The sequence below is a fragment of the Narcine bancroftii genome, chromosome 1 (genome assembly GCF_036971445.1).
Source record: "Narcine bancroftii isolate sNarBan1 chromosome 1, sNarBan1.hap1, whole genome shotgun sequence".
Classification (NCBI taxonomy): Eukaryota; Metazoa; Chordata; class Chondrichthyes; order Torpediniformes; family Narcinidae; genus Narcine; species Narcine bancroftii.
In genome coordinates, this window is record NC_091469.1 from 292,708,798 (window position 1) to 292,780,886 (window position 72,089).

General features: G+C 41.7%; 1 long non-coding RNA gene across 1 annotated transcript; it reads right to left on the reverse strand.

Annotated features, from left to right (window-relative positions):
• Nucleotides 1–11,589: 11,589 nt before the first annotated feature.
• LOC138751778 (uncharacterized) lies at nucleotides 11,590–55,036 on the reverse strand. Its single transcript, XR_011350176.1, has 3 exons — nucleotides 54,966–55,036; nucleotides 43,399–43,673; nucleotides 11,590–13,017 (listed from the first exon to the last, which is right to left on the reverse strand). It is a non-coding gene; the product is annotated as an uncharacterized lncRNA (long non-coding RNA).
• Nucleotides 55,037–72,089: the final 17,053 nt, after the last annotated feature.

Here is a 72,089-nt window from a genome sequence, read left to right on the forward strand (position 1 = left end):
TGTGATGCTGCAAAACAACAAATTTCATGACAAGTTCATGACAATAAATTCTGATTCTGAAATAACATTTTCAACATGTACAGTGCGATCCGAATCATACCAGGGTGTAATTGGGAGGTACAGGCTCATGAGCTGAAATGGCCTGTTACCGGGCTATATGTCTAAAAAATTATATATATATATATATAAAATTATAACAGTGCAACCCTTTCTTTCACAAGAAATGGCATGCTAATCCTATTTTGTCCATCAAGTTTGCAGACACTACATAATTAAATACAAAATCTTACTTTTTTTTTTGCTTATACTTGAAGAAAGGCTCAGGCCCAAAATGTCAGTAAAATATCTTTACCTCCTATGGTCTCTGCAAGATCGGTTGAGTTCCGCAAGCATCTTCTGTGCATTTTTGTTTTAATTACTTAACCTCCAAAATTGTCTTTGAAATGATCTAGTTTAGCTTCTCATTTTGGTGTATTCTTTGTGTGCTCAACTATTCTTTCTTTGGCTTGGCTTCGCGGACGAAGATTTATGGAGGGGGTAAAAAGTCCACGTCAGCTGCAGGCTCGTTTGTGGCTGACAAGTCCGATGCGGGACAGGCAGACACGATTGCAGCGGTTGCAGGGGAAAATTGGTTGGTTGGGGTTGGGTGTTGGGTTTTTCCTCCTTTGCCTTTTGTCAGTGAGGTGGGCTCTGCGGTCTTCTTCAAAGGAGGTTGCTGCCCGCCAAACTGTGAGGCGCCAAGATGCACGGTTTGAGGCGTTATCAGCCCACTGGCGGTGGTCAATGTGGCAGGCACCAAGAGATTTCTTTAGGCAGTCCTTGTACCTTTTCTTTGGTGCACCTCTGTCACGGTGGCCAGTGGAGAGCTCGCCATATAACACGATCTTGGGAAGGCGATGGTCCTCCATTCTGGAGACGTGACCCATCCAGCGCAGCTGGATCTTCAGCAGCGTGGACTCGATGCTGTCGACCTCTGCCATCACGAGTACTTCGACGTTAGGGATGTAAGCGCTCCAATGGATGTTGAGGATGGAGCGGAGACAACGCTGGTTGAAGCGTTCTAGGAGCCGTAGGTGGTGCCGGTAGAGGACCCATGATTCGGAGCCGAACAGGAGTGTGGGTATGACAACGGCTCTGTATACGCTTATCTTTGTGAGGTTTTTCAGTTGGTTGTTTTTCCAGACTCTTTTGTGTAGTCTTCCAAAGGCGCTATTTGCCTTGGCGAGTCTGTTGTCTATCTCATTGTCGATCCTTGCATCTGATGAAATGGTGCAGCCGAGATAGGTAAACTGGTTGACCGTTTTGAGTTTTGTGTGCCCGATGGAGATGTGGGGGGGCTGGTAGTCATGGTGGGGAGCTGGCTGATGGAGGACCTCAGTTTTCTTCAGGCTGACTTCCAGGCCAAACATTTTGGCAGTTTCCGCAAAGCAGGACGTCAAGCGCTGAAGAGTTGGCTCTGAATGGGCGACTAAAGCGTCCTTTGTTGACCTCACCAAAGCCTTCGACACCGTGAGCAGGAAAGGGCTTTGGCAAATACTAGAGCGCATCGGATGTCCCCCAAAGTTCCTCAACATGATTATCCAACTGCACGAAAACCAACAAGGTCGGGTCAGATACAGCAATGAGCTCTCTGAACCCTTCTCCATTAACAATGGCGTGAAGCAAGGCTGTGTTCTCGCACCAACCCTCTTTTCAATCTTCTTCAGCATGATGCTGAACCAAGCCATGAAAGACCCCAACAATGAAGACGCTGTTTACATCCAGTACCGCACGGATGGCAGTCTCTTCAATCTGAGGCGCCTGCAAGCTCACACCAAGACACAAGAGAAACTTGTCCGTGAACTACTCTTTGCAGACAATGCTCAACTATTAAGAACTGGGGAACTGACGGAGATAATCAATTATGGGCACGTAACGGCATCCTCGAGGAATTTGGCCGCTACCCGGGTCAGTCTAAAAAGGAAGGTGCACCTGCACCCCGATTTATCCTGCAGGACCCCTACAACTGTTGCACTCAGGTACTTGCAGTTCTAAAAAAGATGCCCAAACGGGCAGTAATTATGTTAAATTTTTCCATGATTTTCCTGACAGTCTAAAAGACCATGGCAAAACTGGGTTCTTTATCATTCATATCTATGTGGAGACCTAAAGGCTTGAGCATAAAGTCTGCTGACCAAAAGCTGTAACACCATTCTCATGCAGTAGTGTCTCAGAGAATGACAGTGGGAAAAACAGGAAGAGTCACATTGAAGAATTATGGTTGGGCAAATTAACATTAAGGATTTCCAAAAATTTACAGCATATTACACAGCTGCTTCCCTTTTTCCTCCATCTTCTTTACTTAGTTTACTGATTGATCATCAGATAAAGAACCCAGTGTTAAGTCAGAACAAAAACCATTAGAGATATGGGTGATTAACCAGGCCTTTGGCTGGAATAACTGAGGATTGCACTGAATGAGCTGTCATGAATTGCGATCATTTTTTTTCTCTCTCTTTGCCTTGCTTTCCTCCCATTTGTTGGCAGTTCCCCTAATATAATCTTTGAGAGTTTTACATGTGATGTAATAATGTAATCTCCCGGTCATTTGGCTGTATATGTAGACAAAATGAGAGGGTACATTGTAAGATTTATCCACTAACATTTTTAAATTATGCATGCAATCAGATTCAGTTCAAAATACTTGAACAATTCTTTCCCTCAGAGGAATATGCTGTGGTCGCTATTATCTTCCCGAGATCTACAGTAGCAGTTTCAAAGATTAACTACTTCAGTTTTAGCCATTTTGGACATGACAGAAATTTTAAATTTTCTAATAACTTGATTTTAAAATATTGGACTGCAAATCTTCAATTTGTATTTTTTAACTGAAAATTTAATTTGAGAATGAACAAGACTGAGACAACTTCAAAAGAGCTCAGTAATCACAAGGTGGAGAACAAAATCATATATGGTTATCAATCCTGATTGCTATTCACAAAATGGGAGCTTTTGACTGTGACCGGTTGAGATATGGTTTCTTCCTATAATCCAAATCTTCTGACATTAATAGTCCCAATTTATGAAGAATGGACCATAGAGTCATTGTCTAAAGCACATAGGGCTGCCATGAGTTGGTCATCCAGATCCCCTGCACTGAGAAAGTCTTGATAAAAGCTCCCGACCATTTCACTCCATAGACACTGCCCAAATCTCTTCAGTTTGTCTTTGTTCACTCAAGATTCCAGCATCTACAGTTCTCGTGTTTTTTATCATGAGTTTAACCTTGTTAGCCAAGGAACTTAAGTTCAGTCAGTCATATAATTTGGAAGTTTAATAAAAAGTTGGTATAAGTAAAAGTGATCAGAAAGTTGTCATGCAACCCAACTGGTTCCTGAAGTTTCTTCAAGGAAGGAAATCTGCTGATGCCGTTTGGAATGATGTGCGAGCCCAAACTCATCAAAGTTCAAGTTACTTGTCACGTACCAAGGTGCGGTGATAAGGTTTGTTGAGCAAGCAGTCCAGCTGGACGTCTCATACATAGGAAGCAAGTTAGACAAAGTCCAGACGTGCAAAGTTACAGAGAATTATCGAGCAGTACTGAGCAAAGGCAAAATAATCTTCCTCCGTGAGGCTCATAGGGGGTTCAGATAGTGGCAGAATAAAAACAGTCCTTAAATCTAGTGGCACTTGATCTTGCAGATAAATCTTTTTCTGGTGAGTTAGAAGACAGTGGTCGAGGTGGGGTGGTTCTTTTTATGCATTGACTGCTTTTCCAAGGCAGCAGGAGGCATGGATGGAGTCAGTGGAGAGGAGGAGGGTGTACTGTGGCCTGAGAGTGATTCATCGAGAGTCAACACGACCTTTTTCTCAAGGGGGAAAGGCAATCAATACTGGCCTTGCCAATAACACCCACATCCTTTAAATAAATCAAAAGTAGGGACAACTGCAGGAAGTTTGGAACTCAGAGGACACCAATTTAAAAATTGGAGGCAAGGAAAGATTTTTTAAATAACAGCTTGTAAAGAATTGACTAAAAGTATGGTGAGAGTAGATTTTAAAGGGAATTGAGTAAATATTGGAAGGGAACAAAAGAAAATAAACAGTTTTGAAGGAAAGACCACTGGAATTAATTATATTGTTCCATTAAAGGGTCAGTAGAAATATGACGAGCTGAATGGTCTTCTATGTTGACAGCGCATAGCATTGACATTGTTCAGGTTGGAAGTAAATTCACTTTGTGGTAGAACACAGTCCTTTCCATGCTCACAGGCAGATTTAGGGAAGGAAGCTGTGGAGGAAGTGACTTGTCAGCCAGTTCATGGAGAATGGTATCCCATTGCATTTGCTCAACCTCGTCTTCTGTTATTCGACCCTGTGCAAACATCCAGAAACAGCTGACAGACAATTAAACATGTTCAAACTGATATCCTAAAGATACTGCCATTAAATTCACACAGCTGCATCTCATTGAGAGGATCAGCACGACACTCCAGCTGCCTATTCCCTCACTCCGAGGCTGTGACCACTCTTTCTGGAATCCTTTGCTCGGGGAAAATCCTGCCCAAATCTACCTTGTCAAGCTCTCTGAGAACTTTGTACATTTTGCCGAGGTTACCTCTCATTCTCTGAGCACTGATGGATAGAGGCCAAGTCATTAAAAACAGAGAAACGCTGGAGGAACTCAGCAGGTCTCGGTGCATCCATTAAAGGCAAATCACCTCATTTGTCAGGAAGGAGGAACAGCGACTGCACTTCCTGAGAAGACTGAAGTGGGTAAGGCTACTGGTCACCATCATGTCACCCTTCTACAGGAGCTCTTTCGAGAGCGCCCTGGATGGCTGCATCACAGGGGGATACGGTTGCTGCAGAGAAATGGATCAGAGTTCATTCCACAGGACCGTTAGAGTGTCAGAGAGAATCATTGGAGTCTTCGTACCCCCCCCCCCCACTCCCTGCCCCCCTCCATTGACGTGAACTACCGGGATTGTTGTCTGAAGAGGGCGCACAAAATCATTGAGGACCCCTTCCTCCCTGCACACGGCACCTTTCAACTGCTCCTGTTGGGAAAGCGATATAGGAGTATCAGAGCCAGGCCTCTTCCCACGGGCAGTGAGAATGCTGAACGACCAAAGGATCTGCTCACACTGAGACTCTCATTCTATTTATTTATTTATGCTTGTCCTACATATATATTGTTTGTTTATATGTGTACCACGTCTGTTTGTGTGTCTGCGTGTTTTGCACCGAGGACTGGAGAACGCAGTTTCGTCTGATTGTACTTGCACAATCAGATGATAATAAGTTTGACTTGACTTGATATAACCAAAGTTTTGGGCCTGAGTCCTTCTTCAATGTATAGAGGCCAAAGTCTGCTCTTCTGACAGACTTGCAAGAACCAGCTTGTTGAATCTTTGCTTCACATTCTCTATATTATTTTTGGTAAGGAGACCCGAATTGTACACAGTCATCCAGATTTCCTCAAGTCTCTATATGTTGGGACATCATGACTGTGACACTCAAATGTTCACCGGTTTCCAATGACTTATACACACAAGGACACGTGTATCCCTTTGAGTATCAACACTTCCTAATTTCCCATCATTAAAAAAAATAGAAAATTTCTGCTTCCTTGAAATAAATCCACATTTTTCTTTAATTCCACACACTGACGTGAATGTCCGCAGCATCAAGTAGAGGTTGCCTGCAAATTGGAGGAACAACACCTTATATCCCATCTCGGCAGTTTCCAACCAGATGGCTTTAATATTGACCTCCAATTTTACATTTACCCCCCCCCCCGCCCCTTCTCCACCTCCCCACCCCCTTCCCTCAGAGGGCTACCTTTCTTAGCCCTCTTCCCTCTCCTCCTATCACTTCTAAACTTCTTTCTCTTTTACTGTCCTACCTGTATCCTTCTTACCTGTTAGCTTGTGCTCCTCTCCCTTTCCCCTTGCACCACTCTCCATACCTTTTTATTCAGGCACCTGCCTTATCTTCAGCCCTACCGAAGAAGGGTTCAGGTCCAAAATGTTAACTCCTACATTTCTGCCCCTGTGTGAGATACCCAAAGGTGATCACATCCTAACCTCCCATCTGTACCCTCTACAAAGCATCCTGAAACTGCGTTCTCCAGTCCTCGGTGCAAATGTCTATTTTAGAATAGGACCTTACAGCACATTATAGGCTCTTCGGCCCTTGATGTTGTGCTGACCTACATATTCCTACCAAAAAATGCATTAAATTCTTCCTACCTCATAATCCTCTATTTTTCTACCACCCACATGCCTGTCTTAAATGCTCCTAATGTTTCAGCCTCCACCACCACCCTTGGCAAGGTGTCCCAGGCACCCACAACTCTCTGTGTAAAAATATTACCCCTGATGTCTCCCCTAAACTTTCCTCCCTTCGTATAGACCTGCTCAGTTTCTCTAGCAATTTGATGTACTGCACCTGACTCCAACATCTGTAGATTTTCTTGCTTACCCCCACATATTTGGGAACAATCCCACTGACGTCCTCAGTCGAGATTGCTTGTGCATACCTGATGTCAGAGCTGACCCTAAGCCTGTGGTTTGAAATGCATTCAGGTCTGAAGTTCCCAGGTTTGCTCTTCTCTTAGTTACAGCCCCACCCCCACCCCCCTTCTCAAGCCATCTCTTCCTCCTCTTTGTAAGGACCTACCTGGGCCAACTGCGCAAAGCAGAAATGACTCTGGCCAGTGAGTGTCCTGGAATAGTTGAAAATGTAAGCTTTGGGCTTCCCTGCTCCAGCACTAGGCTCCTTCTCTCTCCAACATTTTTGCACCCCTACATTTCTGCCCCTGTGTGAGATACCCAAAGGTGATCACATCCTAACCTCCCATCTGTACACTCTACAAAGCATCCTGAAATAACTGGAGCCCCATTCAGTTTGGCTCACCACACTATCTATCTCAGCAATGTCCTTTGTTCTGTTTGCTTCCTCTGACGTCACCCTGTGTGATTTCATCCAACATGCTTCATGCCAAAAGACCCAGTTGAAAGAAAACAGAATCCTCAAGTTAATTTCAGAGAAAACTTCATCTTCCTCTTGAAGCTCTTTTGCTGAGGTGAACGCGAGCAGAATGGTTGACGATCGCCACGGACGATGCACAATTGGGTGGCATGGGTAGCATTTGCGGCCGTAAAAACAGCAAGATTAACATAAAAGGCTCTTTCTTGGAACAATTCCTCTGTCTCCTGTGTATTTATTAATGTCTTAAAGAAGTCCTACACACCCCTCTCTCCAGAGCTTTGATAATAGGAAGTATTGTCTTTTTTGGGCAGAGTTCTTGTATTTTCCTTTTGCTTTTAGCTGAACAATGCTTGTTTGGACTGTTCTGGCAGTGCTTCCCACTGTCTGGAAACCTTCCAAAGTGAGGCTCTGATCTGCTGGCAATATGGCTACTCTCTGACATGCTGCAGATTTCAAAGTTCAATTTGTCAAATATCTAAATCGGAACTGGAGCAGTAATTACATTTTAAATACAGCTGCCCTGGGTGGCTGATGCTAGCTTTTCATTTTATTGTCTAGACTCCTGAATCTGTGCAATCGAACCTCTCAATGGCCTGGTAGTTTTTAATAAAGAGGATAAAGGAAGGTTTCCTCCTTATAGCTGGTAATGCTGTAGTGATATCATCAAAATCAATAAGCACTCTGTTGGAACGCTGTCAGTTTCACTGAGCTCAGTAAGGGAGAGATTTCTCTTTTCTTTGATATATTATCAGGCACAGGGAATCACGTTGTATGTTGTTCAACAGACAGACTACGCAGGATCAAGAGGGTGGGTCTCCAGGTGCAGTCAGTTTGAGCAGGAAATGTCGCTCTTCGTGGGCAATGTTCAAACACCAGGGAATGAAGAATAATTCTGGAAGAATATATGAGTGGCGAATTGCCCCAAATCATCTCTGACTTCTGAATTAAGAGTTAACATCCTGCTAATCATGGTACAGGGATTGGAAAGGTTTAGAGCAGGGGTGGCCAACCTTTTAATTTTTAATTTTTAATGTAGACATACAGCACGGTAACAGGCCATTTCGGCCCATGAGTCCATGCCGGGGGTGAAGGTTAATTGGCTGGCACGGACTCATGGGCCGAAATCGCCTGTTACCGTGCTGTATGTCTACATTAAAAATTTAAAATAAAAAGGTTGGCCACCCCTGGTTTAGAGGGATCTGAGCCAAATTCGGGCAAATGGAACAAGCTCGGATAGACTTGGTCAGCGTGCCCAAGGTGGGCCGAAGGGCCTGTTTCGGGACTCTAAAACTCCATGACTCTGTGGACCACAAGAACTTCCCTGGTGGAAATCAATGGAACTGTTCGCAAAGAAACAGCTTTTGCATCACAATGGGATGAAAGGCAAATGATTTGACAGCTGGTTAGTCCAAGCTTCCTGTCGAAGTCTTAATGATTCAGGCATTCAAGAATAATTAAAGAAGTTTTTAAAAATAAAATCAGAAACCTAAAATGTACCAATAAAATCAAAATTAGCAAAGACCTTACCTCAGTCAAACATGACACACTTCTCTTCATTGAATTGAACAGGGAGATGTTCCTGCACCAATTTATAGTATCTCTGACACGAGTTCAGGAAGGGAAATCTGGAATATGAGTAGGTTTATATAGGTTTACACAACATTGTGGGCTGAAGGGCTTGTTAAGTTTTATGCTCTATTATCACCTGCCTTCAATATCATTTAATCTCTCTCATACTCCACTGGATCATAGATGTTCTCATTCCCCCCCTCCCTTTTGCTATATATTAATCTCTTCTATTGGTAACTATTTATCCTTCTACTGGAATATCCTTAACTGCTTTTTTCTCTCTCTCTCCACGGATGCTGTCTGATTTGCTGTGTACGTCAACGCAATCTGTTCTGGAAGTAATCTTGGAGACAATAAAGAAAAATGCAGAGTTATAAGGAACCCATGGCTTTGATCTCTCTCTCTCCAATGCAGAAAGCAGACTGATGGCTTCAGTTGTTCTTCAGTCAATGGATTTTGCAAATGATTACATCACCAGCACAGATGAAGGATCTGGTTGTTTGTATTCCCTGTGCAGTTTGTGCATTTTTCATCTGAGAAAAGGCATTTTCCCAGTGCAATGTGGGTGTTGTATTCTGCATACATTCTTGCAGCCTACACTACATCTCTGAACAATAAAATGCTTTCTTTCATTCTTTCCCAGCTACTGTGAATAGATCTCTGTTGACAACACACTCTGTTCTCACCCTTTAAGAATTTCAAAAATTACAGTATATCAATGCATTGATTACTCAGCATTATTTTCAATGGACACTCAAAACACTGTTTAATAAACTGCGGTTTGGTGGCTTCATGCATCCATTCGATGGCTTGTATATGACGACTGTAAATAAACATTGCTTGTTAAACTGCCTGTTTAAGCGACCATCTGCCACACAGTCAGGTGGCAAGCCATTGGTGCAGGGGATGTCAGACTTTCTAATAATAAGCCCAAGCAGATTGTTAACAATCCTCGCACTCAGTTAGTAGCAGTGTCCATATGTATTACAGTGACTAATGGTAAGACATCATTGAGGTTTTTTTTAATTTAATTCCACCCCATAAATGTTAAACTTGTTCAATTGCCCTTGGCTTCATCGACCTGGGTGGCATTTTGCTCTTCTCGATCCTTTGCAGAATTCACCCGGTTTTCAGTCTGTTAACTCTGGTTCATTGGAGAGGGAATGCTGTGTTGTCGGCAATGGTGTCTTTCCCTCGCAGGTAGATGTAAAAGATTTTCCGGAATTATCTTGAAGAGGAGTACGAAGTTATTCATGGCATTCTGGCCAAATTATCCCTCAGTTTACACCAGTAATATAGTTTATCTGGCCATTATGTATTGATGTTTGTGAAAGCTTTGCTTTGCCCAGATTTTCTAGAGCATTTACCACATAACAACCATAGCATTAGTGTGTACCCTTGTTCACAACAGGCCAGTAATTAAAATATTGCCACTATGCAGAAGTCACGATGATAGATTTGTAGTAACGACAAAAATAAAGCAGTATACATTATTCTACAATAAAATATCTTTTATTCATGCTACAAGATCCAGGGCTTAATTTATAGATGCTTAAATGAGCCTTGACTTCTGGTGACTGACCAGACTGCAGACTGCAGTGCTTTTATTCAGTGATCTTAAGGTAGAACTCCATCAATAATTGTAATTGCAATCTCCTGTTCCATCTAAAACCAAGTTTCACACTCCTTTTCCGACCTGAGTAACTAGCGCTTAAATCTCTCTCCCTCTCCTCTCCTCTCTGCCAGTTTCTTGATAAATTTTTAGGATGGCAAAGTCATAATTCTGAATTGTGTTCCAGGTGGTCAAACATGATTTCAGAGGTACACTTTATTGAGCTGAGAAGACAGCTTCAGGGGAATTGCACATCATCAATGCAGTGGTGTCACTCGGGTTGGGGTCATCCACTGTGGTTACTCATGGACCTCCTCCCGTACCAGACCATACAAAATCCTTAGTGATGTTTTTTTGTACTAATGTTACTTGTAAATCGTAATTCCCGTATATCACTGAATGTAATGGCAATCTTTGGCTTGGCTTCGCGGACGAAGATTTATGGAGGGGGTAAAAAGTCCACGTCAGCTGCAGGCTCGTTTGTGGCTGACAAGTCTGATGCGGGACAGGCAGACACGATTGCAGCGGTTGCAGGGGAAAATTGGTTGGTTGGGGTTGGGTGTTGGGTTTTTCCTCCTTTGCCTTTTGTCAGTGAGGTGGGCTCTGCGGTCTTCTTCAAAGGAGGTTGCTGCCCGCCAAACTGTGAGGCGCCAAGATGCACGGTTTGAGGTGTTATCAGCCCACTGGCGGTGGTCAATGTGGCAGGCACCAAGAGATTTCTTTAGGCAGTCCTTGTACCTTTTCTTTGGTGCACCTCTGTCACGGTGGCCAGTGGAGAGCTCGCCATATAACACGATCTTGGGAAGGCGATGGTCCTCCATTCTGGAGACGTGACCCATCCAGCGCAGCTGGATCTTCAGCAGCGTGGACTCGATGCTGTCGACCTCTGCCATCTCGAGTACTTCGACGTTAGGGATGAAAGCGCTCCAATGGATGTTGAGGATGGAGCGGAGACAACGCTGGTGGAAGCGTTCTAGGAGCCGTAGGTTCCTAATGGCAATAGCAGTGAAATAAACAACGAGCAAAATTAAAGTTACATCTTCTAGGGACACACGGTTGGTGTAGCGGTTATCGCAATGCCTTTACAGTGCTTGCAATCGGGACCGGGGTTCAAATCCCGCGCTGTCTGTAAGGAGTTTGTACATTCTCCCCATGTCTGTGTGGGTTTTACCCGGGGGCTCCAGTTTCCTCCCGGGGGGTGCTGGTTAATTGGGTGTAATTGGGCGGCCTGTTACTGTGCTGTACGTCTAAATTTTTTTAAATTAAAAATTAAATTACAGTATCATATGCACAGCCTGAATGTATTTACATAGTTTCATGTGGTTAAAGAGAAAATTCGGTAAGAAAACAATAGAATTCGAAATATAAATGTTTAAGAACTACATCAAAAATATATTGATTTTAACCTTATCATTTATTGTTACATGAGATACATTAATGGATTAGGTTTGTATAATCAATAATGGTCAAAATAATGCAGAACTTGTAGACAAATGCATATGGAAATATACTCAGAAATGAAATACCATAGAAATAAACAGGGACAAATAGACAAGCAGTTCAGCACTTGGTGAACATCTCGACCAATTCAAAATTTGCCTTCAAAGCTGAAAACATGTGAATCACTTCATCAAAATCAATGCCTTTCATCAACTCACTTTCAATTAATAATATCACAAGATCGGAAAGCCTTGACTGTTTCAGGGTGGATCTCAAGCTTTGAAAAGGTCCTCTCACATGAAGCCACAGACACACAGGTCATCAGAAATAACTTTAGGCTATGGTGTGAAAAATAAAAAAGAAAAAAAAAAAAAAAGAAGAAAAAAAAAAGAAATAACTTTAGGCTTAGTGAAAGGGTTGGGAGAGATTCTACGAAATCCCATTCAGCTATGAATGTCACAACGTCTAATGCTGGCCAATATTTGGCTTCTTCCAGATCAATCTCTGCTGCTTTCAGGTGCCTTCACAGCCTTGGCGTTTCTGTTAAAAGCTCACTTTTGGATTCCTCATAATAGAAAGTGGTCAGTTTTAGAATGGACATCTTTAACTCTTCCTCAGTAGTGGATACGAGACTCTTTGCTTGAACAGCTTCAAACATGGCTGCTTCTTCCTTGATGGTTCTTGATCTGATCTGGAGTTCGGAATGAAAGCAATCAATGCACTCAAGCATCGCTGTCATATTTTCTTCTTGCAGAGTGAGTCCAGCATCGTTTGCCTGCTCCCCTGCCATCCTTTTCTAGAACCCGGCTCTTCTCTCTACTGCAATTCCATCTTCGTCTGATTTTAAAACCATCTTCAATTGCACACTCCATTAGGTAATTGTGTTCCTCATGCAGAAGAAGTCTTAGCGCCTTGAGCTTTGTCGCCACCTTATCAAGAGTTAAGCCCTTATTCTTCAGATACTGCTGTGTGAGATTAACTTCCTGAAGTACATCACACCAGAGGTACAGAAATTGATGATTTCAACCCCAAAATGATCTGGAACTGGCATCTCCCAGAAAGAAACATCATATAAAATTTTCAAATCTTTCTCTTTAATGCCACTCATCTCATCTCATTTACAGTATCATAGCTAAAGCCACTTCCAGCCCTCTCTCCGGTTCAAATTCCGCCATTTCCACTCCTTGCTCTTCTGCAGAACGCATGCCAGCATCAGAATAATCAGCTTTATCAATTGGAGATTGACGAACCGTGTCTTTTGACGAACCCCGGCCATCATCTGGTCTTTTGACATATTGAGGCATGGATCCAGCAAGTGGTTTGGGTGATTTAATTCTCGCCTCTTTTGCTTTCATTTGCTGGCATCCACTTGGCCTCTTTGATACTGATTTATGCACTCCATGTGGCATGATAGAATATCCCTGCACAATAAAAAAAGGACAAATGAGCAATATTTGAAAAAAATATATAGTTGTAAAAATATAGAGTAATATGTGATAAATATAGTTGTAAATTGTTTATCTGTAATATTTCTTAGATTATATGAATACTAGCAACAAAATCATTTTATAAAATCTTTCTACATTGAGGTACATTATTAGTTACATTATTAGTAATTGAACGGTTTTTCTTCTTTTCCTAAAATTACTACTTCATTCTCAAAAAACTTAGTGACATAGGTTCATAAATACTAATAACCACAATATTGTAGATAAAACACCAGAAAATTTGATAAAAGCAATGACTATAAAAATACCAGCAGCAACGAAAACAACAGCGCTTGCTTGTAGCCATGTGCAGATGAAACCACATTCGAAGCGTCATTGTAGCTGGGTAATAATGAGAGCTCCGAACATTATAAGGCTCAAAAAGTAAATGAGCATCAAGTTTTAGCCTTGTAGGTATATTGATATATGTAAGCTTGGCTTATGAAAAATATTTTTGTTGTTATAACTAACTACGGGGATATTTTTATAAAAAAATAATACATTTCTGCTGAAACACCACAAAAATTTTATAGCCAGTCATTTTAATATCACCCCTTCTGATGGTGTCACCTAGTGCGGTCCGCACCCCCCACACCCCCCTAGTGACGCCAGTGAATCAAAATGAAATACATTCTAGATAGGGAAAGAAAAGCTTTAGCGCTTGCTAGCACCTGCTTTCTATCCATTCACACACTACAATATAACAGGTTTTCTTTACTTGCATGACAGAATTGTTCTTTCTGAGAACTTTATTCTCCCAATAGCTATGAATTTAATCACTTTTGATGACTTGGAGCTGACTTCCCACAGACAGTGAGAATGCTGAACGACCAAAGGAGCTGGTCGCACTAATCATCAGAGATTCTTATATTCATGAAACAATGTGCATTTATTTATTTGTATAGATGTCTTGCATTTGTAATATTTGTCTGTATGTGTGTTATGTCTGCAACCCCTCATGGATGCTGTCACCAGTTCTGTTAATGTAGGTACCCCTGGCTATCTTATCCTACTAGTACTGTGACACAACATTGTCCATACTCGAATAGCATGTGATTCAAAGCATCATTGTAACTGGGTAACAACGACAGTTCTGACGGGAGCGCATTAGAAGGTTCAGAAAATAAATTAGCATCGAGTTTTAGGCTTGTAGGCATGTTGATATATGTAAGCTGGGCTTATGAAAGTCCAGATAGCTGTAGGAATACCTAAGCCTGTGAAAGCTGCAAAAGTTTTCTATCTCTTCTTAACCTTCCATGAGAACCACCAGGAAGAAATTGGACCCAACTTCTGTGGCATCGTCAAAGCATGTTTTCTTCAACAGCTTGACATACTTAATTGATGTCACCCTATCATGATCAAATCAATGCAAAGAAGCTAATATTCTACCTGGAGCTGAGGAGTATTTCCCTCAGTCGAATCCACATCACGGAATAACCCAGCATGGTTAGCACAACGTTGTAACAGCGTTAGCAAGCGGGACAGGGGTCCGAATCTGGCGCTGACTGTAAGGAGTTTGCACGTTCTCCCTGTGTCTGCATGGGATTCCTCCGGGTGCTCCCAATGTTCAAAAATGTACCAAGGTCAGTTGGGTGTAATTGGGCGGCATTGGCCTGTGGGCCACGAGGACCTGTAAACCATGCTATATGTCTAAATTTAAAGAAATAATGATTTAAATTTTTAAATGTAAAACTTTAAAATTTAAACTCTGATCGTTGAATCTGCCCTGCTACCTGGAACATTCAGTAGCTTTTATTTTACTCTGGGTAATAGTATAAAAACAAGCTGACAGACATATGGAGATATAAAATGAAGGCCATACAGTAAAAAGCAACTTGCAGTGCACCATAGGAAATATTGCACAAGAATCACAAAAAGCCAAAAGAAAATCACCAAAGGAAGTCAATTATCTATTTATTTTGGTGTTTTAATATCTGGCTTTCTACTTCCTTCCTCTTCTCCTGAATTCATTGGCTCTTCCTGTAGCATGGGTTTTGCAAAAGAGTAAAACCTCTTGGTGCGTTGCCAAGTGCTCATTTTTCTATTAGAGTGTGTCGACGGGCTGTTCTATGACAGAGTACATAGCTGATCATCCATTTATTGCCAGATGTGCTTACTTCCACATTTTACTGGCAATAGTCATGTGGGACCATCCTAACCAATGTCTCCATTATCAAAAAGCAGTTATTACATTCTAAAGGCTGTTGTGCTTGAGATGTGCCAAGACCCTATTTTCACCAGGGTCCCGTTGCCATTGAGAAATTGATGCCATGCCGTGACTTGGTCCATGAGATCAAGATATTCTCTTCTCCTCTTCAATAACGACGCTAAAGTTTCCCTGAAATCCCTTTGATTTCTTCTCAAAACATAAACTGTAAACATTGTTGAGGGAAGGTGAAACCTGGAGATGCCTGTGAGCAAAAGACCTGGTTTGAAATAGTGCCTTAGGTTGAAAATAAGTCCTTCACAAAGAGAGGGCATTTTTGAGAAGCTTCAATGGAAAAAAAATGCAGCAGCTAATTTGCAAACAGCATTCTCCAACAAGCAGCTGTTTTATAATGTGCATTTGTAATCTACTGTGATAATGTAGGCGGAGAGAAAAGATGTATTGGCAGATGCATTGGAATTTAGGAGAATGAGGGGGGATCTTATTTAAACATTTTGAATGGACAGAGTAGGCATGGAAAGGTTGTTTCCCATGTTGGCAGAGGCTAGGACAACAGGGCACAACTTCAGGACTGAAGGCCATCTGCTTAGAACAGAGATATGTAGGAATTTTTTTTCAGCCAGAGGGTGGTAAAACTGTGGAACCATCAAACCGGCCTTCTGGCCCATCGAGTTCATGCAAAACTAGTTATTCCGCCCTGTCCCATCAACCTGCACGTGGACCATATCTCTCGATACGCCTTCCATCCAATCTGCTCTTAAATGTCGAAATTAAACTCCCATCCACCACCCCTGATGACACCTCATTCCACACTCTCACCACCATGAGGAACTTCCCCCTATGTTCCCCTTAAATATTTCACCTTTCACCCTCAGCACGCCTAATTCTTGTCGTACCTAACCTCGAAAAGCCTGTTGGCGTTTACCCTATCTATAAATTTTGAATGCCTCTATCAAATCTCCTTTCATTCTTTGATGTTCCAGAGAATAAAAGTCCTAACCTATTAAACCTTTCCCTATAACTCAGCTCTAGTCCCGACAACAATCTTGTAAATTTTCTCCGCACTCCTTCAATTTTAAATTGTACTGCTTCTCTTTAGCACTAAATGCTTCACTTTTCTTTGATATGATATTAGACCCTGTACTGTTGTGTTAGTGGAACACCAGATCTAGCTCTTTGCACTACCCTGCTGCATTACGTATAGGCTGATTTGCCTGGATAGCCTGCAGAATGAAATATTCCACTTCAGTTTGGCTCACGTGATGAAAAACAATTCAATGCCACACTTGTGTTCAAAATTAAAAGATAAATATAAAATCCACTGGAGTACTTTGCTGAATCTTAATGGATGTTGTTTGGGACAATCTTTTCCCCCAGTTCCTGTCAACTTGGGTGGACGCAATCAAACCACAACCTGACCTTGACATCAGGGGATTGCTCATAAAGAAAAATAAGAGTAAAATCATTGAACAGTACAATCAAAGGAAGATGAAAAATTCCCATTTCCTCTGCATCCTGATGGTTTGTGCAGATGGCTTGTGCATAAATCTGCATTGCTCTGAAATCACAGTGTTCTCTTCAAGGTTTAACATGCAGAAGGTTAGATATTAATGTTGGAACTAAAAGTTTTATGCATTCAAATGACCTGCCTGAGTTTTATGGTAACACACAAGTAGAGCTAATACAGCTCTTCAAATTATTGACATTTTACTGGAGAGAGAAAAATATTCCCATCCGCTCATATAGTTTGGAAACTGGATTTCACCAAGTTTAGATTTGCTGAAACACTGTTAAGTTTGGTGATAGTTCAGAAAACATCATCCAAAAACATGTCTGAAACATATTATTTCTTAACATCCAGAAAGAAGTGCAGAAACAAGATCTGCACGGTTCCTTTTGGAATGAAGCTGGGTTTGGAGCAGCTGTCAACACACTGCTATACAGCCAGGTCTTCAGGACATACTCCCCATGGCAGCATCATTACGTCTGCGATGGAGGAGAAAGGCTGCAGGCAAGAGGGAGAGAGCTCAGATCCATGAAAAGAGATCAAGGTCAACTGATGTTTATTGTATTTATAAACAGAACAATAGAACACTACAGCCAAGCAACAGGCCCTTCAGTTCATCTAGTCTATGCCAAACTATTTATTCCACCTAGTCCCATTGGCCTACACCTGGACCGAGCCCTCCATACCCCTCCCATCCATGTAACTATCCAATCTTCTCTTAAATGTATTCTATATCTTCTGGCAACCTGTTCCACGTTCTTATGGTTCCCCTTAAACATTTCACCTTTCACCTTCAATTCATGCTCTCTAGCTCTTGCCTTAAAACCCTTACTTGCATTGACCTTATCTTACCCCCTCAAAATTTTGTATATCTTTATCAAAACACCCCCCCATCCCCCGCATTTTCCAATGCTCCAGGGGATAAGGGGCAGCACAGTTGGCTTAGCGGTTAGCGCAATGCCATTATAGCGCCAGTGATCGGGGCTGGAGTTAGAATTCTGCACTGTCTGTTAGGAGTTTGTATGTTCTCCCCGAGTCTGCACGGGTTTTCCCAGTGGGGGGGGACTTTGGTTTCCTCCCACCGTTCAAAAGGTACCCTGGGTTCATCGGGTGTAAATTGGGCAGCAGGGACTTGTGGGCTGAAATGGCCTGTTACCGTGCTGAACGTCTCAATTTAAATTTAACATTTAAAGTTCCAGCCTTTCCCTATAACTCAGGTCTTCAAGATCTGGCAGCATCCTTGTAAATTTTTTCTGCACTCTTTCAGTCTTATTGATACCTTTTCTGCAGGTAGGTGACCACAATTGCACACAAAAATATCCTATACAGCATAACATCTCAATTTCTGCATTCAATATTTTGATTTAAAAATTCCAATATGCCTGCAGCTTTTATTAACAAAACAAAGGACTCTACATCACCTTTGTTGACCTCACCAAAGCCTTTGACACCGTGAGCAGGAAAGGGCTTTGGCAAATACTAGAGTGCCTCGGATTTCCTCAACATGGTTATCCAACTGCACGAAAACCAACAAGGTCGGATCAGATACAGCAATGAGCTCTCCGAACCCTTCTCCATTGACAACGGCGTGAAGCAAGGCTGCATCCTCGCACCAACCCTCTACTATCTTCTTCAGCATGATGCTGAAACAAGCCAATAAAGACCTCAACAATGAAGACGGTATTTACATTCGGTACCACACGGATGGCAGTCTCTTCAATCTGAGGCGCCTGCAAGCTCACACCAAGACACAAGAGCAACACCAAGACACAAGAGCAACTTGTCCATGAACTACTCTTTGCAGACGATGCCGCTTTAGTTGCCCATTCAGAGCCAGCATGATGCCCTGTTTTACGGAAACTGCCTAAATGTTTGGCCTGGAAGTCAGCCTGAAGAACATTGAGGTCCTCCATCAGCCAGCTCCCCACCATGACCACCAGCCCCCCCACATCTCCATTGGGCACACTGAACTCAAAACGGTCAACCAGTTTACCTACCTCGGCTGCACCATTTAATCTGATGCACGGATCGACAAAGAGATAGACAACAGACTCGCCAAGGCAAATAGCGACTTTGGAAGACAACCACCTGAAGAAACACACAAAGATCTCCCTATGAAGCAACTTTCGAGGAATTATGCATGTGTATTCTCAGGTACTTCTGCTCTGCCGCTGTCCACAGGTTCCTCCTGTTTACCCTGCATGTCCTATCCTGATTCATCCCCCCTAAGTGCAACACCTCGTGCATGTCCGCATTATGTTCCATCTGCCATTTTACAGCCCAATTTTCCAGGTGGTCCAAATCTCATTGCAAGCCATGAGTGCCTTCCTCGCTGTCCACTAACACTCCCAATCTTCGTGTCATCTGCAATCATAGCGTCAACCTATTTCCCTGTAAAACTTGTGCAAATGTGTGTTGCATTCATTGCACAAATGTAGCCGATATTTTTTTCTAAGAGAATATTAGTGGATTATTGTTTCATTTTCCAGTACTTGTTTCTACCTCATCATCTAAGGGATACTTGTTCAGGAATTAACCTATTTTTGGCCAGCCACTATATTACAGAAAGGCAGGAGCTCCTACGTACAGGGGAAGGAGGGTAGGGAAGGTGCAGGACTCCCACAGGTCCATCCCTCCAATAGAATATTCTGGCTAGGGCTCCCAAGGATAGCCTCCTCACAGAATGAGAGGCTCTGGACAGTGGGACAATATCACAAGAGTTTCTGCCCTCAAATGATATGACAGGGTGAGCTGTACACTGGAGAAAGGAACACCCTCTTATATGCGTGCACATACATTCATGCAAACTATCTCAATCCACACCCACCCTCACCTCACCTTTCAGTTCCAACATGCAGAAATCAGGGCTAAAAGAGACTGAAACAGCTTGAAATAGGAATGAGGCTACTCCTGTGGGCTGGGACTCTCAAAAATGATGCACACCCAGGTCTTGAAGCCATCCTCCTCTTCATGGACATTAAGCCCTCAAAGGTTTCACTTGATGGACTCCAGTAAAATGACTAACAATGTTTCAGTGTGACCCCTTGAGATAATCAACAGTGAAGCGGGCAAGGCTACTGGCCACCAATATGTCAATCTTCTAGATGGCCTCAGTTGGCCAGCTGCATCATCATGTGGTAAGGTTACTGCAAAGAAATGGATTGGAGGCCAAACAACAGCACCATAAGAGGACAGAAATGATCATTGGAGTCTCCCTCCTCCATCAAAGTGTGTGTGCATGCAAGTACATGCATTCGCGCGTGTGTGCATGTGTGCGTGCGTGTTCCATAGAATGGAGAAATGATGTTTTGTCTGGTTGTAAATATGCCGATATTTAACGAACCGGAGGTCATGAGGTGGGCACGTGACACCATGAATAGGTCAGGTGCCCACAGTCGTCACAACCAGAAATTCATGGTCTAATTTGTCAGGTCTAATTAACAATTGGTATGTTTTCATCTAGAAATGATGGCAAGTATCATTTATGTCAGGTAAGATCGGTTTTGGATTGCATAACATTTAATATAAACAAACACTATTATTTGTGGCATAATAATTCACCTGCTCAATTTTTAATATTGTCATCTTATTCATAGCCAAAGCTGGAAGATCATGGTTTACAACAGACAGATCTTTAAAAATTGCTGAGATGAGACATGGTTAAAATACTAATGAGAAAGGTTTAATTCTTACACGTAAGTAACTCAACAGGTCCCGCAGCATCCAGAGGAGGCAAAAATATAGGACTGTGTTTTGGGCCTGAGCCCTCATCAAGGTATAATACCTTATGCTTGAGATCTGCTGAGTTACTCCAGCACTTCTGTGCATTTACTACAATCACAGTGCCCACAAACTTGCTTGTTTCACAAGATTTGATTCTTTTCATGTTGCAAGCAATGAGCAATTTATTACCTTGAAATGGCATGGTTAGCTTAGCGGTTCATTCAATGCCATTACAGTGCCAGTGACCCGGGTTTGAATCTGGTGCTGTCTGTAAGGAGTTTATATGTTCTCCCCATGTCTGTGTGTGTTTCCTCCGTGTGCTTGGCTTTCCTCCTACCTTTCAAAATGTACCGGGGCCATAGATTAATTGGGGCTTTTGGGCAGTATTGGGGCATGGTGTGTAGGTAGGGCCTGTTACCATGCTGTGTGTCTAAATTAAAAAATTAAATTAAAATTAAGCACCTCAGGCGAGAAGATGAATTGTGTCTTTGTTGGGTGCACCTTGCTCTGATGCTCTTTTGATGAGCACACGCATTAAACTTGGTCAAAATCCAAATTAGAACAGCTTTATTCCTGCCTTTGCTATGTAAAGGACATGGTTTGACCTGCTGAGTCTTTCCAGCATTGAGTGTTTTTACTTCAAACAGTTTTAGGTTGGTTACACCAGAATTAAAGCAGCCTGACAAGGCCTCAGCCAATCATATCCATCTCCCAATACTTTGCTGAACGAAATTCAGAAAATGGCATCAACCTTGAAATGATCTCAGGGGGCAACACAGTCTGGCAGCCGTGGTTTGGGCGGACTCTGCAGGTAGGAGTGAGATCTCCAATATTCTGTTATTAAGCCAAGTGCAATGGCCCACCATGATCAGGAAACATAGAGTCTTTGCTCTTTCTGTTTGTTGCACAGACCAATTTACCAATAGAATTATCTGAAGCAAATGAGAAACATTGCTCGGTATGCACAAATACAATTGAATTAAGTACATTCATTACGCATATCTCTTCTTGCCTTGGCAGTTGTTTCAGTGGCTACTAAAAACTTTGGACGGTAAGAATATGTCCAAAGCCCTGGGTGAATAAAATAGAAATAGACGTCAAATTAAGTCAGTTTATTGTCATCTGATTGCACAAGTACAGATTTTTAAAAACTCAGATTTCAGATTTATTGTCAGAATACATACACGACATCACAAACAACTCTAAGATTCTTTTTCTGTGGGCCAAGCAGAATTATCACTTATTGGTAGTGAAAAAAAGAACTGCACACAGCGTATACATGTAAACAAACCAACTGTGCAATACAGAGAGGATTAAAAATATCAATAAAGTGCACAAGTAAGAATCCTTAAATGAGTCCCAGCAGTCTGATGATGGAGGGATAGTAGCTGTTCCTGAATCTGGTGGTGAGAGTCTTATGGCACCTATACCTTTTTTTCCTGATGGCAGCAGCGAGAACAGAGCAGGTGCTGGGTGGTATGGATCCTTAATGACCGCTATTGTTCTCCAATGGCAGCATTCCCTATAGATTTCCTCAGTAGTGGGGAGGGTTTTGCCTGTGATGTCCTGAGCTGTGTGCACTAGCTTTTTGAGGGCTTTATGCTCGGGGGTATTGGTGTCCCCATACAAAACAGAGATGCATCCAGTCAGCACTCATTTCACCACATTTCTGTAGAAATTTGCCAGAGTTTCTGGTGTTGTACCAAACCTCCACAAATTCCTGAGGAAGTACAGGCACTGACATGCTTTCTTCACGATGCTGTTAGTGTGTTTGGTCCAGGAGAGATCCTCTGAGATAGTGACTCCCAAGAACTTAAATTTGTTCACCCTCTCCACCTCCTGATCCCCCAATGATCACTGGATTGTATACCCCTGGCTTTCCCTTTCTGAGGTCAACAATCAGCTCCTTCATTTTGGTGACAATGAGTGCGAGGTTGTTGTTAGTGCACCATTCAGCCAAGTTTTCAATCTCCATCTTGCATGCTGACTTATAACCTTTCTTTATATCGTCAGCAAATTGTTGTACTGAGCCACACAGACGTAGGTACAAAGTGAGTAGAGCAGGGGGTAAGAACGTAGCCCTGTGGTGCTCTGGTATCGATGGAGATTGTGGAGTAGGTGTCCTTGCCAATCCTCACTGATTGTGGTCTGGAGATGAGAAAACAACCTGACGAAACAGCTTTCTCCAGGCCTCAGTGCAAAACATGCCGAGACACTACCAGACACAACACACATATGCAGGACTAGTATTCATACAGACAAATAAATTAATGAATATGATTAGTAAAATGACAACCTCGGACGGTCAGTGTGAGCAGCTCCTTTGGTTGTTCAGCATTCTCACCGCCCGTGTGAGACGCTGTCCGTCAGCCTGATGGCACTGGCTCTGATACTCCTGTATCACCTTTGCAATGGGACAGCTGAGAGATGCTGTGCATGGGGTGGAAGAGGTCCTCAACGATTCAGTTATACCTTCTTTAAAACCAAAAAGAGAGGATATTTTTCTCAACAGAATTCTTCTTTCATTTAAGCTTGAAACCATGGTAATGGAATGTTATCTTCCAACCCCTCTGCGCATTCCAGAAGTTGCAGTATTTTCCAGCTTCTGGACATACCATGGGCCATCTGATAACACTGGGCAATGAAGATTTTGCTTCCTAGACACTTTTAGGTGTATCTTATGGATTTTGGGCTGCTGATCATGAAAATTACCTTAAATCTTTCCTATCACATACTGTTTTATTTTAGATATAACCTTCAAGGATACAAAACCTTGAAGTGTGACATGTCACTGAAAATTCATTTTCTGCTTTCGCATTTGGACGTCTTCCCGGCTGATCCTGGTGCAGTCAGTGGCAAACACGGTGAAAGGTTTCACCAGGACATTACGACCATGGAAAAGCGGTATCAGCTCAACTGGAACCCATCAATGCTGGCCGACTACTGTTGGACGCTGACTCAAGATGCATCAGATGTTGAGTACAAACAAAAATCAGCGGCAAAATATTTTTATATGAGTTGAACTGATGCAATGTGTCAGCGTCATTATGCGATTAAACATACTAAATTCAATAAAAGTTCAACATTTCTCCAACTTCTTACGTGATACAGCAAATCTGAAATGATTTTTGTGTTCACCTTAAAGTTGTCTATCATAACCACTCCCCCCCACCCTCTTTTTTTCCAGGAAGCAAACCTTTTGAAAAATAGTGTTCACTTTGAGCCATACTTTGCCTTTTAATAATTCTCTCTGGATGTTGCTCAACATTTCCAGTGAAAAGTGCTCAATTAGTGATGACGTGATTGTAATTCACTGCAGTCCTTATCCTGCTAAATTTGTTTTAACTTAAAACAGAGATTGTTTCTTGAGAATTGTATTTCTTCTCCCTCCAGTGGCTGAATAATTTCCTTTTGAAACATCTTTTGGAGATTAGGGATATGAAAAATGTTTAAAACTCCATGAATCTATTAATGTTGGGCATTTAGTGTGTTTCTTTACAGTTGTAGATTTTAATGAGTATCCAGATCCAGTACTTGTTTGAAGATAGAATGCAAGGGGAGGAATTAGTAATGAACGAGCTTCACATGATGCAAGGAGCCTATAGAAAGATACAAGGGAAAGAGGGATCTTCAAGGTACAGGTATGTAATGAACAGCTAAATGGGGATCTGAAATGATTCATGTCCCCTTTTATTCTGCATTTTCCTGGTCTCTCCACCCCCCCCAACCCCCCCCCCTCAAGTCTTATCTAGTTTAAATGTTACCTTCAATTCACCCACCCTCACCTAATGAAGCCAGATCACACCAAGTCCTACATTTGTCAGAGAAATAGAGTTATTGATTCATACAGCATGGAAGAACCCTTCACCCCATTGTCCATGCTGACCAGTTTGGCATTCTGGGCAATTCCCACCTCCTGCATTTGGTCCATATCCTTCCAAGCACTTTCAGTTCCTAAATCTGTCCAAATGCCTTTTGAATGTTAAAACTGTGCCTGCTTCTAAAAGTTTTGTCTGCCATGTTGTTCCGGATTTGGACCACCCTCTGACTGAAAAAAGTTCTCCCTTAGGACCCTCTGAAATCTCTCGACTCTCACCTTAAACAATGGCCTCTCATTCTACAATCATCTGCCCTAGTAAATAGACTGTCAGCATTCACTTTACCACTGCTCCTTGTTATTTCATAAGCTTCTATAAGATCTCCCCTCAGCCTCCTAAGCTCTAGGGAATAAAGATCCAGCCTCTCTAACCTCTCTCTCTAACTCTATCCTCCAGTCCCAGCAACATCTCCTCTCAACCCTTCTACATCATTAATGTGATAGGCTCTGTCAATAACCACAGAGTCATAGGCTGCAGGAACAATAGGCTTTAATGCACACAAGACTTTGGCTGCCCCAGATCCAAGAACAGGACTGCTGGAAAGGGAGAGGTAACGTGACCTTTATGGCCAGGGCAAAAGGGAAGGAGACTTAAGAGATGAGTCATTAGAGGGCGGGCCAACATCATATATAGAAAAACTGGTAAGGACCAGATTGCACACAGTACTCCAGATGTGGTCTCCCCATCAACCTTTTACAGCTGAATCATGAGGTCCCAACTTTAGTACTCAATATCCTGTCCAATATAGGTGAGCCTGCCAAACACCTTCTTCACCACACTGACCACTGAGTTGCAACTTTCAAGGAACCATACATCTGTACCCCTAGCTCTCTCTGTTCTAAGGCCTCTCCAGGCCTTGCCATTTTACAGTACAAGTCCTACCCTGATTTGACTTACGAAAGTTCAACTCATCATGCTTGTCAGAATTGAATTCTATTTACTACTCCTGGTCCACATACCCATCTGATCTCAATCCTGTTGTAAACCTGGATATCCTTCTATATGATAAATCTAAATTTCCAAACCTTATCTCAATCCTAATTCTTTTTTTTTTTAAATTTTTTATTTTTCACACCATAAATCACATTAGCCATGATATACACTGTTTATTTTTCACACATATACAGTGACTTTTTCTCCCCCCCCCCCTTTCCTCCCAAACCACCCCCCCACCCCCACCTCTCATCCATTTTAGGTATACAATCTAGGTTGCATTAAGCCAGTCAGACAATGTTGTCATTCAACAAAATTACACCAGAAATTCTACTGAGTCCATTCTTTTCTTTCCTTCTCCTTCCATCAACTTAGGTAATGTTTGTCCCCAGTAGGTTTTCGCTATTGTATTTAATGTAAGGCTCCTATACTTGTTCGAATATTTCAATATTATTTCTTAACCTATATGTTATTTTTTCTAATGGAATACATTTATTCATTTAAATTTAGTAGTTTCTTCCTTTTAATTTGGTTATGTATTCCATTAATATTTAAAGACATATAGTTCAGCGTAGCCCTTTTATATTTTGTTTATCTTCTCTTTCCGTTTTTCCATCATTACCTTTCCTCCTTTTCCATTTCTGTTTTCTTATTTTCAACTCTTTATAAGACAACATTCCTACAACATCCAACATTTTCCTTATTCTCCTATTTCTATCTTATTTATCCCCAATCTCCCCTTCACCTCCTGAGTTGTCCTTTATCCCTTGTCGGACAACCACATCTCCCCTCTCCATTTGGATTTGCGAATCCACTCGCAAGCGTCAACTGATATTTCCCCCCACCCCGCCTCCCCCAGAAAAGATTTCACTTTTCATATGTCACAAAGGTCACTCTTTTAATTCCTTCCTTATTCTCTCTATTCCATTACCTTCCCTTATTAATTCTTGTCTATACTATCTATATTTTCCTCTAAGTACAGATACATTCATGTATGCTCATTGTCTCTATTCACTCTTATACCTCTTTACCCGCATACATATCAATCGTGATCATTTTTACTCTCATTACCCGTCTTCATCCCTCAGTCTATTTTTGTCTTTACCCACATACATATCAATCGTGATCATTTTAACTCTCATTACACGTCTTCCTCCCTCAGTCTATTTTTGTAATTGTTCTGCAAATTTTCGTGCTTCTTCTGGATCCGAGAATAGTCTGTTTTGTTGTCCTGGAATAAATATTTTCAATACCGCTGGATCCTTTAGTATAAATTTATACCCTTTCTTCCATAAAATCGCCTTTGCTGTATTGAACTCTTTTCTCTTCTTTAGGAGTTCAAAACTTATATCTGGATAAATGAAGATTTTTTGCCCTTTATACTCCAGTGGTTTGTTGCCCTCTCTTACTTTTTCCATTGTCTTCTCCAGTACCTTTTCTCTTGTAGTATATCTTAGGAATTTTACTACAATAGATCTTGGTTTTTGTTGTGGTTGTGGTTTAGAGGCCAATACTCTATGTGCCCTTTCTATTTCCATTTCTTGCTGTAGTTCTGGACATCCTAGGGTCTTAGGGATCCACTCTTTTATAAACTCCCTCATATTCTTGCCTTCTTCATCTTCCTTAAGGCCCACTATCTTTATGTTATTTCTTCTGTTATGGTTTTCCATTGTATCTATTTTTTGAGCTAGTAGTTCTTGTGTCTCTTTAGTTTTTTTATTAGATTTCTCCAATTTCTTTTTTAAGTCTTCTACCTCCATTTCTGCTGCTACTGCCCGCTCTTCCATCTTGTCCATTTTCTTTCCCATTTCTGTTAAGGTCATCTCCATTTTATTTATTTTCTCTTCTGTGTTGTTTATTCTTTTTCTTAAATCCTTAAATTCCTGTGCTTGCCATTCTTTAAATGACTCCATGTATCCTTTAATAAGAGCAAGTATATCCTTTACCTTGCCTTTCTTTTCTTCTTCTATTTCCCTGTACTCTTCCTCTTCCTCTTCTTCTTCCTCTGGGTTGACCATCTGTTGTTTCTTTGGTGCCCTTTCCTCCTCTTCTTTCTTGTTTCTATTGTCTTCTGTGGTCTCTTCTTGCTGCAGGTGTTCTGCAGCTGTCGTTGCCGGCTGTGGAGATCGACTCCCCAGCTGGTCCCCCCTCCCGTCGGTGTGTTTTTTTTTCATTCGCATCGCGCATGCGCGAAGTATCGCGCATGCGCGGTTGCGCACTTTTACTCGGCTCTGCGAGCCATTTTTGTAGTCCATTATTTACCGACCTGAGGGAGCGGGTTTCTCTCTCCGCAGCGGGCCTCTTCGGACAGGTAAGGCCTTCACCTTTTTCCTCCTTTGTCTTCTCTTCCTCTCTTCTTACCGTTGCTTTCGATTTTTCTTTTTTTGTCGCCATCTTCTTTCCACCTTTATACTCACTTTTCTGTAACTTTTATTTCTGTGCCTTTGTGTTTTCCTTTGTTTTTCCCGACTTTTCTGGAGAGGGCTGGAGTTCACCGTCCGGCCACTACTCCATCACGTGACTCCTCTCCAATCCTAATACTTCCTGAGGTCTACCTTCCCAAGACTTTCCAGCCATCCACTTCTACTTACCCATTCCCAGACCCCACACCTCTTAACACCCATCTCTCAGAATCCTTCTCTCCTGACATTTCCAGACTCTTGGCTGTGGTCTCCAGAGTGCGTGAATTTTGTAACCTTTTCCAGGTTCTCTAACTGATGATAGGATTCCTCCAATCATCCTCCAGTGCACTTCCATCTACCAAAAACCACACACTAAAGGAGTAATGATGACATCAGTTAGGTGGAAATGTCTGACTAGTTAATAACCAGCAAAAACGAAGAGAGATGATTGCAGTTCCTTCCTTTTTGCTTCAATTTTCTCTTGCACCATAGCTCAGCTGTAGCTAGAAATTTAGAGTTGAGGTCAGCCTTGTCCTTGTTTTGACATATTTGCCACTGAGTCAGTAAGTTGTGGAACCAAGCCCCATTCCAGAGATCTGAGCACAAAACCAAGGCTGAGTACATAATCTCGTCACATAGTTTTTGTTGTCCTGCCAGAGGGGAAATATTAAACCAAAAGGCTTGCTTCCCATCTCTAGTGGATGGCAGGATTTGAAAGGAATAGAAAATGCTCTGGCAATATTTCTCCCTCATCCAAACTCAATATATTAGAATTAATCATCATTTATCTCAAATTATCTATTCTATTGCTTAGTACTTTATCAACACATCCAAAGTATTTAACTGGAAATCAATTATGTGGAGAAATCCTGTTGAAAGCAAGTAAATAAATTAGGTTTTTTTTCTCTTTGTATGTTAGATGAATAAATTAAATAGGGATTACTCAGAGTCTGAGTACAGTCTGAGACTTCATAACTCAACCTCATCACCAAAAGAAAGAAAGATTTGTTTTTTTTAATATATCTTTTAGAAACTCAGGACATTGAAGAGCAGGGTAATGTAGTTTCTGATGTATTGTGGGAAACGCAAAACCTCCCACAAAAAAACTTTGTCACAACAAGTTCCGACAGGATCCAATATTATTTTTACTGGGAGATGGTAGAGGAATTAAAACTGAATATGTATCAAGTGAAATTTGCTCATATTGCTTTGGCAATAGCTAAAAAGTGTATTGCTCTAACTTGGAAGTTGGATGTTAATATGGGAATGGATACATGGCATGCAGAAGTTCAGACTTGTATCCCCTTGAGAAAATTACTTACAATTTAAGAGATAAATATCATACTTTTTTGTGAAATATGGAGCCCATATTTACAAATTGTTGGTATTAAAATATAAATGTATCTCGAACATTCCCTTTCGCCTATCGGTCTCTATGTATATAAAAGTATTGGAAAGTGAGGTGCTCCTGTGGTGGTTTTCTTGTCCCTTTTCATTTTCTTTTTCTTTTTTCTTTAGTTTGTAGGGGGTTAGGGGACTTAGAATTTTTTTTTTACTTTTTTTGTTTTTTATATATAAAATACCACATGTATTTGGATTAAGTTTGAAATATTGTGATATGTTTGTTCAGTGGTTTTATATTAAGTACAACTTTTCTAAAAAAAAACAATCGAACAATCTGTATGTGATTTTGTTTCAGGAATAAATAGTGTTATGGACAGAAGATACATGACCTTAAAAACAGAAACATTGAGAATCAAGGATTGCTTTTTTTCCTGCTGTTATCAAACTCTGAAATGAATCTCTCATTGGTTAAAAGAAATGCCATTGGACGGCTTCAACCTTCCTCTATACCTTGCACTTTGTCTTTGTAAACCAGATTCTGCACTGTTTCCCTTCCTGTAACATTACCCTCTTTTGCTCTTTTGTTTTATTATTACATAACCTGCTGTACTTAAGTATAGGTTGACTTAACCTGGATAGCATGCGAACAAAGCTTTTCACTCGATCTCCATACAATGATGATAAGCAATTCATTTCAAAATGGACCTTGACTCTGAAGAGGGCAGATGTGAGGAAACAGTTTTCCTATTACTTCAATAGAGTCTCCGTCTTTCAACAGGTAGGATGTCATTAAATTCTTCATTGGGGTTATCTGGTTCTTTGTAAACACATGGTTATCCAGAACATTGTGCCTGGAATGTCTTTTATACAGAGGGGAAAGATGAAAATGTTCTGAGGAAGAGACATTGATCCAAAATATTGAGTGCTTTCTCTTTCCAAAGATGCCACGGCTGTTCCAGTATTTGTTTGGATTCAGATTCCAGGATCCTCAATGTTATTTGTTTTCTGTTCCTGTTCCTGTCACCAGAGGTGTCAGCGGTGGAAGGAGGGAGCAAATTTAAATTCCTAGGAGTCATTATCTCGGAGGACCTTTCTAGACCCAACTAACTAACGTCACTGTGAAGGAAACACATCAATGCCTCTACTTCCTTAGGAGTTGGCAGAGGCTTTGTATGACATCGGAAACTTCGGCAAACTTTTACAGATGTGTGGTGGAATGTGTGCTGACCGGATGCATTACGGCCGGTATGGGGACTGCCAATACATCTGAGCAAAAGCCCTGAAATTGTAATGGACACAGCCCAGTGCACCACAGACAAAACTCTCCCCAACATCGATAAAATCTACAGGGAACGCTGCTGTTGGAGACCAGCAGCGATCATTAAGGATCCACACCACCCAGGACATTCTTGCTGCTACCACCAGGAAAGAGATCTAGGTGCCACAAGACTCGCACCACCAGGTTCAGGAACAGTTGCTCCCCCTCCACCATCAGACTCCCCAGCAACAAACTCAATCAGGGACTCATTTAATGACTCTCACTTTGCACAGTATTTACTACTGGATTTTTACTTTTTTTCTGTTTCACAATCATCTTGTTTGCATTCCTTTCTTTACCTTTCTCTCTCTTGTGTATGAATCTTTTTGACAGTTTATAGTTATCGATAAGTGGCCCACAGGAAAAGAATCTCAGTGTTGTATGTGATGCCATTTATGTATTCTGACAATAAGTTTGAACTTTGAACATTCATTTCTTTTTCAGGTATGCCTACCTTGAAGAAGTTCTCCTTTTTCCCATGGAATTTCTGTCAAGTTCAAGTTCAAATTTATTATTATCTGACTGTACATATACAACCAGATGAAATAGAGTTTCTCCATAGACACACACACAAAATACACAGCACATAATAATCACATATATAAATAAAGATATAATATTTTAAAAATAAATAAATAGATTTATATATATATATATATATATAAAAATCTATTTATTTATTTTTAAAATATTATATCTTTATTTATATATGTGATTATTATATATATCACTCCTTACAGACTGCACTGGATTCGTACCTGGGTGCCAGGTGCTGAAATAGTGTGGCGATAACTGCTATGTTGACCGTGCTGGCCTGTCTAAAGTAATGCGCTATAATGACAAAATATTCAGCCCAGCATTAAGGGTGAAATGGAAATTAGTAAAAAGAATTGTAAAGATCATAGTGGGGGGGGGGGGGGGTTCACTGAACAAAGGTTTTTAATTTTTATTAAATTGAGATATACAGCCTGGTAACAGTCCCTTTCAGCCTTTGAGTCATGCGTCCAATTACACCCAATTGACCTAAACCCTCCTGGAGGAAATCCACGCAGACACAGGGAAAACATACAAACTCCTTACAGCGAGCGCTAGATTCGGACCCCAGTGTAACAGTGATGTGCCAACCACGACTCGAGAGTAGTACTTTGACTTTTGATAATTGCTGGACTGTCGGTGAGGGTTTGCTTTCACAATATTGCAGAAAGAAAAGCCTTAATTGCAGCACAAAGTTTCCTTCTGGAACCTTTACAGCTGTCCCAATGGTATTATCGAAAAGAGCATTATGCTGCTGAGAAAGTGAAATTAAACATGGTGAAATAAAAAGTTGGGAGAGTTGTTTTAATTGCTCATTGTTCTCTGTTCTCCCTACTCTTATCGAGAGTTTCTGTTGGAGTTCAATGATCAGCCACATCCCCATAATTTCTTGAAACAACTCCATTGGGTAATCTTTAAGTGGTAACTATCTCACACGCTCTCCTCAGCCACATGAAAGACAATGCATGAGACCTCAAATCACCACCTATGTTCAGGAACTGATATCACGAGTCAATGCCGTTCATTTCCTCGGGCCCAATAAGTTCACCCCGCATCGACCAAGCCTATTACTTATCTTTAAGAGGAATCAATATTGGCCCAGCTTCTGAGGATAATATCTTCCTTGGTCAGCTATTCTCAACTGGGGCCATATTTAAGAGAGGGAATGGAAATGAAATCATAAAATATTTTTAATGTTGTTAACGTTGGCAGGAGAGAAGGATGGAAGAAACCAACTAAACTTGACTGCTTCACGGGCAAGGGCCATAAACTTTGAGCTGAGTCTTCTGGAACCCTAGCCCAAAGAAACTGGAGAATAGTTGTCCTAAGTAGACACAGGTGAATCAATTCCCTCCAATATCACACAGAGAGGTCGACGTGCATGTTATATATGGAGCATCTGCAAACATGGAGCTGTAACCTTTTCCAAGAGAAAAACAACACAAGTCTTTAAATAAACTTGTAGATGCTTGGAAATTATCCCAGAAAATATAATGTAAACAACAGAATTTATTTTTTACTAACTCTGCTGCCAGAATTCATTTTCATCCTGATAGAAGTGCAGAGAGGAAATGATAAATTAAAATAATTTTATAATTGCTGTACATGCTTTCATAAAAGCAGTAATTCTGAAAGTTTCAGAGTGCTTTATGGTGCTAATTAATTGAGATACCGTAAAAAAGCTGAATGATGCAGAGCAACTGTTATCAACCAATGGACACAGGGCTTTATGCTCCTTTGGAAGATAAAAATATCCAATTTTTCTGTGGGAACATTAAGTGTTTTATTTGCATTCATCATTGATGGTACATTTTGAAAGTTGCTTGGTCCATGCTGTAAAGAAGTGACAATGAAAGGGGTCAGAAGAATCTGTGTCTGCATTCTGCATTTGGCCCTTTCAAACTGGGGTTAACGAGGCAATTTGCCCGGTGAGTGCCCCAGTTAGAAAGGGTCCGACCCGGTCAATCCCATCAGAATTCAACTGGGTCCCCGACCTACCTCAGGGATAGATAGGGAACCCAGCTAAACATACCTAGGTCACGTCCATGGGTGATTGGTACAGGAAAATGACCGACCTGCTTATTCCGGTGACGTCAGCACTTGCGTGCGTGCAGCCAGCATCCGAACATCCGGCGGTACTTCCGGTGAGTGCGTGATGTGTTATTGCGGGGGCAGGATCCCCCTTAAGTCGCCAGATTTAATGAGTCCATCCCTCTGTGATTTGAAAGGAGCTTCCAGCACCTTTGCCCCAGTAATCGCACCTGGGTCCCAGGAGGGTTGCCCAGGTGCTACAGTTTAAAAAGGGCAAAAAGTTATTGTTAACAAATCATTGTTAACAAATTTTGAATGTTATTCATTGTTATTAACCATCTCAGCTCAATATATTTTATTAAGAAAGAACAATTTAGCATTTATAAAGTATCTTTCACAACCTAAGTACTTTGCAGCCAATTAAGTATTTATGAAGCGTAGACATTATTGTAACTGAGGAAACACAGCTGGAAGAATGCAGTGTTCCCTTAAACAAAAATGTTATACTGACTAAATAATCCATTTTAATGATGCAGATTGAGAAATAAATATTAGTTAAGACAATGAGAAGCACTCTCCTATTCTTAAGAGCCAGGAAATCATACATTCTTGCATGAGAGAACAGACGGTGATTGGTTGAATATCCCATCCAATTGACGTAGTTTCTAAGAGTACACCAGTGGAGTGGAACGCGAAAGTCAGCAGATGCTGTGATTGTAGTTCAGAAATGCCAGAGGAACTCAACAGGTCCACAGTGCCCATTGGAGGCAAAGATGTATAAATGATGATTCGCGCTCAGGCCCTATGGACACTGAGACCTGCTGAGTTCCTCCAACATTTCTGGGTTTTTAAACTCTAAAAGCCCTTTCAAGCCAGGCCTCCACCTGGAGGCTGGCTACAAGCGGGGAGGGAAAACATGAACTTACCTTTCACGGAGCAACCCTAAAAGGGTGCACCTGCATCGCATTCATGTTGAGTGGCACCTCGTAGTGCCCTCCAGAGCCAATGGAGGCGGGGCGACTGGTACCACGGTGCCTTCCACTGAGTTGACACCATTCATACGCGCCGACGCGGAAAGAGCCCTATAGTGGATCATAGCGGCCCCAGGGCAGGCAAGACAGATGCTTGTGATGTGTTCAGCTGGTCTTAGTATCCAGGCAGAGATCCAGCACACCCTCAGTAAGGCCATTAATGTCCCGCTCCTGTGTCTCAGGCTGATGACATCACTGCGATGTCAATAGCCCGCCTCTAACCAGCTGCAACAGTGGCATTTCATTCATGTGAGGCGGTGGACTGCTGATCCGAGAGCGAGCGCAGTCGGCGCCTTGGAGAGATTACCTTCTCTGAGAGGGATCATGGTCAGCGCCTTGGCACATTTGAGAAGGTAAGTCTCCTGATGTAAGGGTGGAGAATCTCTGCCTTTACAATCAGGCTTTTTCATTACATGAAAGAGCCTTGTATATCATCCCCGCACTGGAGTCAATCCAGATTTTACACACCTACTTTTGGATGTGAACCTGAAGCTAAGGCTTTCTGACATGGAATTAAAAGTGTTATCAAGTCATGAGAGATATCTGAATTTGCTTTCAATTAGCATGTAATTTTTGAATATCTGCACCTCCCAAGAACACCATTATAGTGTACAAATATTTGCATAACCTGCACAAAGCATTCACGCAGTTAAGTTATAAAGTGTGTGAGTACTGTACAAGTGTCCTATTTTTCTTTTTTTTTTAAACACTCTGTCTGAGAGTTGTACAAATAATCTCCACGACCGTAGAAGTCTGAGACTGTGGTGCATTCTGCTTTGCCTCCCACTAGATGCTTCACACCAGCTACGTAGTGGGTTACGAGGTGAAGGATTTCGGGTTTTTTTTGGTAGGAATATATTGCTCAGCACAAAATCGAGGGCCGAAGGGCCTGTACTGTGCTGCAGTGTTCTAGGGGAGAACTCACATTCGTTGAGATCTCCAGGCACACATTAAGGCTTGACATTCATATATTAGAACACCCCCCCCCCACCGCCACAACAATAAATATATTCAAGCCGCAATTTCACTGAAATATTCTTATAATTGTTTAACCTCTTGAACTCTTTCCAAACAATAGAATGTACAATATCTGTATTAATATCCAGCACACCAGACAAGCTTCATCATCCTTTGTCCTCCATCTATTACTGCCCTGTGATCAACAATTACACATTCTACATTCTGTGATCCTTACTCTCAATTAACACAGACACTGTATTTCCCCTCGAATCAGATGACCAGAGATGACAGTTTGACATCCCTGTTTACGTAGCAATGTCAAAGACAGTGCCCACTAATGAGTAGCGCAGAAGAAAAGCTTGTTAGCTACAATGCAGAGACTGGGTGCAAGGGCAAGAGGGGTTAATGTGTCTTTTCTAATCCTGTCTTCCAGAATGCTAAATACGTTTGCTTCAATTAGGACTGAGCCTGTTGGTGAAGTTAATGCACCGTTCTGTATATGAAGGGAGCTGTAATGGACACCGAGCCAACATTAATATTTTCGAAAAGAAGATATTAACGAGTTCTAAATGTTTTTATTTTGTTTTGCTCATCACCCTACCCCATTTTTGAATGATCACATTTTGTGGGACTGAGCGTGGCAGCAACATGCGCTTACTATAAGGTAATTTTGCAGGTCGACTTACATTTAATTATAACAGAAAGAAGCAAGAGTATAGAAATAGCTGCCTGCGTCCGGAGGTGAAATGTGTGGTCCCTACCCTTACATTCAGGGCTGAATTGTTCGTGCGAGACAGTCAGATCCCAAGATGGGGAATCTGGAGCAAAGAAGCAAAACTCCTGGAGGGTCAGGCAGCAGCTGCAGAGGGAAGGAATCCAGATGCGACGTCCCGACCCAAAGCGTTGACTGCCTCCTTCCCTCCACAGATGGCTCATTCAGTTCTTCCAGCCATTTGGTTTTTTTCGCTCCCGCTCCCAAGATATTCCTCACAAATTGCAGCCAGCATTTACTTTTAAATTTCTCACTGGCGAGCCCAGCATTCGCTGACTCTTCATTTGAAGCAACTGGCTGGCTTTGAAATTATTTGGCAATCACATCAAAAAATGGGACTCGAGTCACATATAATAATCACAAAAACAATTTGCCTTCAAAGTATGAGATAATACAGAGTTTATTGTATTATAAACATAGTGCAAAGTACAAATGCACTGAGATTCTTACTTGCGGCAGCCAAACGGATACCTCTTACAAAAATTTCAATAGTATATGTGAAAATAAATTAAACACAAAAATAAGTGCTCACAGTCACCAACGTGGAAGAGAAACATTGATGTCACAGTCGTGCAGACAGTGCTTTGGTGGTGTCAGAGCAGACAATGAGAGGGGGGTTCAGGTGCCTAATAGCTGTTGGAAAGCACACAGCAAGGACGCTATGGGGATTGGAGTCCTTTAATACTGGCCATTGAGGGGTTGAGTCTGTGGGGAAAACCCTCAAGCAACCGGGGTGTGGGGGGGGTGGGGGTGGGAGATGCCCCAGTGGTGGTAATAGTGTATATAGAAATGAAAGCAATAATAGAAGTGATGAAAATGTATGGAGGCGAAACGAAGGGTTGGAAGAGTCTTTGAATGGTTTATCTTTGGTAAACACTTTATGGTGAATAAAGTCTATTTATGGTTGAAAGATAAGCTGTTGGAAAACAACTGTTCTTGAACCTCGAGATGTTGCTCGACAGGCTTCTGTATCTTCTAAATGAAGGCGGCAGTGATTAAAGGCTGTGGGCCAGGATCATGGGGATCCTTTTTTGAGGCAATGCCTCACACAGAAGCATTCAACCAATATAACAATGAAGAGGCCCCATATGAGTCCTGCATTATCAGACAAAAGTTAACTGTCCCAAAGAAGATACTGGGCCAAATGAACAAAAGCCTGATTGAAGAGGCAGATTTGAAAGAAGCTTCAAGCTTGAAGGAGGGTTTGGGGAGTTTGAGGGAGAGCATCCCAGAAGGAAGATTGTGGATGCTGATCGCATCCATGTCCTGATGGAAATGCAGGTTGCACACGAGGCGGGTATTTGAGGAGCTTTCGGGTGGTGGTTGGAGGAGTAAAAATACAGAAATGCAGGAGGGTCTCAGCAGGTCAAACAGCATCCACGGAAGGGAAAGGTATATTACCGACATTTCAGGCCCGAGCTCTTCCACAAAGTGTAATTTTTAAAAAGAACAAACAGGCATTTGTATTGAGGCTGGGTGGGGGGGGGGGGGGGGGGGGGGAGGGGAAGGAAGAATGGGAGGGAGAGGAGTACAGACCAACAGACAAAAGGAACTCATTGGATATGATAAGAGGACAGGAGAGAGGAAGGGTGAGAATTGATGGGGAGGGGGGTTGTTTATGGCTCTTTGAAAGGAGACAAAGGGAAAAGGTGAGAGAGAGAGAGCTAAAGGATAGAAGATAGATGGAAAGGCGAAGGGGCGGGATTTAATGGAAATTGGAAAAATCAATGCAATGCCATTCATTTGGAGGGTTCCAAGCGGAATATTGTTTCTCAGACCATGAACAGATATGTCAGCAAGGGAGCTGGGCACGGAATTGAAATGGGTGGCTATTGTGGTGGACAGTTCCGAGGTGCTCAATGCAGTGATCTCCCAGTCTGTGTTCAGTTTCTCTGATGTAGAGATCGCAACGACAACGGTGGCAGTAGAGTTTTCAGTTGTCCTAAAATATTAACTGTTCTTCTTCCATAGATGCTGACAGACCTGCCTATTTTTTCCAATAATTAACTATCTGGAGGCAAGATTACATCTTCAATCACATTGGAGAAAATGTTGCTTCTGCCAAGATGTACACATCGCTGGCAGAGTTTAACACTTTGATTTAAGTGGACACTCCAGAGCATGGTTAAGAAGCAATCACATTACTGCTGATCTGAAGAACATGGAGCGCAGACTGGGTAAGAGTTCCTTCCTTGAGAAATGCCCCCGAGCCAGATTTCTTTCCATGGTGCTCAAATAGATTCACACTCATCATTCTCAGGACTTCAGGAGGGGGAAATCAGGAGATGATGAACCAGTCCTCATCGAGGAGTCGGCAGTGGAAAAGGTTAAGAACTTCAAGTTCCTGGGTGTCAACATCTCTAAGAATCTGTCCTGAGCCCTCCATGTCGATGCAATCATGAAGCAGGCTCACTAGCAGCTATACTTTGTGAAGAGTTTGACAAGATTTGGTATGTCACTAAAATGTCACTTGCACATTTCTACAGGTGGACTGTGCGGGAAGGAGGTGCAGGAGCCTGAGGCCAAACTCCCAGTGGCACAAGGACAGCTTCTTCCCCTCCGCCACCAGATTCCTGAAAGGACAATGAACCCCAGACATGACCTCACTTTCTCTATTTTTTTCCACTAATTAATTTATATTTAAAGTAATTCTATAACAATATTTGTGCTGTGAAGCTGCTGCAAAATAATGAATTTTATGGCATGTTCCCGACAATAAATTCTGATTCTTATTCTGTTAAGAAATGATTCACTTAATTGAATTTAAATTCCCCTAATGCTGTGGTGGGGATTTGAACTCTTGTCTTCACATCATTAGTCCAGTTTGATGTATTGCATCGGCAGTCACTTAACTCCTCTGTTATGTAACAGAATATTTATTCATCTGTAAGAATTAAGAAAATGGAATGGATAGGTTGCTGAAGCATAGCTATTTACAACATGGGAACAGCAGAGCACTGGATTTGAACCATTTATAGCTGGGACAAGGATTCAAATTCGCTTCAGCCTGATGGGATAAGAGCTTCCTCTGTCTGTGGGAGTAAGTGTCCTGGGAAATGGACTTGAGCGGCCAATGTTTAGTTCCTAGTGAGGAATGGGCCAACAGTACAAAACCTGTTTCTAAATTAGGGCTAATTAAATCATGAACATAAATGGGAATAAAGAAATTGTTTAGTGGGGAGTCACTGAGGAACATTGTAAAGTCTGTTGAGAGGAAGTATTATTTTGTACTCAGCTATACCATACATCCCCAAGCTGTCTCGGAGAAGGACAAGTTGCTCTCTCCTCTGTATTTTAATTTTGTTTTTTTTTCTAATATTATTTAGGATGACACTGTGACCTATAGAAGAAGTAGTTCGTTATATGTTATGCAAATCCTGTTTCCTTTAAACAGTGTAAACCACATAAAGACAGGTCGACAATAGAGCATGCAAACATTTCCAGTTATCACCATATACAGCACAGAACAGGCAGTTTGGCCCTACGAGTCCATGCCGGAACAAATCCCCACCCTCCTCGTCCCACTGACCAGCACCTGGTCCATACCCCTCCAATCCTCTCCCCTCCATGTAATTATCCAGTCTTTCCTTAAATGTAAATAACATCCTTGCTTCAACCACCTCTGCTGGAAGCTTATTCCACATCCCAACCACTCTTTGCGTGAAGCAATTTCACCTCATAATTTTCCCCTTGCAATCTCAAACCGTGGCCTCTGGTTTGAATATCCCCCACTCTTAATTGAAAAAGCCTATCCACGTTGACTCTCTCTGTCCCTTTTAAAATCTTGAACACCTCCATCAAATCCCCCATCAATCTTTTACACTCCAGAGAAAAAAGCCCCAGGCTGCTCAACCTTTCTCTGTCACTCAAACCCTGACATCCTGTCAACATTCTTGTGAACCTTCTCTGCACTCTCTCGATTTTGTTTATCACCTTCCTCTCATTTGGTGACCCAAACTGCACACAGAAATGCTTTCCAGAAGGACAAAGCTGGCCAACTTTGAGAGGCTGTCTGGTCCAAGGAGAAGACTGGCAATCTGGCAGGTGACCTGAAAGAAAGAGGATCATCTGGAGAACTCAGAAGGGGACAAGTTTTGTCAGCAAGACTGATTGAGAAGGAATCAGTTGTGAATGTTCTGGAAAAGGAATCTTTCCGAAAACTAGCAAAAACCCTCCTAAGGGGTCACCATTTGCCTGTTCAGCACCAAAGATGAGTGAACTTTGTTCATGCTAACTTCTGTGCACAGTCCAAGAATTGCCTGCAACCAGTGAGATTGGACTGTAATCCAAAGAACTTTTCTAATCTTCAATATACATTACACATACCTGTGCTTAGTATTAGAGGGGGATGAAGTAGTTGGGTAAGTTGAGTAATAAGTTAAAGTTTGTTTTCTTGTTGAAATATAATTAAAACCAACTTTTTTGTTGAAGTTGCCCTGTGTTGTGCAGATCTATTTGCTGCTAATTTTGGGATCCTCTGGACTCCAGAACAGGAGAAAATATACAAGGACTTTACTTATACCTCTGAGGTTGATGAAGTGGAGTGAAACATGTTCATTTAAGTTCCTGGTTGCTGAGAAAATAATACAGTAAAACCCCTGTTATCCAGAATTCAAGCAACTAGCAGCCTCGAGCAACTGGTCAAAAACTCACCCAAAATAAATAGGTAAAAAAACACGGATGTTTAAATTGGCGCACCTCCCCATTAGTTCGCCAATCATGCAACACGCAATCTCAAGCAACCAGAAAATTCACTTATCCAGCATCTACCAATCCCCATAGGTGCTGGATACCAGAGGTTTTACTGTACAGGTACATCCTGAGTTGGAACCAATGCAACTTACGTCCATCCGCACATACAACCAAAAGTTTTTTTAAATATAAAGAAAAAATATAAAATTTACACTGTTTATGTTGTATTTGACAAACTGTAACAGGGGTACATGGCATGTACGAGCCAAAATGTGCATACTTGCCTTGTTAGTCCCAGGGTCCATCAGTTGGGCGCAGCAATCTCAATTCCTATGTGCGCATCTTCAGTTGGTGCATGCGCGCTGGGTTCGTGTACTGGAGTTCGGTTGGTGCATGCATGATGGGTTTGTGTACTGGAGTTCGGTTGGAGCATGTACAAGAGTTAAGGGCACAAATGTTAGAGTTAGGGTGCTTCACTCTCACGCATGCACCAAATGAACTCCAATACGCGAGCCCACCGTGAATGCACCAACTGAACTCCAATACGTGAAGCCATCACGCAGGTCCCAACTGAAGACTCGTGCGTGGGCACAGGAATCGAGATGGCCGCGCCAAGCCTATGGACCCCCAGGATGCTGACTAACAAGGTAAGCATGGACCAGAACGTGGAAAGATTTACTAAGGTTGATCGACAAATTTAGGAAGCTTTAAGTTGTTATCGTCAAATCTACAATGAAAAAAAGATTTAATTCAAAAGTACTCTGCACCCAGGCAATATTCCGACTTATGTCCATTTCGAGATAAGACCGATTGTTCAGTCCAAATTACAGTCATTAGTTGGGGAGTACCTGTATTTAGTAATGGTAAAGTGTTCAGACCTGAAATATTGACTGATCATTTCCACCCACGGATGTTGACTGACCTCCAACAATTCTTCATCTGCCACTCATTTCATGTGTCAGGAAGAGAGAAATACTTGCACTGTTTCTGATGCACCAGGTCATCTGGAAATCCCTCAACACACCACAGCCAATTAAATAGTGACAGCAATGGTTGCCACATGATTGCCCATGAACTGAAGCCCAATGCTGGATAATGTTGTTTTTTTCTTTCCCTGGTATTGGTTGAAAAATAAATATTAATGACAACTTCCCAATGTTCATGGAATCTTTCAGATCCACCCATGGAGATAGTTGATCCTTTCAACAGAGGGGTGATACCTCCAAGAGTGAAGCAATTCCTCCCCATGGCCATGGAGTTTTAAGATAAATTACATGCTTTTTGAAGTAGATTTGGCATCCATAGCTTCTTGACTCAGAGGCAGGAATCCCATCAATTGAGCTTTTTAGACAGCAGTATCGCCTTAAGTTCCTGTGCGCGTTAGTCCCGATGCTTTTACGTGGAGCAATGTGGCCTGAGTAGTCAGCTGTTATGTTGAATTCAGGAGGCGAGTTTTGCGGTGCGATTTAAACTGTAGGCTTCCCCCCCCCGAAAAGTAGTTGGGGTCCCGCAGGATAAATCGCGGCGCAGGAAATGACTAAAACATTCCTGCACTTTCCTTTTTAGACTGCCCGTGTAACAGCAAATTTGGTTGATTGTGCCGATACATGCCTGCAGTCTAAAAACCATATTATGAGTCCCAATACAAGTGTAGAAAAGTATCCCCAATAAACATATTCTTTGTTAACAAGTAGAAGGCATACCTTACAAATAATTATGTTTGTTTTAAATGTTAAAGATCATTTCATGTCATTGCACAAGAGTTATCAGATATAAATGCACACTGAATCATGGATCAGAAGGTTCAATACTGAATCAAAGGATTGAAAATCATATAGATTTGAAGCTTGAAGAGTGATTTTAAACAGAACATAGACAGGATGAGTCTTTCTTTCCTGTGCATTGGAGGGTGAAGGGGGATTTTTTTAAGGTTCCTAAAAACAGTGATAAGTGAACAGTTCGAGCAGTTTTCACAGGACAGGGGAGTCTGAATCCAGAGGGCATAGATTTAAATTAATTTTTTAGAATGTAGATCTACAATACAGAACAGTAACTGGCCCTTTTGGCACATGAGCCTGTACCATGCAATTACACCCAATTGACTTACAAATTCCCAAATGCTTTGGAAGACTAGGAGGAAACCAGAGCACTGGGAGGGAACCCACGCAGACACGGGGAGAATCTACAAGCACCTTACAGACAGTGCCGGATTTGAACCTTGGTCGAATGCTGTAAGAGCATTGCTCTCACTGTTGCGCTAACCACGCCACCCTAAAATGGGATAATACGATTAAAAAATGTTTGTCTTGAGGTTAGTTTTAATTGCACTCCCATTAGGGAGAAGCAGTGAGGCAATTCTGGAAACCGTGGGATGGAGAGTTGAAGATACAGTCTGTGTTGGGAAATAAAGGAGGATAAAAGTGTATGGGGAATGACAGGGAGTCACAGAGATAGGCAGGGGTGAAGTCAATGCTGATATTGTAAGGTGGGGATGGAAACTTTTGTAGCAAATATTACAAGTAAATTAGCAAGCATAAATTTAAACATGGACAGAATTGCACAACAAAGTTGAGTAGACACACAGTTAGTCCCTCTGGTTCACCCAGTTCCAGCAGCTGGGGTTCCCTCCGATCCTCAGTCGTTTGTGCAGAACTTGCACATTCTCCTAGAGGCCAATAGGCTTTCCTCTGTGTGCTCTGGTTTCCTCCCACATCCCAGGAGTGTGAAGGTTGTGGTTGGTTCACTGGCCGATGTAAAGTTGTAGAATTTGATATGGTGCAGGAGAGCTGATGCCAAAATGTGGGGAGAATAAAATGGGTGAAGATAGGATTAGCGTAAATGGGCATATTTACGGTAGGTCAAAGGGTCCATTTCAAGCTTGATCTCATTATATGTCTATCCAACATAAACCAACTCAAGCAATAGGGTTTTGGATAGATTTACACAAACCTTGATGCACAGCCATCAGATGTTTTCTTGTAAAACAATTTATAGCAGGGGTCATTAGGTAAAGAGGAACTTACTCATGTCCAGGAGATACACAGGAGATTGCAGATGCTGGAATCTGAAGCCAAACGCAGGGACTCAGCGGGTTGAGCAGCTTCAGTGGGAGACACCTCAGTCTTGATGAAGAGTTTCCTCCCACTCAGGAAGATTACGTTTGTCCAGGTCCACATCCAGAGTTAGTCCACGTTAACTCATGTCAGCCAGTGGAGCTATTGTGACGTACTGATTGGTCTCAGAACAATGGAATAAGGCAGGATTGGGAAAATGGGAAAATCAGTTCCATTGCCAGCACCTTAAGGAAGAAAATGTAGACAAGGCTATGAAGCAGGATGGAGTTTAGTCACAAAAGTCCCTGCAGTCAACTTATTCTTAGACTGAGTTTTGAGTCACCATCATTGGTGAACAGGTCTTAACTCCTCAAGATTTCACACATTGCCTTAATCTTTTTGTCAAACCATCTCTTCAAAGTTATCCCTTTAGACCAAACATTGACATAGCTCGTTCACTGGGGATTAAGTTAGTTGGCACTTGCCATTTATTTCACATTCTGGCTGAATTTAGATAGCAAACATGAGGGAATAGTGCTGTGGAGTCACAGAGGGAAGCATGTGGCTGAAGAGGTAAGATTGTGGGGAGGGGAAGATGAGGCCATGGGTATGCAAAAGGAATTGTGTTGGTCCAGGGAGTTTGTTGGTGGCCAGAATGTGTGCGTGTGTGCACTTCTGGGGGTGTGTGTGTGTGAATATATCTGGGTGGGGTGTGCATGTGTGTAAAATCTTGCTGCACATCCTTTCCTCTCACATTTCAGATCATGTCATTACACAAATAATTCACTCTTCAAGACCGCATGGTAGCTGGTGTGCAATATTGTAAAAAAAATCATGGCCTGGGTATCTTCCACTCTTCACAGGGTTGACTGTGGACTGATAACTAGGAACGGAAGAAATACAGTCAGAGGCCTTGTTCTCCAATTTCTTCCATTAACAGCCTGTGCTTTGTCATTCTGCTTCAGAGTACATGTCTGGGTGGGTCTTCCAGATCTCCCACAGAGCATCACTGGTCTTAGCGGTAAAGGATGACAGCTGAGTCCAGGAGGTTTCCTTCTAAGTGAATGAAGAAATTGGCAGAGAAAATCAGAGAGAAGAAAAAAGCACAAAATACTGAAGAACACAAGCGAGACAGCGAACAAACCAACGTGTTTACTCCACAGTTAAGATCGTGGTTTATTTGGGGAAAATAAGACTGCCATTCTCTTGCTTTTGCATTAAGTGGTTGCACTGATCCAAGACACAACTAACTTAATGTTCTCCAGTAGTCTGACAGGATAATCCTTCAACCCCTCAAACTTTACCACCCATACCGAGCTCAGAAGATTGCTATAAATAACCTTGACCTGTCTTTTTCTCAGGCTCTTGTACACAGGCGGCCAGATACACTTCTCTCCCTTTAGTCATTCACCAGATATGAACTTGGCTTCATTCACCAGTCCCAGCTGTAGCAGCTGGATGGATAGGTCTGTTTCCATGGTAACCTTCTTCCTCTGTCCTCTGAAACAATCTCAACCTCTTTCTAATTTCACTCCTGCTTTTATTTGAGCCAACAGCTAACACTCCCCCCCCCTCACTACCCTCCATGCTTCCTCTGAATGAGCTGACCCACTCCATGGGATAGGACCAGAGGAGACACTCTTTGAAGATTTCCAACTCTTGTTGCGAGGATTTCCCAGTGGCCACCTTTTTCAATTCCCCTTCCCATTTCCATGCCGACATGTCTATCCATGGTCTCATGCACTGCCAGACTAAGACCACCTGCAAAATGGAGGAACAACACCTCATCTTCAGATTGGGCAGCCTTCAACCTGATGGCATTGACATCAACTCCGGTTTCCGATCAACTCTCTCTCCCCCCATTCTTCTTCCCCACTGTAGCCTTTCCCCAAGCTCTCTCGCTCCCCTTTTCCCTCTGTCTCCTTTCACAGAGCCAAAATCAATTCTCACCTTTCCTCTTATCATATCCAATCAACACATTTTGGCTATGAGGTCCGGATTCCTCCCCCCATTCTTTCTCCTTAATCTTAGTCTTTAATTCAGATGCCTGTCTGCTTTTTGCTTCTATCTTGAGGAAGGGATCAGGCCCGAAATGTCGGTAAATTATCTTTACCTCCTATGAACGCTGTGAGACTGGCTGAGTTCCTCCAGCATCTCTGCGAAGGGGTTGACTTATGATGAAAGATGAAATCGTCTAGGATTGTATTCGCTCGAGTTCAGAAGAATGAGAGGAGATCTTATAGAAATATATAGGATTATGAAGGGTATGGATAGGATAGATGTAGGCAGGTAGGTGGTGTTAGGTCATAAATTAGATCAGCCATGATCGTATTGAATGGTGGAGCGGGCTCGATGGGCCATTTTTGGCCTACTCCTGTCCCTACTTCCTATGTTCCTATGTACTACAATCTCAACATCTGCAGATCTTCGTGTTTCACTCCAGACATGGTCCTGAATCTACCACCTGACCTCCAAACATTCTGCCCTAATACTCCTGCCATTATTAATCCACTTTTCTTCTTGCTCTATGGTAATAGTAAATATTTATTATATATCAATCTTTTGCATTTATTGTATATTATTATAGTTTTTTCATGAAGTAGCTGGCTGCAGCAAGTTGGAATTTCAGTGCATAAATGTATCGTACAATGTATGTGACAGTGCTTCTCAACCTTTCTCTTTCCACTCACATACTACTTTAAGTAATCCCTATACCATCGGGTGCTCTGTGATTAGTAAGGGATTGCTTAAGGAGGGATGTGAGTGGGAAGGGAAGGTTGAGAACCACTGCTCTAGACCCAATTGTTACTGAAATATTTTGCTTGAGAAAAATTGTCATTGGCCCATTTCCTTTGGAGTTCTGAAACCGTGCACATAACGAGTCAATGAGGTATGATTAAAACAGTGGTTTTCAAACTTTCTCTTTCAACCCACAAAAAACCTTAAGCAATCCTTTACTAATCACAGAGCACTGATGGCATAGGGAGTACTTAAAGTGGTATGTGAGCAGAAAGAAAAAAGTTGAGAACCACTGGTTTATGACAATAAATTCATTATCATTAGTCATCTGACACAAATGACACCTTCATGTCACACGACCTTCCTGCCCCAATCAGAAATCGACTAGATTCCTCATTATCCATAATTCAGACTGCCAGTCCAAAATACCAATGGCTTTTTGAAGAGTAAACATCTTTTTCAATATTTTTATAGGTTTTTCCAATTTTCTGCTGGTTTTACATTGCAGGCTTTTTCAATATTTTTATTAACATTGAAGTTTCAAATCGAAAAATCCAGAGTACACCTGGATATATGTTAAAATGCAAAAAGATTACACTTAAATCATATCATTTCATCCAAGGTACCTACATTTTAATCAGATTGTATTGTAAAGATATTTTATTATATAAAAAAAGAAAAATCCACTACCAAGAAAGAAGTGGGTTGGCCAAAAAAAGTCAGAATTCTTAACAGAGTGATAAATTACCCAATTAGACAACAGTTCTACCTCTCATTGCAGCCGATAATGGCTGAGGCAGTCCAAATTTCTCCTCGCTGATTGTCACTAAATGTGCGTATGTCAAAGGGAGTCCCCATGGCATTCCATTTCTGACTGCAGTCCCATCAACTCCAGCTAAAGTTTGTAGAGTAAATTTTAAACCAAGATATCTTCTACACTTTCACAACCATGTAAAAAGTTCACAATGTTTGGAAGAGTTTTGGAAGAGTTTGGAGCTTTCTCAAGTGCCTTAATTGGCACCAAAGCATGTAATGTGACTCCCTTCTCCACTCCTCCCTCCCCCACCATAGCACCTACACCTGTGACCACAGAAGATGCTCCACTTATGCCAACACCTCCTCCTTCACCACCTTTTAGGCCCCCAATAGTTCTTAGAAGAATCTGCAGGGGTCATCTGCTGAATTCAGTGCTCCCCCTGTGGTCTCCTCTGCATCGTAGAGACCTAGGCGCAGACTGGAGATCGCTTCATTGAACACCTCGGGCCTGTCCACCACAATAGCGTGAATCTCCCAGCAGCTACTCATTTCAATTGCCCCTCCCATTCCCTGGCTTGTTCCCATGGACTCATGCACTGCCAGACTGAGACCACACACAAACTGGAGGAGCAACACCTCATCTTCTGACAAGACACCTTCTAAATGATGGCATTAAAAATAACTTCTCCAGTTTTCATTAACCCCCCCCCCCATCTTCGCCCCACTGACTCCTTTCCTCTGTTTCAGTCTCTTTCCCCTTTGTGTCTCCTTTCATAGAACCAAAAGCAATTTTCGCCTTTCCTCATCATTTCAATTAACCCATTTTGTTTGTGGGTCTGGACTCCTCCCCCTCTCATTTTTACCCCTTTTTCTCCCGTCTTTATTTAGATGCACGCGTGCTTTTTGCTTATACCTTGAAGAAGGGCTCAGGCTCGAAATGACAGTGTTATCTTTACCTCCTATAGACGCTGCGAGACTGGTTGAGTTCCTCCAGCAATTACTGTGTGTGTTTACCAAGTCATTCACACATTTGTGCTTGTAAGTTGACTGGCTACTGTATATTTAAAATGATTATTCTTCAGGAGAATAAAAAGCAGAGACCTCAAGAGTATTGATTTACAGAAGGGCTTTGGCGTGTAAATCACTGAAGGTGGTGACATAGTTGGGACAGTACAGTTGGTGTAGTAATTAGCATAATGCCATTACAGCGCCATTGATTGGGACTGGGGTTTGAATCCCATGCTGTCTGTAAGAAATTGGTATGTTCACCTTGTGTCTGCATGGGTTTAGATTAATTGGGTTTATTGGGCAGCATGGGGTTGTGGGCCAACGTGGCCTGTTACCGTGCTATATGTCTAAACTTTTTTAAATTAAAACAAAAATAGGGTGGTGAAGAAGCTACTTAGTATGCCAACATTCATAGGTGTTCTGAATACATTGTGCCAAACAGCGGTTAGACTATATTTGAACCATTGTGTAGAGTTCTGGCTGCCACATTACAGGAAGGACATGGTGAATTCACCAGGATATTGGCTGGAAATGAGGGCTGTCATGATGAGGAGAGATTATGTTGGAGAAATTCTCCCTGGAATGTAAAAGACAGAGGGTGAACTTATAGGGGTTTATAAAATTATGAGGGCCACAGATAAGATGGAGTGAGAGTCTTATTCCCAAGGTAGAGAAAGCTGGAACTATAGAGCATGAGTTTAAGATGAAAGGGGAGATTTGATGTAGTTCTCAGTCCTCAGTGCAAAACATGCAGACACACAAGCAGACAAAACACATATAGACAAACAATGCAAAATGCAGACTTGTATTCATATATACTCATAATTAAATAAATATTGCTTCATGAATATGAGAGTCGCAGATGGCTAGTGTGAGCAGTTCCTTTGGTCGTTCAGCGTTCTCACTGCTTGTTTGAAGAAGCTGTTCCTCAGATATGACACATTGGTCGAGGTGTGGCAGCCATACTTGCGACACATCGAAATGCAGGTGTGATTAGCCCTCCCAGAACCTTTCTCAATAGGAATACAGTGAATAACAGGATCACACAAGCCCTGAAATACTGAGAACGAGGGGACAATTTGGAAGGCCTGTCGGCTCCCCCCCCCCCCCCCACTCCCCACCTTTTCTCCTCATGTATTTGTATTGATATTTTTAATAATTGATTTTTATGCTTTTATGTACTTGGTTTGAATTGGGAGGGAGGGTGAATGATTGGGAGGGGGGGAGGAAAAAGAGAGGGCTCGGCAAACAATGACCTGTAAAAGGGGAGGATTATTCGCCTGGCTAATACGAGTCTGTAAAACTATAAATAATTTTTTTTAAAAGCTGTTCCTCAGCCTGATGGTGGTGGCTTTGATACCCCAATATCTCTCATGAAAGATGCTGTGTGCAGGGTCGAAGGGATTCTTGACGATTTTGTGTTCTCTCTCCAGACAATGATCCCAGTAGATCACGTCGATGGAGGTATGGGGGGGGGGGGGAAGGGGGGAGACTCCAGTGATCCTCCCTACCACTCTTATGATCTTGTGAATTGACCTCCGATCCATTTCTCTGCAGCAACTTTACCCCACTGTGATAGAGCTCCTGTAGAAGGTTGACATGATGGTGGCCGGTAGTGAAAGTGGGGAAAACGCACTGAATTTATCAAACTACATTTTATTCCCCTCTTCCCCATATTGCCTGTCGTTCTGTTCCTGTCACTAACTTGGCCAAGTTTATGAAACACAGAAGTCTGATTGTAGCAGAAACACAAAAATGCTAGAGGAACTCAGCAGGTCACACACACTGTCCATAGGGGTTAAAAATATATAACTGAGGTCTTGGGCCTGAGCCAACATATTATTGGTACCTGATAGATGCTGATATCTGTTTCTTTGGTAGGTAACTCTGCATTACACACACTCTGGAGAAACCCATCCCATCGTTTGAACTTCTCTCTTCATCTTCTTTCTCCTGCGCACACTTTACTGAGCTAGGCCAGCTCAATTCAGCCTGTTACCATTGAAGGCATAGTGAAGTGCCAGGGGTCAGAACAAGGGGGTCAGGGCAGCCTGTTGAACTAAAGCAATCAGTTCCCTGCACTTTCACCCATGAGATCTTTTTTTAGATCTGGTTTGAGGACAGGGAAATGCATTTCCTCTTTCCCCTTTGTGGATTCAGTCCTTCAATTAAACCGGCTTCCTCCTTGTGCCCCTACCTCAGCTCGGAACTGGGTCATGAACTCCAGCATGGCTTCCAGCGCCGATTTTCTGCTTTTCTCAGTCCAAAGGAACTGTGACAGAACAATCAGACATAACAACAGATTGCTCCCTTGTCCAGACATTCCTTTCCAGAGTGTAGATCACAGTGGTTCATTGATGAAACTCCTCAGTTCCCTGATATTGCCAACCTTCAGTGAGGTGCAAAACAAAACAAGCCAAAACAAATAGGGCCTCGACCAAGAATGGTTTTGGATGTGCGGCATTTTAATTAGTCAAAATGAACAATTATCCAGGTTTATGCATTCCCTCATAGAATGAAATGCCCAATGTAACTCATTATCGGACACAATTTGATCCTGACAAGCATTAAGGCAGGTCCTCAAACGAGTTTTAAGGAGTAACTTGAAAGAGAAAGCAAAACATTTTAGCGATAGGAATCACAGGGTTCAGGGTAAAGGAATTAAAGACATGGCAACAGCAGATAAGAGAATTAAAATCGGCTGGCTCGTTGGAGAATTGCAGTGGACAAATAGATCAGGAGAATACAGAGAGCCTTTTGCCCAGAGTAGGGGAAATCAGAAAGTGAGCAGGGAGAGATTAATGGAATGTAAGGAATATCTTTTTTTCACAGAGGGTGGTGGGTGTATGGAATCAGTTCTGGGGGGGCGGGTGGTTGAGGTAGGCACTATTTTTACAATGCAATAGAAGCTGACTAAAGCCATTTAAACCCGTGCCCATCACACTCAATTAAGCCTACGTTTTTGGAGGGAGGGAGGAAACAGGAGCACCCAGAGGAAGCCCATGCATGTCACACGGAGAACGTGCAAATTCCTCACAGACAGCGCCGGATTCGAACCTGGGTCACTGGCACTGATTCATGAATAAGGATAGGTTTAGAGGGATAAGGGCCAAACACAGGGATAAGTTGGGCCTGTTTCCACGCTATATGATTCGACTCTGATTAGAGAAGATCCTTTTGGGTGATTGGGTGAAATCTGAGGGCTGGATAAGGTTGAGGGTAAGCAGATGCCAGAATAAGGCAATGAAATACATGTTGGTCGGTAGGGCTATTGTAACTCAGCAAGGGCACTTTGAATGGTCATCCACAATGTTATGAGGGGAAGACAAGTAAATGCAAGGGACAAAGAATGGTAGGTTGAAGGGTGAAATGAGGAGGGGTTGGGGAGGCATGGTCATGAACCAGGTGGGCCAAATGACCTCTTCTGTGCATATATTTTAGCTACTATAGGAATATCCATTCAGCTGTTATATTCCTAAGTTAATAAACCAATGGTAAACATGGCAGCCCACCATGGTGACTAGAATATTTAATTTTAGTGGAATCAGTTCATTAAAAACAATGTGAAATTTTTAAAAAAGATACTCCCAGATTGCTGTAAGATAATTTGGCTCAAAGGGTCCTTCAGTGAGAGAAATAAATGGCCCATAATAGGCCTCAATGTGACTGGATATCTTTCAACAGCAGGCCTGGCACAAATAGAATTGTAAATTAACTGGCTGGATTGCAGAATGTCTTAGAAAAGCAGTTCACCATCACCTTCTCGAGTGCAAAGAGGGATAGACGATAAATGCTGGCTTCTCAAACACATCCTGCAAATGAATAAATAAACAACAAGTCTATATGTGTGCAACTCTGCGCTGATAACCATAATGAATTTTAGCAGAAAGATTTGAACTGATCTAAAGTACAATACAAAAGCACTCTTTATCCTGTGCAAAATCTCAAGCTTTTTTGAAGTTGAAGGCAACAAAAGTTTGGAGTCTGTACCAATCAAAGCCACATAATGACACGTACATTTGTAATGAAAATAATTGTAGAGAAGTATTTGCAAGGTCCTTTTTTTTTCTCCCAGAGCTTCAGATAAAGCTGGTGTTGGTTTTGGCTTTGGGCTTGGGAGTGGACGGCTGTGCTTTCCACTTTAGCTCTTTCCCTCCCTCCCACATAATCAAAACAACTGGCTTCTAAACCCACAGTGGACCAAACCATGGAGACAAGTCGTGGTTTATAATGGGAGAGAGAAAGAGAGAGTGAGAAAGAGAGAGAAAAAGAGTGAATGAGAAAGAAAATGAAAGAGAGAGAAGAGAAAAATAGAGAAATAGAGAGATAGCAAAAGAGACAAAGAGAGAGAAAGACAAAGCAGAGAAGGTTTGCTGAAATGTCAGGCGTTCCAATAATTCATGGGAGCAGCTTGGATGAGAACGTTCTCATCAGTACAAAAAAAAACACACTGCCTGTGTTCTTATGAATTTCTTTGAAGGTTGAGTTCAAGAGTTAAAACTTAACTTTATAATTGAATTTGCTCTTTAAAAACAATCTGCATATATAATCCAAAGAGGAAGTTTGTTACAGTGAGGAAATCCCAAAATACAGTTTAAAACATACTTGGAATTGTTAATTAACACACAGGCATTGCAGAGGAAATGATATGGTCCTGCACGCTCATCGATTTGCCAGGTTTCCCCTTCCATATTATCTCTTATCTTCAGGAAACTGCTTCAGAAGGCTCGAGCTTATTTGCCCATTGGCCGAGAATGGAAAATGGGCTGTGATTCCTCGTTCGCTGGGCTATATGTTCTGGAGATCTCTGTAAGTATCCCACCACTAATGAAAGCACATGGGGTTGGGGGGAGGGAGGGGGAAAACACCCGTGCACTTGGCAAACCTGTCACCAGGATTTCTAGGGTGTGTTCAAGTTAATCTAGGCCTTCCTGAACAAATAATCTTTAGTGCCAGACGTCAATCTGAGATAACTAATAAAGAAAATTCCATTCAAATACCAATCCTCATCCACCCAACCTCACACAACCTATTTTATTTATTTTCTTAGCAGAATGTGTTATCAATAATAAATCCCCAACAATGTTAATGACAGGAACCCTTCAGCAAACCATTAATGTTTTTCCAGTACTTATAAATGTCAATCCAAATGGTGTAAAGTAGAACATCATTTTCTATGTTACCATTTACACATTTATTGCCATTGTATCACTTCAGTTACCAGTGTTCACATCTGCATTTCCATATCAGCTAGCTGGGGGACCACTGCTTAACTTATTTTTGTAACCAATCAGAAAGTGACAAATATAAGGGTTTTTTTTTCCCTCAAACCAAGCAATGCAGTCAGTCTAATCTGGTAGAAGGGTGCATGACTATAAGTGGTGACACCACATTTCCTGTTTTCAAGCATTTTAAGCAAAACTGGTTCAGCAATTTTGTGTTCTACAGGATATTTATAAAAGGGGCAAAAGAAAACCTTCATATGACAGAGGGGAAGATGTGAAGTGATATTCGATCATAACAAAGTATAAATGAGCTTGTAGCAACCGGAATTCGTTTGGTGGAAGGGCACTTCCCTCCAGTTGTGATTCCTTTTCAGGGTGTCAATATTTCCGAGGATCTGTCCTGGAGCAATCACAAGGAAGGCCAGCCAGCGGCTATACTTTGTAAGGTGTCTGAGGAGATTCTGTACGTAACCGAAGACTCTCGTAAACTTCTACAGGTGTACTGTGGAGAGCATTCTGGTTGGTTCCATCTCTACCTGGGATGGAGGCACCAACTCTCGGGAGAAGAATAAACCCTAGAGGCACCAGACTTCACTCTATCGAGGACATCTGCACGAGGCGGTGTCTTAATAAAGCAGCCTCTATCCTCAAATACCCCCACTGCCCAGGCCATGCCCTCTTCACTCTGCTACCATCAGGAAAAAAAGTACAGGAACCTAAAGAAGAGCACTCAGTAGCACAAGGATAGCTTCTTCCCTGCTGCCATCAGATTCCTGAATTATCCATGAACCAAAGACACTGCCTCATTTTTCATGCATTATTATTTTTTATTTTTTATCGTAATGTTGTAAGATGGTTATATTATGAATGTTAGCACTAACAATAAATTCTGATTCTGGTTTTTATAATGGAAAGAAATAGCCAATCAAAAACTCGATGGTTTCCACTGCATCAACAAATGAACAATTTCCGCAAAATCTATGGCAGCTAAACTTCATCAAACCATGTAACTATCCATCATTAAATTTAGTGCAACAGCAAATCAGCCATAACCTTGCTTATGTACCTTTACCTCCTGTGGATGCTGCGAGACCTGCTGTGTATGCTCCAGCACTTTTTGAAACTACAATCAAGGCATCTGCAAACTTTTATGTTTCACTAGTGTAAGTTCTCCTCTGTCGTAGTAATGATTCTGATTAGGATCATTCTCCTTTCAAAAAGGACCATAAACAAATGCTATTTAAAGGATTCCAGTTATAGAATGAGTTAGATTTTTTTTTAAAAGCACACCTTCAGGCTGCACCTCCTTTTCCAGTATCTCAACCACCAGAAGTGAAACTGCGAGTTGCTGTTTTATAAATGAGAAGGAGTTGTCAATATTTCAGTAATACAGAGGTCACTTCAGCCTCAGTTCTCTTATTTTTGTGTGTGAGTGCACAAAGCTCTTCTCACTGGAATACCATTAGCGGAACAAATGGTTTCTTCATTCAACTTTCAGAGCCCTAAAGATTAAATGAGTGTTGGCCTCGGACAACCTGTAAAGTCCTTTCAGAAGCCAAAGAGATTTGAGTCACAGGAAGGTTCAATTAATTTGTCAAGGAACTGCAAACAGATGATTTCAATCAAGCAGGAAAATGACTTCATTGCAGCCGAATACTGATGCAGCCTTCGGAACTCAAACATAAAGTTTGACTGAACGCTCAAATACTGTTGTGTTGTTTTTTCCCCCCCTCCCCTGAATGCATTGCAAAACTGTTCTCACTCTCTCTTTCATTTGTCTCGCAAATTAGGGCTATAACCATGACTCACAGTTTTTCTTAGTTCAAGAGGAAGACTGCTTCCAAGTGATAAAGTAGCAGAGCCAGTTTCCGGATCTTTCATCAACAGCGCATTGCTACTTTTTTTTTCATGAATGGTCAGGCATTCAGCCCGGTGATTGGTCGAGCACCTCCTAAAGGGAGCCAATCGGAGGCTTTGACAACACCCACAAACATGATAACTTCTCTGCAGCCAGCAATGATTGAGTCTCTCCTATTTCACAGAAGTTTTTCTAAGAGAGGAAATGATGTGATTTTTTTTTAAAAAACACTCACAAAAAGGGGCCAATTGAGGATGTGCCCCTGCTCTGTCGTGCTTTTGCAGAGACTGCGGTTAAATGCCATGGCCACGGGTCTTCCTTTCGCAGTTCTGAGCTGTCTGTTAAGGTCTTGTGACAGGAAAAGGTTGAATGGCTATAAATTCCTTTCTTTGCATGTGGCCCAATCTTAAGTTTCATTCACTAAAAACACTTCAGCCTTTAAGTGCTGCAGCAGAACTGCAGGCATTAAGTTGAGAGCCTGTTTAGTAGCTTGGAAGCTGCTATGTGGTCGAGAACCACATAAAACTGACGAACTGGTTGGAATGTCCTCGACCAAGGAAAGCACAGTCATCAGATGAACATATCTGAACTGCTCTTTAACTCCAGAGGCAAATGAAGGTGGATGAGAACACATACATTGTACAAAGCTCAATCTTTGCTAGCTGATTACTTCCACATGGCACAAATGCTAATTACAATTCAAAATGAAAAAAAATCTTTTGCATTTCCGCCCTTGAGTCATTATCCAATTTATTTCTTCATGGCGTAAATGAATGCAGTCAGGAGGGATAAACAGTGCACATTAGCAATTTGGGGAGCTTTTTATCACTGAACATCTTGGAGATGAGGATAACATCAGCAAGATTAAACCGAACCAAGGTTTCCATTTCGGAGGCTCTGCCCTGTTAGTGGGAAAACTTTAAGTGGAAAGGTACTCCCTTCCCCATCCCCCTCTTCCCTCTCCGGATTCCGACTGCCTCTGAAGCTCATCGCCCACCTTTCATGGAGAGCAGCTTTGAATCCTTCCTGCCCCATTATGTCCTTGTCACAGTATGAAAATGATCCTTCTCACTAACATTGAAAGAAAATGCAGTCATCAGATGAACATATGTTCAGTTAGCTCTTTAATCCTCGAGACAAATAATTATCCCTTCTCACCTTTCTTCACCTGTGCCCTTTGTAGCGGATCAGAATCAGATTTATTGTCATGAACATGGGTCATGAAATTTGTTGCTTTGCAGGAGCATCATGGGACAAAAATTACAATCATGTAAATACAAGATTTTTTTTTTAATTGGTGCAAGAAAGGAGAGAAATGAGGTAGTGTCCATAAGATTCATTGTCCGCTCAGAAATCTGATGATGAGGGAAGATGCTCTTTTTCGTAATGTTGAGTGTGTACCTCCATCCTGATGGTAGTAATGAGAACAGGGCCAGGCCTGGGTGGTGAGGATCCTTGACAGAAGTTGCCTTCTTGAGGCATTAATTGAGTGAAGACTAATGCCCATTATGGCACTGGCTGAGCTCACGATTCTCTGTAACCTATTCTTGTCCTGTGCAGAGGCATCTTCATGACCCAACCAGTCAGATGCTCTCCACAGTATACTTGTAGAAATTTGAATGAGTCTTTGGAGACACATCAAACCTTCTCAAGCTCCACATGAAATATAGTTGCTACAGTCAAGCTTTTTCAGTGTCAAGCCACTATTGTTGGGACTGCACGTTCATTACCCGGCGATTAATCCTAGGACCCCCTCAATTTCTCATCTAAACATCACCATTTGTCAGCCCCAAGTGGTAAGTCCATGTTCGAGGCATCAAGAGCTCCAATGGACAGGCCGCCAGGATGAGATGGGAAGTCTGCGGTCGGGAGTTCTGATGGGTGGGTGGCTGGGACCGGGTGGGAAGTCTGCGGCCGGGGCATTGGGAGATCCAATGGGCAGGCGGTTGGGACTGGTTGAAAAGTCTGTGGTCAAGGCAATGGGAGCTCCGATGGGTGGGCGACTAGGGCTGAAGCATGAGTTCATGACTGAGGCATCGGGAGCTCCAGCTTGTGGGCTGCCTGCGGTGAGGTGAGAGGCTAGGGTCGACTTTTGCATACAAAATATGGAAAATGACAGATTTTGAGCCAAAAATAAATGGGGGGTGGGGGGAATTGACTTTACTTGGTTTCTACTTTTACATGAGCATATACAGTACAGAATATATTCAGGTAAATACAAGCCTGCAGGTAAAGTCCAACAAAGTTATTTGTAATTTATTGCCTCTTGTTCTTAATCTTTCTTCCATTCTCCTCCTCCTTTCCTGAGGTGTTCATTCCTTGATGCTGTAGAGCAGGGGTGTCAAACTCAAATTCACAGAGGGCCAAAATTAAAAAGTTGGACTAAGTCGTGGGCCAAACTAAATATTTATTGAAAATTTTCAACAACATCTGCATGTTTTCTCTTCTTTCAACATATGTAATGTTAAACTTTTTCTTATTAAAATAAATGTTTAATAATAGTTTTGGTTAAACTTTTTCCAGAAGAAGCATTAACAAATGAAAAATATAATATTCAATAAATAATATTTCTCTATAGCCTTTAAGCTCCTTTTAAATGTTTTTTTTTCACAAGCCAACAAGTCAAAAAAATAACAACTTGCTTCAATGACAAACAGGTTTGTCTTTTAAAATGATGAACATATAGTCTGCCTCCCACCTGTCTTGAAAGGTCCTGTTTTCTGTCTTTCGTTTGGCCATTTTTCGTAAGGGGTTTATTACACGTGAGTTCGGCGACAGGTCGCAGATGCTAATGACAGTAAAGAGAGGAGGTGGGGGCGATTAGCGGGCTGACGGGCTGGCGCCAACGCATTTGCAAAGCATTCTGGGATTTGTAGTATTAGCTGTGCATGCACTATACTGGCGCGGCGGTCAGCGGGCCAGCTCTAATACATATTTGATATGATCTTGCGGGCCAAATTTGGCCCGCGGGCCTGAGTTTGACATGTGTGCTGTAGAGTCATTCCCCATGTACCCCCATCCCCCAACCCAGAACTGCTCTCTCCCCTCATTCCACTTCCAATTGATTCAGCCATCATGTCCTCCACACATAAGCCTGGACATTGGCTTATGTCACAGTGAAAACAGATACCAAGCCAAAAATAGAGTGAATTTGGTGAAAGAGCCAAGGTTGCTAGAAAGGCAGGGAAATGAAGAGATGAATACATTCAAGAAGATCTGGAGAATGGGGTCTCACCTACAGAACCCCAGTCAACTGATCTTGATGGAGGAGAGTCTTTCTTGGTACAAAAGTTGTATCGGAAAACTTTCAAGGATGACCAAAATCATAAATGCAGCTAGGAAGAGCAGGAGGTTTGAAGAAGATCAAATGCAATCCTGCAATTCACTACTGATATGTGGAGAGTTTATAATTCTCATTTTAGCAAAGTGTTAAATCCATTTTTAAAAAATTTAGACATACAATACAGTAACAGGTCCTTCCAGCTCATGAGCTCATGCTGCCCAAATACCCCAATTAACCTACAAACCCTCATACATTTTGTAGGGTGGGAGAAAACCAGAACATCCAGAGGAAACCAATTCAAGCACATACACAAGGGGGAACATACAAACATTTTACAGACAGTGCTGGATTTGAACCCCCGACTCTGGCATAGCATTCAGTAACCGCTATGCTAACTGGGCCACCTATGTTTCTTGTTTCTTATCTTTTTTGTCTTGCATCACATTGTGTCAATTTAATTGATATTTCCTGTTGGCGAGAGAGTTTTGCATAGCAGTGTAGCCACAGCAAGCAAGAATTTTATTGCATCTGTACAAAATAAATTCTCATCTTATCTCATCACCACCCTCATTATTATCCCTGAGGGGAACTCCAGCAGCTTCAGAATCTTTGGACGGATTCTCGGAGGCAACTGCCTTATTTAGTGTTTCTGAAATAAGATGATAAGTATGGCTCAGTTTCAATGTTTGCCTGGGCAAGAAGAACAGCAGCTACTTTATATCAGTTGCCATTGGGGAAATTCCCACAAACAGCGAAGGAATATCAACCTAAAAAAAATAATGGACAGGTCACATCTACTTCTCTTCAAGTAGTGTTGCTGGAACCATCCAAGATTCTTTCTTTCATAGCTTCAGTGCCCCTCTGGTACGAACGTACCCCTTTCAGCACGAGAAAGACAAAACAGATGAATATCCAAATTAAAAGCCATCCTGCCTCCCAAGCCTGCTCTGCCATTTTAAGTTCAAGTTTATTGCCACAAATACTAATGATGCCAAATGAGAGAGGTTGTACGGCAAGCAGACCAATTAGACATCTCAGACATGGTGCGACAAACATGACACAGAGCAAAAAGATGCAGAGATGCAAAGAGAGATCAATTGGTACAGGGTAAAGGCAGCATAATTTTACTGTTGTGAGGCTCAATAGGAAGTTGGATCATCGTGGAAAAGAATCTGTCCTTGAATCTGGTCGGATGTGATCTCATGCCTTATTAAAATCATGGTAGATCTCACATTAAGTTCTCAGGTCAACATGAGAAAAGATGACAAGGTGGGCAGAGGTGTGTGTGTGTTGGGGGGGGGGGTGGAAATCAAGTATTGTATGAAAATAAGCAGCAAACTGCAGAATGTCTGGCTCAGTTAGAGAAGAGGAATTTGGGACGGTACGAGTTCATGAGTCAGGAGTGCACGGAGACCCATTATTACCAATGGAAGGAGTGGAACATCTCACCAAATACTAACCGGCCTGCCTCACCTTCCATTCTGAAGGAGAAGGAAGGAAAGAAAGAAAGGAAGAAAAAAAGGAAGGAAGAAAGAAGGAAAAAGATGACACCTATGAAGAGTTGGGTGTCAAATGAATGAAAATAGAATGTATTTGTGCATTGGAACTTTCTTCCACCACTTCATAGAAACATTGAAAATAGGTGCACCACCATTTAATATGATCATAGCAAAAGAAATGTAGATTGGAAAGTGCAGCAGATCTACCAAAATGATTCCCTTCTCACTAGGAATCAAATGATATTTTTTAAATTAAATTTTATTTACAGCACACTAGAAGCCAATTCTGGCCATTTAAACCCATATTGCCCAATGACACCCAAATTAACTGACAACCCCCATACGCTTTGAAAGGGGAGCTGAAACCCAAGTATCCAGAGGAAACCCACACAGACACGGGGAGAACGTACAAACTCCTGACAGATTGCACTGGATTTGAAACCGGATCACTGGCGCTGTAATAGTGTCGCGCTAACCACCATGTGTAATGACACCTGTGTAATTATTGTCACACATGATAAACATGCTTCTTTTTATTTGTAGCCCGATCGCATCATGTGTTAGAAGTCACCAACAACAATGAATATAGATTTCCACAGAAGTAGCAAATGTCGCCTATATTTTCTTGAACTGTAATTAAATTAAAGTGTCTGGCACCAACCAGATCCTTCTGGACGTAATACACAGCACAAAGCTTCCTCATCAGGGATAAAAGTGTTATAGTATACACCTTTATTAATATATTACCTTCTTTGTAATTTCCCATGCACAGGGTTCTTGGAAACAAAATTTTGTGGCAAATGAACATTCATGAACATCCAGAAAGTCTGAACCACAAACATATTTATCACATCTTTGAGGTTTGTTACAATTAGTAACAAGTTTACTGTCTTATACATTGCTGCTGTTGAACAGATACTTTATCAAATAACAGTTATTTTGCAATAGGATGATTGGTAAAGAAAAATTTTTTTCATGGATTTATTCTTGCAAAGCCCTGCCTTTGACACCCAACCATCACTCAGCTTTTCCTCCACATCCTTGAAACCAGGTACACCCTGTCAGTATGTTAGCAGAAAAGAAACGTCACTGATCACTGGAGATCACAGAGGGTTGTGGAACTAGAAAAGTAGGCAATCATGGTGCATAATCAGACAAAAATAGCACCAAGTTTGACTCTAACTCAATCTGTAGATTCACTGATGACACTGCCATTGTTGGCCAAATAACTGGAAATGATAAGTCAGTTTGCAGAAAGGAGATTGAGAATCTGGTTGGGTGGTGCCAGAACATCAATATGACTCTCAACCTGTCCAAGACCAAGGAGATTATTGTTGATTTCAGAAGGTCCATGCACCTGTCCATATTGAATGACCGGATGTGGAGAGGGTTAGAACCTCTTCCTGAGAGTCCATATCACGGAAGACCTCTCCTGGAGCCAGAATATTGAGGTAACCATGTAGAAGTCACACCAATGCTTTTAATTTCCCAGGAGTCTGTGGCGATTTGGCATCGAAGTTCCACAGGCACTCTGTGGCCACTACACTGACTGGTTTCATCACAGCCTGGTTTGGGAATTCGACTGCCAGAAAGGCAACAAACACATCCAGGCCCATCTCAGGGTCTGATCTCCTATCTATTGAATGCATCTATGTGAGGTTCTGTCTCAAGGACCCCCATCACCCTGGTCATAATCTCTTCTCACTGCTCCCTTCGGGCAGAAGGTACAGAAGCCTGAAGACCAGCACCTCGAGGTTCAAAAACAGTTTCTTTCCAACAGTGATCAGGATCTTGAACCACCGCTTGTTACACAAATCATGGACTACTCCAACACCACTATCGCTAAATGACTTTTTTTGGGATGAGTTTAATTATGATTATTTATGATCTCTCTATCTTTCTAATTCACTTAAGTTATTATACTTGCTTTTGTAGTTGTGTTTTTACAATGCACCTTTCCATCTGCAGCAAGTAGGGATTTTGGGGCACATGCATATTGTTGGGGTATTGGTGACTCAAGGTGAAGAACCCACCTGGCAACTGCAATCAAAGGACACACCTCTGGCTCGACTGGTTGAAGGAGGTACCAGGTGTACTGACAATAACCACACCAGAAGTGCGAGTATAAGACAGCTCTTTATCCGATGCCTCAGCACCCTCCACGTAATTCAGAAAGCATCTCTGCCAACAGCTGAAGTGTGTGCTGGCTCTGGGATTTCTGGGGTCGAGCTTTAGCCTGTCTGGTCGCAGCACATGGCTCAGCCGCAGTCTCTGTTCCCTTAGGTAATGTGGGGGAACCCCGAGGGTCGTTCCCGGTCTCCATACCAGGATGCCAAGGGCACTGAAGGCTTCTTGATTGTGACAGAGGTCTGGATCTGGAGCTCGGGTTACCAATGACTTGGATGGAAGTTTGTGTAGCTGCAGTGACTCTGGGAGCAGGGAGGGGGGGTGGGGGGGGGGGGTCCTCTCTTTCTCTGACTGTGAGAGACACTGGCAATTTCTGCTGGTGATGAATCTGTCTGACTTATGGCAGGCTTAAGTGAGTTTCCTGTAATATCACAACTGTTTTTATTACGTAACAATAAAGGAATCTTGTATATGACAACAAACATCATTGAATCCGAGGAAAGCATCCAGCCCGGATGGGGTATCTGGCCGAGTACTGTGTGCTGACTAACTTACCAAGGTATTCACGGATACCTCACTCCAGCAGGGTGTGGTACCAATCTGTTTCAATCATACTGGTGCCCAAGAAGAGTGTAGTAACCTGCCTTAATGACTATCCACCAGTAGTACTTACATCATCAGTGTTGAAGCAGGAAAAATAAACTTTAGGGTTGTATGTGATGTCATGTGTGTACTCTGACAATAAATTTGAATAAAATTAAATAAATCTAAATAAATAATCTAAACATTATCATATTATTTTGATCATGACCAAACCAAAGGTAGAGTGATGATCCAACTGTTTAAAGAGATTAATTTTAAGAAGGGCCCTACAAGGAGGAGAAAGAGAAGCAGGGGATCAATAGTGTTCGAGGAATGAACTGGGCTCTGGCAGCAGGATGGTGAAAAGATCACGTGAGAACAAATCCAGACATCGCAAAGGAGATGGAAGAGAAAAGAAGAGGCAAAAGGTTTCAAACGATAAGCCCTTGAAAATGGCAACTGTAAAGTCAAGATGCTGGTGGGCGAGATGCCAGTATGGTTCAAAGGACATGGGGGCAACGGGGGAGCTGACTTGGAACAGGATATTACCACTCACAAAGAGCAGTAAGCGATTTCAAGAGAGAGAAATTCTAATCTCATTAAATTTTTCCCCCCTTCTAAGAACCTTCTGAATTCAGAAAATTATTTATACTTGGAAAAAATGTCCATAATTGTGATTTACAGAAATGGAGCTCGAGAAGCTGTGAGATGGAACAGAAGATGCATGATTATAAAGCCTGCTGAGAATGTTTTACTGAGTTGATGACAGCGCCTGACAGCAACGTTACTGTTTGCTATATCCAGACATGTGACATGTCGACAGTAATGAACACAAAGAAGCTCTTTGCCAATTTCCCATTGACTTCCCTCTGACACGATGTGACTTTGATGTGACACAAATTTTACATAATGGCTGGTTTGCTGTACTGTACAATGCACTTGTGACTGCCTGCGTATGCTGAATGTTACGCTCATGCTCCGCTGAAATTGCCAAGCATTGCGAGAGAGCAGTGTCATTGCGACACTGCACTGCATATCGCAAGTGTGGGGAAACATCGTGACTTGAAACCCAAAATACTGGATTGTGACTATTGTAACTTTGAAATATCGCAAGTCGGCATGTCATAAGTCAGGGTCTATCTGTAATTGTCCCTCCCCAACTCCCCTCTCTGTCCTAATAGGCAGCACTGGCAGGTCACGGTGAGTTAAAGAATGGTTCGGGGCGATTGGTGGGAAAGGTGGCTCTTTTATTATTTATTTCTCTCATGCCAATGTGCAGCCTCTATCCTCAAGGACCCACACCACCCAGATTATGGCCTCTTTGCTCTGCTACAATCAGGGAAAAATGTACAGGTGTCTGAAGTCAAGCACTCAACAGTACCAGGACAGCTTCTTCCCTGCTGCCATCAGATTCCTGCATGAACAATGAAACACAGAGACTGCCTTACTGTGACTTTTTCTGCACTATTTTTATTTATTTTGCAAGGTGGTTTATATAAATGTTTGCCCCGTGATGCTGCTGCAAAACAAGGAATTTCATGGCATGCTCAACACCATAAATTCTGATTCACTGCTTTACCAAGCAGGAACTGATGATGGCTGGGGATTCGATGCATTCAGAGTGTTAATAAATTTCGGGTTAGCTTGTGTGGTGAGGGTGAGAGGGGGAGAGGGGTAAGAGGGGTAAGAGGGGTAAGAGGGGGAGAGAGGGAGAGGGGGAGAAGGGGAGAGGGGGAGAGGGGAGGGGGAGGGGGAGGAGGGGGAGGGGGAGGGGGAGGGGGAAGGAGAGGGGGGGAGGGGGAGGGGGAGGGGGAGGGGGAAGGGGGAAGGGGGAGAGGGGGAGAGAGAGAGGAAGAGGGGAGAGAGGACGAGGGGAGAGAGGAAGAGGGGAGAGAGGAAGAGGGGGAGAGAGAGAGGGGATCTTCAGCCCATTGATTTCATGTTGACGATGAGCTAACCTTCTGTCGAATCTAAATGCACTCTCACACCGCTAATCTGTCTTTACGTTTTGATTATAAGCATTGACAATTTGAGTTGATTTCCAGCTTTGGGGGAAAAGTGTTGCAGGTTTCCACTAACTGCATGAAGAATGGTATTCTGGCTATGCTGTTAACTTCCTCTGACTCTCATTTCATTGCTGCACCTCTTGTTCTAAAAACCTCAGCAGTGGGCTTCATAGAACATTCCAGCACATCACAGTCCACAATGCTGTGTCGACCTATGGAAACCTACCACACAACAATCCATTCTTTCCTTGCCTCACATGCATAATTTTCTATACTTCTTACATCCATGCTCCTATCCAAGAGGCTTTTAAATGTTCCTATTGTACCAGTCTTCACCATCACCCCATTTCAGGCACCCACCACTCACTGAGTAAAAAACTTACATGTGACATTCTTCCTGAATTTTCCTCCGCTTACCTTAAATTAATGTCCTCTGGTGATTGCTATTGTCGCCCTATTAAAAGGGTGCTGGCTGTCCACCCTATCTAAGCCTCTCATAATCTGACATATCTCCATTAAGTCACCTCTCATCCTTCTTCACTCCAAAGAGAAAAGCCCAAGTTCTGTCAACCTTGCTTCATAAGGCACATTGTCCTATCCAGGCAACATCCTGGTAAATCTCATCTGCATTCTCTCCAAAGCATCTAACATCCATCCTGTACTGAGGTGACCAGAACAGAATGCAATGCTGCAAGTGTGGTCTAAAGATAAATGAAAGCCAGGATTCATTGGCCCTGACCTTCAGATTGGCAATGAGACAGGATCTCGTGGAAACCTTATAGAATTCTAAATGGATTATTACCTCTCAGACACAAAAGACTACAAGCAATTTCAAGGGAGAAGAAGAAAAAATAATGAGATTAGTCTTTCTAAGAGCTAGTTTTTATTTCTTTTAAGAAATACAACATGGTAGCTGACCCTTCCAGTTCACAAACCCATGCTACCCAAATACCCCAATTAACCTACAAACCCTATATGTTTTTGGAAGGTAGAAGGAAGCCAGTGGACCTGGATGAAGCCGATGCAGACACATGGAGAACGTAATAAACTCTTTACAGACCACGACGGATTCAAACCTGGGTCGCTGGCACTCTTCTCGTGTTGTGCTAACCCCATGCCACTCTTAAATACTTAAATTCAGGAAAAATATTTCTATTGGCCAGGGAGTCCAGAACAAAGTCACAAGCAAAGCAGAGTAGTAAGTAATAGAAGACTGAAATGATGGGATCAAGAGATAGTGAGTGAATGTTGGAACATGGTATTGATTTTGTAAGATCATGCATGGTTACTCTGGATTTTCACCACACTCAATGAGAATGGTGCAACAGTTTCAAATGGTCAAATATCCTAACCTTGGTCTGTTTCTTTTAATCCATGCAGAGAACAAAACCAATCTGGTTGGCAGCAACTTTCCAAATCCATGCAGTTGATCCTTTGTATTGTGGCTGGGCACCAAGTGGGTCACAGCTAGCAGAGAATTATTGGTTCAAGTCTCATTTGAGAGACGTGAGCACAGAAGATGTATGGGGAGGTATACACTGATGGATGAGGTGAAGACACACCCTACCCTCTCAACAACCTTAAAGATTCCTTGGTAATTTCTCACAGTGGATTTGGCTCGAGGCTCCTTCCCAGATTTCCTCCCACAACCAACCACCAAAACTGAATAGAGAGTAATTTTCACTGTACAACAGTGACCGTGCCTCCAAATGTTTAATTAGTTGGAAAACACTTTGGGAGCTTGTGCCCCCTGATCAAGATCTCAAGATATACTGTAGGAGTGGAAGGAGGCCCATCGAGTCTGTTCCGCCACTCTATTTATGAGCTAATCCATCCTCCCACAGCCCCATTCTCCAGCTTTCTCCCTGTACCCTTGATGCCCAGTCTAATCAAATTCCTGTCAATCTCTGCCTTAAAAGCATGCAATGACCTCACTTCTACAGCCACCTGTGGCAACAAGCTCCATAGACTCACGACCCTCTAACTAAAGAAATTTTTCCGCATCTCTGCTTTAAACTGATGCCATTTTGTTTTGCCTGGTGGTGGGACAACTTCTACCAGCCCCGTTTTCCCCCTCATGTTATGACAGAGTTGAAGCTGGGAATTTCTCCTGCCCAGTTTGTGGTTGATGATTCCAGGGCTCTCATGTCAGGCACAGCTGGATTGTTGGCGTGATGAGAACAGGGCTCCAGCTGTGCATTCCAGCTTCTGGTGGAGCCAGCATTTATTTATCATTTTCTCTGCATCCTGTGGGTGACCAGCCAAGAAAATGAACATCACAGCATGTATATTCCTCCAAGGACAAAGTAATCATATATTCATCAGATAATTTCTTAAACTTTTTGATATAATTTTAAAATATATATATGTATATATGTATTTATATATAAATACACATTGTGATAGAACAGATTCTATCACCAATGTGTATATGTACAGATTGTAGTGTAGGATTACTGTGATTGGCTGAGAGCGTAGCCACACCTACTGGCAAGTCTTAAAGGATTTCTCCTAGCCAGACCAGGTCATTCTGGACTGGTCGATCTACTTGTGATATGCTCCAGTCTTTTAGTTAATAAAAGCCTTGGTTTGGATCAACAAGTCTTTGGTTCTTTTGACGCGCTCTACATACATACAGCATGATAACAGGCCATTTTGGCCCATGAGCCCGTGCCGCCCAATAAACCTACAACCCCCGGTACGCTTTGAATGGTGGGAGAAAACTGGAGTCCAGGCAGACATGGAGAGAACATACAAACTCCTTATAGACAGCAAGGAATTTGAACCCCAGTCCCGATCGCTGGTGCTGTAACAGCATTGCACTAATGAGTGTTAAACTATGACATGTCCCTGTGGCATTTTGGAATGAGCATAAACTGTAGCCTTCTGCTAAAAGAGCAAATCAGACTATGAGTACATCCAGCTTGTCTATACCTCCAGGTCTAAGTCACAAAGAAGGCTCACCACCTTTGTGAGGTGTCTGAGGAGATTCGGTACATCACTAAAGACTCTTGTGAACTTCTACAGGTGGACCATGGAGAGCATTCTGGCTGTTTGCATCACTGCCTGGTATGGAGGCGCCAACTCTCAGGACAAGAATAAACCTCAGAGGCATCAAAGGTTCCAGACCTCACTCCATGGAGGACGTCTACATGAGGCAGTGTCTTTTTTTTAAAATTTTTTATTTTTCACACCATAAATCACACTAACCATGATACACACTTTTTCCTTTTCACACATATACAGTGCCATTTTCTCCCCCCCCCTCCTCCCATCCCACCCTCCCTACCTACCTACCTCCCCCCTCCGGTCCATTTAAGGTACAAAATCTAGGATACATTAAACCAGTCAGACAATGTTGTCATTCAATAAAAATACACCAGAAATTCCACTGAGTCCATTCTTTTCATTTCCTTTTCCTTCCGTTAACTTAGGTAGTGATTGTCCCCGGTAGGTTTTCGCTATTGTGTTTCATGTAAGGCTCCCATATTTGTTCGAATATTTCAATATTATTTCTTAAACTATATGTTATTTTTTCTAATGGAATACATTTATTCATTTCTATATACCATTGTTGTATTTTCAAATTATCTTCCAATTTCCAGGTTGACATAATACATTTTTTTGCTACGGCTAGAGCTATCTTAACAAATCTTTTTTGTGCATCCTCCAAATCAATTCCAAATTCTTTGTTTTTTATGTTACTTAGGAGGAAGATCTCTGGATTCTTTGGTATATTGTTTTCTGTTATTTTATTTAATATCTGATTTAGATCTTCCCAAAATTTTTCTACTTTCTCACATGTCCAGATTGCATGAATTGTTGTTCCCATTTCTTTTTTACATCAAAAACATCTATCACATACTGTTGGGTCCCATTTATTTAACTTTTGAGGTGTAATGTATAGCCTGTGTATCCAGTTATATTGTATCATACGTAACCTCGTATTTATTGTATTTCTCATCGTTCCAGAGCATAACTTCTCCCATGTTTCCTTTTTTATCTTTATATTTAAATCTTGTTCCCATTTTTGTTTAGTTTTACCATTTGTTTCCTCATTCTCCTTTTCTTGCAGTTTAATATACATATTTGTTATAAATCTTTTGATTATCATTGTATCTGTAATCACATATTCAAAGTTACTTCCCTCTGGCAAACTCAAACTGCTTCCTAATTTATCCTTAAAGTAGGATCTCAATTGGTAATATGCCAGCGCTGTATCTTGAGTTATATTGTATTTATCTTTAATTTGTTCAAAGGATAATAATCTATTTCCTGAAAAACAATTTTCTATTCTTTTAATCCCTTTTTTCTCCCATTCTCTAAAGGAAAGGTTATCTATTGTAAAAGGGAGTAACTTGTTTTGCGTCAATATTAGTTTTGGTAATTGATAATTTGTTTTATTTCTTTCTACATGAATCTTCTTCCAAATATTGAGTAGATGATGTAATACTGGAGAACTTCTATGTTGTACCAATTTTTCATCCCATTTATATAATATGTGTTCAGGTATCTTTTCCCCTATTTTATCTAATTCTAATCTAGTCCAATCTGGCTTTTCCCTTGTTTGATAAAAATCTGATAGGTATCTTAATTGTGCGGCTCTATAATAATTTTTAAAGTTTGGCAGTTGTAAGCCTCCTTGTTTATACCATTCTGTTAATTTATCTAGTGCTATCCTCGGTTTCCCCCCTTTCCATAAAAATTTCCTTATTATTTTCTTTAACTCCTTGAAGAATTTCTCTGTCAGTTGTATTGGCAATGCCTGAAATAGGTATAATATCCTTGGAAAAATGTTCATTTTAATACAGTTTATCCTTCCTATTAGTGTTAATGGTAAATCTTTCCAATGCTCTAAATCGTCCTGTAATTTTTTCATTAGTGGATAATAATTGAGTTTATATAGTTGGCCGAGATTTTTATTTATTTGTACACCTAGGTATCTTATTGCTTGCATTTGCCATCTAAATGGTGATTCCTTCTTAAATTTTGAGAAATCCGCATTATTCATAGGCATTGCTTCACTTTTATTTACGTTGATCTTGTAACCTGACACTTCTCCATATTCCTTCAATTTCTTATATAATTCTTTTATTGATAGTTCTGGTTCTGTTAAGTATACTATAACATCATCCGCAAATAAACTGGTTTTATATTCCTTGTCTTTTATTTTTATCCCTTTTATATTATTTTCTGTTATGAGGCAGTGTCTTAAAGAAAAAGCAACCTCTAATCCTCAAAGACCCCCCACCACCAGACCAATGAAGACACAGGCAGAATGTACAAAATCCTTACAGACTGCGCCAGATTCGAAACCAGGTGGCTAGCGCTGTAACTGCGTTGTACTAACCATTACGCTAACCATATGTTCTAGTTGCAAATAAAACATTTAATTCCTTTTTCATTCAAACTCAAATAAAAGTGACATTGCAGAGATATTACAGAGCTTATATTTACCTCCGTGAGTCATGAAAGCCATGAAACTAAGCCTGTATTCAGTGAAGTGATGTATGTCCAAGACTCATATAAAAACAATTGAGAAAACTGATTAAGTGTACCAGGATGGGACTGTTTAGATTTTAGATCATTAAATATGAAGGGTCAAAGAACTGGGGGTCGGGTGAGCCAACTGTGGTTCTAATTAAATCAAATTTTGGTTGCAAATTGGTTGCAAATGTTGAGCAAATGAATGGATGTCCCAGATATGCCAATCTCATTATTAAAGAAACATAATGAAATGCAAGCTGTTTGATGCATTTATGAGTGGCACTGTGGTATAGCTAGCAGAGCAGTGACCTCACAGAGTCAGAGACTTGCGTTCAGTTGTGTGGCCTGAGTAGAGTGTGCATGTTTTCTTGAGGGATAGATTTCTTCCAGGTACTCTCGTTTCCTCTCATATCGCAAAGACATGATGGTAATTGACTGTTCTAAATTCCTTGCAGTGCATAGATGAGTGGTAGGGTCTTGCGGAATCTGGTGAGAATAAAATATAAGATCAATCCAGGATTTGTGTAAATGGGTGGTAGATGGTTAATGTAGATATGGTGTGCTGAAGGGCCTGTTTCTGTATACGTCAGGGTAGAAGACGGTATTTGAACCTTATAAAATGTCAACCCAAAACCAGGGATCATCTTATAAAATCCAAGTATAAAATCCGAATCCTACTAATCTGTGGTTTAGAGTGTCCTTAATGGCAATGGAGAATAGCATAAAAACACCTTGGTTCTGTCAACTCTATGGTTCTAACACTAAATATTTTTCTATTGAAATTGTGTTTGAGAAGCCGATTAATAGTAACGTTATAGTAAAAAAATTAAAAATATATTATAAACTTGTCTAACATTCCTTAAAGTAACAGCACAGCAAACAAAGCTAACAGCATTTACCAGTCGCCGTTTGCAACAGCGAGGTCTCAGCAATCCCCCGTGAAATCCATCCGCCCAGTCCGACTGCTGTCAGCTCTGTCCAGACTTTAAACTGTAAAGGAATTGACGGTGGTTTATTTTAAAATATGCTAATAAAATGTAAAACTTTACTGGTTAATTTGCTTTTAAAATATTGCTACAGCCTCAATGGGATGGTTGGTAAAGGATTATTGGGGCAGTCAGCTCTCAGTGATAAGTGCCAGTCTTGGGGTCATCTTATTCAACAAGTGTAGACCAAATTCTAAATTTTAAACAATGATCCTGGTAAAAACCATCATTGGAGAGGGGTTGGGGGTGGGTGGAGGGCAACCGCAATGATCCTTTCTGCCACCTTTATGATCCTGTGGAATGACCTTCGATCTGATGCTCTCCTGCAACTGAACCACACTAATGCAGCTGGCCAGGTCGTTCTCGAGAGAGCTCCTATAGAAAGTTAACAGAATGGTGACCAGTAGCCTTGCCTGTCTTTTAAAGTTATAAAATCTTTTAGGTCCATTACATTCTTGGCAAGTATAAAGATCCTTTGAAAGACAAAGGATATAATTGAAAAAATACAATGAGACAATTTCATTACCCATTTAACAAAGGGTCAAATGTCCTGTGGAACAACAATGCAAATTTTAACCTTTTTCCTTTTAGTGCGTTTGATGGCCACGTGATATCACTGAAGAAGTCTCTTTTCTCTTTTCTTTTGAAATATTTTTACTGATATTTATTCAATAGAAAAAAAATGAGCAATACAATTATATGAACTACAGAACTAGTAACAAATGTTACAATAATGATCATATGCAGAAATTCAGAAGCTCAATATCACAGACATAATGACACAATAGAACCTAACATAAAAGAAAAAAAGCAAAGGAGATAAATTCTAAACCCCTTCCCCTCAGCAAGGTTGAAGGCTGACATTTAAAAAATTCACATTGCATAATCTTGGAGAGAGACAGCACCGTGCTAAAATTCCAAATCAACACTAGGCCTTTACATACCGCAGGCGAGTGGTGACCCAACTTGGACCTGAGTGAAATTCCTAGGCCTTTCACACCGTGGTCCAAATTCCCTGTAATTTGCTCTCCCCAACAATTGGGAGGAGGGGGAGGGGTGGTGGCTGGAAATCCCTTGCCCACCCCTAGCAATGACATAGTGAGTG